Below are 69,613 nucleotides of genomic sequence, written 5' to 3' on the forward strand. Positions count from 1 at the left end.
GAATATCTTAGTTCTCTCTCCTCTTCCTTTCTTTTGCAGAACTCCCACAGCTACAGCCCAGCCCAGCAGACCAAGAGCCATTTCACACGTTGCACAGCAACAAAACTGAGGTTTGCCACCAAGCATACAAGCAAAGGAGGGCTACAGCCAAGCCTCCACCCATCTTTAGCCGGCTGTGTGTTAATGCTGTAGCAGTTTTAATGTTTTTGCCAGAAGGGGGCATCAGCCGTCCATACAGTGGGTCCCAAGACATGGCTCCCTCTAGCAGCAAGTCTTCAGACTGTGCAGCCCCTTTAATGGTGTGTTGTTTTTAAACAGAAGGCCAAACATCCTTCTCCTCCCTCCCCACCAGTGCCTGGCACAGGCTGCTTGAAGCACAGAAGGTGCTTTCAGAGAGCCTTTGGCAGACAGGCCAGACAGGCCACTAGCCTCGGTAAGGACAAGGATACACATCCTTTTCCCAGCACAGAGAAAGGCATCTAGAAACAGGAGAGGTCCAACACCTGCCAGGATATTTCTTAGCGGTCTTACTTGATTGTGAAGGCACTGTGTGTGAAGGCGTTGTGTGCATCATACACAAAAAGGGAATTTTATCCATTTCTAGCAAGGCTATAATAACAGCAACAAAACACCTTGGTTAAAGAAACGTAGGGCAGTGTAGAAATATAGTGAATGAAATGGGAGTTCCTCCCAATGGAGTAATGTTTGTTATCCTTTATCATGTCAGTAAAAAAAAAAGGGGGGGGGGAATATATTTTGCAACCACCACAGCTAGAATGCAATTGATTTGCTAAACAGAACAAGTATAGAGAATGGAATGGTTAGAGAAGCTAAGGGAACATGCAAACATGTCCTGTAGAAGGATTTTAGAAGACAAGTGGACAAACATGTATTTCAAGTTATGGACTTAAAACATTCTTGTCACTGCAAGTAAATGGTGAAGTCTGTTGCAATAGCATTTTAAGTGGTATATTATAAAACTGAATAGTGTTTTCTTATTAACTGTGTTATGATATTTTTATATGGTTATTTGGTGCATGCAGTGGCAGGCTCCCACAGCTGGCTGGGGGATCCTGGGAAATGGAGTCCAATACCTCTGGAGGGCACCAAGTTGGGGAAGGCTGTGCACTGGGATTGTAGTTCAGAAAAAAGGCCAGAGACCCAGGAAAACCAATTATTTATTTGAGGCAAACAACCAGGGACTCATCTGGCCCAGACTACAAACAAAATTGCTTTGTACTGTTACACTGCTAGTGTCAGGATGCACCCATCCCACATGACATCTCAAGACCGCATGGAGTTAGTTTTCCATCTTCCTTCAACCTGTGCAGTCAGCAATTGGACATTAACTATGTGCAAAATCCCAGGGGTGTGTGTGTGTGTGTCAGTGGGGGAGGCAGGCAAAGAAGAGGTGGGCCCAGTGAGTACAGCAGGTCAAGGAAATTCAGCGGAGGGGATCACCCACCTCTCTTCAGCCAACTGTCACAAAGCAGGCAACCCTGATAGTTAAGGCCAGCATCAGTGATACTAACATTAGAGCAAACAGAAAGGCACAGTGTTAGAGGCGCTTAGGGAACACAGCACCCGAGGCAGATCTAGGGAGACAGTGCAGTTTGAAGACATCTTATGGCACAGAGGGGCAGGAAGCAACCTCTGGCTGGAGGCCTCCCCCTAGTACAGCGTTCTCATCGACTGGCTGCAGCTTGCAGGTGCCAAGTCTTTCCTGTTATGCAAAAAAGGAACGGGAGTTCGGCGGCCACAGAGGACGTTGAACAGCCACATCAGAATTGCCTGGAAATCCTGCACTGGATACTGGCCGACTCATCTCTGAAAGGAGACGTGGGGGCAGGGGGCAAAGAAGAGAGAAGACAGACAATATAAAGTATCACTGCTTGTCCTACAGCTCCTGTGCTGGCCCGAGTGTGGATTCACTTGCTCCGCTATTTAGCATTTATACAACACTTTGTTTAAAGTGAACCATACACATTGGCAACAGGGAGGGAAAACACTGGCCAATGCAGAGGGGAGCCGAGGCTTGCTTAAGACTGTCTAGTGAGTTCACAGACATGGCACGTCCACACCCCAGTCTTCACCACATTAGTTTCAGTCATGTCACTGTATGGAAGGCCGCAGGCCTCTATTGGCCCTAAACGAGAATCTTTTTAGCTTGTTGAGTTCCAGAGCCTCTCACCCTGTAACTGCATCCAAAGCTTGGCTCCCTTAGACGTCATGGATTCCAATTTCTCCAGAAACAAACGATAATCGGAAAAGTGACACAGTGGTTGCAACTGGGCAAATACTTGGTTATGCATCAGCAGTGGCACTGACAGGGTTGAGGAGGCCTAAGCAAGATGCCTTCCAGGCAATTACCACCCCCTGACACACTCCTGGGCACCCCACTTGTTTCCCCTGCTCCAGCACTGTCTGCTCTTCCATTCATCTGGCGCACGCTCTCTTTGTTCCTCCACAGGGCTCCCGCCCCCCACCACTAGACAGCAGCATCTTCCCTTTCAGAAGAGTGTGGGTGTGCTGCAGAGTGAAGCTGCCATTGTGCCTGGCATCTTGATTCCCCCCCCACCCCAGTGGCCTCTGGAGAAATGAAGACCCCAGGCATGACAGCAGTTTCACTTTGCAGCATGCCCAAACTCATCTGAAAAGTTTTTTTGTTTTTAAAAGGGCATAGCAACCGCATTTGTGGGCTCTCCAAGGTGCAGGGTCTCAGACCTTCATCAAGTGGTTTAGTCCTAGCAGCGCCACCATGCAGGGTACACTGATGGTTACAGCTATTGGACTGCCCGAGTTTTATGTAAAATTTAGACAATGTCTTCTTTCTAGAAGGCAGCATATTTTTAGCCTTTAGAGAGATTCATGGAAACACGTGTACAGTGTTTAGGAAATGCCTCAGTATTTAGGCAATGGAGTTGTGCCTTGCCTAGTTATTTGTTCCTCCTTTAGCGTCTCCAGTCATGCTTTGTGACTGCTCCTCCATGACTCATGACTTGTCTCTACTCACTTACATATTTAAGGGCAGAATGGAAAGTTTGGGTATAGGCATTCTCGCCATTAGGAGTAAGTTTGCAAAATGTGGTTTGGCATTAACATTGGTGCAGGCTTAAACATAAATGCTAAAATTGGCCATAGTTAGCTCCAAAGCCAAAAGGAGGAGGGTGAAATGTCCATAGGAGTGGTTACTACTTTGGTTTTTACTCTTTTTAAAACTTATGGTTTTACATTATGTTTTATGATCGTATTGTATTTTACGGTTTTAGGTTTTGTCTTGTGAACTGCCCAGAGAGCTTCGGTTAATGGGTGGTATAAAAATGCAATAAATAAATGAAAACTGAGACAAGTGGACAATTTTAGATCTGCACCAGGCCTACAATTCTGGTGGCTCTTTCTTCACTTCCCTCCCACACCAGGATGCCGTAACATCCCTGCTATGCTCACCGCACTGCCCTTAGCTGGTCTGAGCACCCTCCTCCTGCCCCGGGAGCTCTCCACCGGGCTCTCAAGGGACTCCAGCCGCTGCGTGAGTGCCAGCTTCTGCTGGATAGCCATGCGCAACAGGGAGCTCAGAGTCTTCTTCTCATCCTCAGCAGCTGCCAGCTGCCGCTGCATCTCATCCAGCTGGCTCACATACTGATCACACCTAGAGACAGAGATGGAGGCGGTGGGTGCAAGGAATGTGACCAAAAGGGGATGATCCCACAGGTCTCTTGGCAAGTCTCGTACACTACATTCTCATACACTACAGCTCCCTTCAAGCGCCACACAAAAATAAAACAGGAAGTCCTACTGGGCAATGTCTGGTGAAATCCCAGAAGCTAGACGGAAGATTTACCAGAAAATGGCTTTAGTATTAGGAAGAGTTTGGCCAAGCCTCATAACACGTTACCTCTTCATGGATCACTGCCTTGTTGTGGCAAAGGGGCTTGCGTAACTCAGTGAGGCCATAAGCTATGCCGTGCAGGGCCACAAGCTATGCCGTGCAGGGCCACCCAAGACGGACAGGTCATGGCGGAGAGTTCTGACAAAGTGTGGTCCACACTTTGGACCACTTTGGTCCACTTTGGAAGGAAATGGCAACCCACTCCAGTATTCTGGCCAAGAAAACCCCATGGAACGTATCACAAGGCTAAAAGAGATGACGCCGGAAGATGAGCCCCTCAGGTCGGAAGGTGTCCAATATACTACTGGGGAAGAGCAGAGGGCATTTCCAAGTAGCGCCAGAAAGAGTGAAGCGGCTGGGCCAAAGCCGAAAGGACACTCAGCTGTGGATGTGTCTGGTGATGAAAAGAAAGTCCGATGCTGTAAGAACAATATTGTTTAGGAACCTGGAATGTAAGATCAATGACTCAAGGTAAGCTGAAGGTGGTCAAACATGAGATGGCAAGATTGAACATCGACATCTTGGGAATCAGCGAACTAAAATGGACAAGCACAGGCGAATTTAATTCAGGTGACCATTATATCTACTACTGTGGGCAAGAATCCCTTAGAAGAAATGGAGTAGCACTCATTGTCAACAAAAGGGTGGGGAAAGCAGTACTGGGGTACAATCTCAAAAACGATAGAATGATCTCAGTACGAATCCAAGGCAAACCATTCAACATCACAGTAATTCAAGTCTATGCCTCAACCACTGAGGCCAAAGAAGCTGAGGTTGATGGGTTCTATGAAGACCTACAACACCTTCTAGAACTAACACCAAAAAAAGACGTCCTCTTCATCATAGGGGATTGGAATGCTAAAGTAGGAAGTCAAGAAATCACCGGGATAACAGGCAAGCATGGCCTTGGTGTACAAAATGAAGCAGGACAAAGGCTAATAGAGTTTTGCCAAGAGAACATGCTGAACATAGCAAACACTCTTTTCCAACAGCACAAGAGGCGACTCTACACATGGACATCACCAGATGGTCAATATTGAAATCAGATTGACTATGTACTTTGCAGCCAAAGATGGAGAAGCTCTATACAGTCAGCAAAAACAAGACTTGGAGCTGACTGTGGCTCAGAACATGAGCTGTTTCTTGCAAAATTTTGGCTTCAATTGAAGAATGTAGGGAAAACCACTAAACCATTCAGGTATGACCGAAATCATATCCCTTATGAATATACAGTGGAGGTGAGAAATAGATTTAAGGGATTAGACCTGATAGACAGAGTGCCTGAGGAAGTATGGACGGAGGTCCGTAACATTGTTTAGGAGGCAGCAACTAAATCCATCCCAAAGAAAAAGAAATGCAAGAAAGCAAAGTGGCTGTCTGATGAGGCTTTACAAGTAGCTGAGGAAAGAAGGGAAACGAAAAGCAAGGGAGAAAGGGGAAGATATATCCAACTGAATGCAGAGTTCCAAAGAATAGCAAGGAGAGACAAGAAGGCCTTCTTAAATGAACAATGCAAAGAAATCAAAGAAAAGAACAGAATGGGAAAGACTAGAGATCTCTTCAAGAAAATCGGAGATCTCAAGGGAACGTTTTGTGCAAAGATGGCTGTGATAAAGGACAAAGAAGGCAAGGACCTAACAGAAGCAGATGAGATTAAGAAGAGGTGGAAAGAATACACAGAAGAACTGTACAGGAAAGATCTGAATGTCCCTGATAGCCATGATAGTGAGGTCACTGAACTTGAGCCGGACATCCTAGAGAATGAAGTCAAGTGGGCCTTAGGAAGCATTACTAACAACAAAGCTAGCGGAGATGACAGTATTCTAGCTGAGCTATTTAAAATCCTAAAAGATGATGCTGTTAAAGTGCTGCAGTCAATATGCCAACAAATCTGGAACACTCAACAGTGGCCACAAGACTGGAAAAGGTCAGTTTACATTCCAACTCCAAAGAAGGGCAATGCCAAAGAGTGTTCAAACTACCGTACAATTGCGCTCATTTCACATGCCAGCAAGGTTATGCTCAAAATCCTACAAGCTAGGCTTCAGCAGTATGTGAACCGAGAACTACCGGAAGTACAAGCTGGGTTTCGAAGAGGCAGAGGAACTAGAGATCAAATCGCCAACATTCGCTGGATCATGGAGAAAGCAAGAGAATTCCAGAAAAACGTTTATTTCTGCTTCACTGACTACGCTAAAGCCTTTGATTGTGTGGATCACAACAAACTGTGGCAAATTCTTAAAGAGATGGGAGTACCAGACCACCTTACCCGTCTCCTGAGAAACCTGTACGAGGGTCAAGAAGCAACAGTAAGAACCGGACATGGAACAACCGATTGGTTCAAAATTGGGAAAGGAGTACGACAAGGCTGCATATTGTCACCCTGCTTATTTAACTTATATGCAGAGTACATCATGAGAAATGCCGGGTTGGATGAATCAGAGGTCGGAATTAAGATTGCCTGGAGAATTATCAAAAACCTCAGATACGCAGACGATACCACCCTAATGGCAGAAAGCGAAGAGGATCTAAAGAGCCTCTTGTTGAGGGTGAAAGTGGAGAGTGCAAAAGCTGGTTTGAAACTCAACATTAAAAAAACTAAGATCATGGCACCTGGCCCCATCACTTCCTGGCATATAGAAGGGGAAGAAATGGAAGCAGTGACAGATTTTATTTTCTTGGGCTCCAAGATCACCGCAGACGGTGACTGTAGCCATGAAATTAAAAGACGCTTGCTCCTTGGGAGGAAAGCTATGGCCAACCTAGACAGCATAGTGAGAAGCAGAGACATCACCTTGCCGACAAAGGTCCGTATAATCAAAGCTATGGTTTTCCCAGTAGTAACGTATGGCTGTGAGAGCTGGACTATAAGGAAGGCTGAGCGCCAAAGAATTGATGCTTTTGAACTGTGGTGCTGGAGAAGACTCTTACGAGTCCCCTGGACTGCAAGGAGGTCAAATCAGTCCATCCTAAAGGAAATCAACCCTGACTGCTCATTGTAAGGACAGATACTGAAGCTGAAGCTCAAATATTTTGGCCACCTAATGTGAAGAGAAAACTCTCTGGAAAAGACCCTGATGCTGGGAAAGATTGAAGGCAAAAGGAGAAGGGGATGGCAGAGGATGAGATGGCTAGATAGCATCACCGATGCAATGAATATGAACCTGAGCACACTCTGGGAGAGAGCGGAAGACAGGAAGGCCTGGTGTGCTATGGTCCATGGGGTCACGAAGAGTCGGACACGACTGAATGACTGAACAATGTAACACGTTATGCAGAGTAAGCACCCTGAGCCAGTTTGTTTAGCTTGCATAATATACAGGCAGTAAATTTTAGCTTTTGATGTCTTGGGATATGACTTATTTATTTTTATTTGAAATATTTATATGCCACTCCACATCAAAAGATCTTGGAGCAGTGAACAGCAAGATAAAAGAATAAGACACCAGGTTAGAACAGTTAAAACATTTTAAAACGACAAAATCCAATGACTTGCCCTGTGTACAAGTCTGACAGCACTAAACCAACATCTAACAAGAGCAACGGTAGACCTGGCTCCAGGTCAATTCCCCACCTCCCCCCAACTTCACTCCTTGCCTTCTGAGGCAGCTTCCCTCCTGCTTCCATCCCCACACCATCTTCTCGACTGCAAACACAGGTCCCAGGGAGCCAAGTAGGCCCTGCTCCTAACCTGCTGGCAAACATGGCACGCAGGGAACAGAAGGTAGCAGCATCCTCCTTCAAGGCTTTGAGCTCGTGACGCAGCTTGGCCATTGTCTCCGACACCAGCACCTTCTCCCCTTCATACTGGCCTTTGAGGTTTGAGAGGGCCGCCTCTGCCGTCTGCAAGGGAAGGTTGCTGAGGTTCAGGTGATGCATAGATATGCTCTCCCCCTCCACCATTTGTACAGAGTATAGTAAAAAGAGCACTCACAAGCGTTCACGCGCGTACACACACACACACACACACACACACCCCTTCCCCAGACACTCCAGGCCACTCCGGATACAATATTCAAAAGGCAGCTGAAAATACCCCTCTCAGAACTATCTTGGAAGCGGCCTTGCACATGGGATTCCAGCCTGCTAACAACGGGATACCCTAAAAAGGCAATGTCACTTCTAGCTCACCAAGGAGGGCCAGAGCAACATGGAAGCTTCCTTCATTCCAAGATCAGAGGAGTCTGTGCACCTCTAGACTTGCACTCAGGGAAGCCCCCAGTCTTGCTTCAGCTATCGGCCTTATGGTTAGGCAGGAGGAGATGGTCCAGCAACCAGGCGCCAGAATGCAGCCTATGGCATTTTACGGAAAGGACTGCATCCTAAAATCTGGGCACTGAGTAGTTTCCAGCTTTACTCTACACAAGGCTAGGATGGAGAAAGCCCAGAACATGGCTCTGTTGGGATCGAGTTCTTTCTGCCTTCCACCCTAAGGCTGGAAGGAAGGCGAGAGCCCTGCGTAAAGCCCAACACTGGACCTGTGCCATGGAGGCCGTGGGGAAGCTAAATAGTAACTGGTAGTAGCGCAGTACTGTGAGAAGCACAGAGCTAGTGGAAGTATGGACAGAGGTGGCCCAAGGGAAGGAGGGGCACAGCAACGTGGGTATGGGAAACTAGCAGTGCCACTGGACTGCAGCAGAGGGTGGGGGCACAATTACCTCCTCAAACTTTATTGGCAGGACTGCCAGAAGCCAATGCGCAAGGGCATTTCCATAGGCTCTGTGGATGGACTGACAGGACCCAGAGCAGACCACTGTGGGGTCGGTGTTTGTAGGGCAGGGCCTACCACCTGTGTAACTAACGGAGGCAGCCCTGCTCTGCATCTCCCACCATCTGAGATGTGGTTGTGGGAGAGGGGGCTTTCTCGGTTGCTGCACCCTGTCCAGAACTTGCTCCCCAGGGAGGCCTCCTTAACCCCTTTCTTTTCCGTTTTCCAGAGATTAGCCAGGATCAAGTTACTTAAGTGGGCCTTCAATTTGGAATGATCTGGACTTCCCCAGTCAGCTAGGATGATCTGGATGTTTTGGTGGCTTGTTTTGCCCGGCTGTGGTGGTTCTTTGGTTTTTAAAAAATTGTTTCACAGTATGCCATTTGGGGGGCTGAATCAAAAAGCAGTTAATAAATCATAAGAATAAAAGGTTGATAAGGACCTGTGTTCTCCCATGTCACATCATGTCCAGGGCTATGTGAACACACCACTATTCTCTGGAAACAGAGACTATGGCAGCCATCGCCAACCTAGTGCCCTCCAGATGTTTTGGACTACAACTCCCAGAATTCCTGGCCACTGGTCATGCTGGCTAGGGCTGATGGGAGTTGAAGTCCAAAATATCTGCAGGGTACCAGGATGGGGAAAGCTAGACTATCATAAGGGGTATACAACAAGAAGAGGGCAACAAAGATGATCAGGGGACTGGAAACAAAGCCCTATGAAGAGAGACTGCAAGAACTGGGCATGATTATCCTTGAGAAGAGAAGACTGAGGGGAGATATGATAGCATCCTCCAAGTACTTGAAAGGTTGTCACAGAGAGGAAGGCCAGCATCTCTTCTTGACCATCCCAGAATGCAGGACACGGAATCATGGGCTCAAGTTACATGAAGCAAGATTCTGGCTGAACATCAGGAAAAACTTCCTGTTACAGCAATACGGCAATGGAATCAATTACCTAGGGAGGTGGTGGGCTCTCCCACACTGGAAGCATTCAGGACGAGGCTGGACAGGCACCTGTCAGGGATGCTCTGACTTGGATTCCTGCATTGAGTAGGGGGTTGGACTCAATGGTCTTATAGGCCCCTTCCAACCCTACTACTCTATGATTCTATGAACTCAGTTTCCCAAGACGTTCAGCTTTACAGCAGGTGTCTAGCCCTTATTGTTGCAAGCTGCCCTGAGAGTATTGATATTGGAAGGCAGCACAGAAGCTAACTAAGTAAACATACTTTAAAGCGCGAGGGCAATGTCCCCTGAAACCTCAGAAGTGGGTGGTGAAGAATGAAACCTCTAGTGTTTAGGGGCAGGGCTTCAGTGCCCTGAGTAACTCCTTGCCTGTCTCCATGATAGGCAGAAGAAACTTAAAAAATAAAGATTGTAGAATTGTATAGTTCACACAGGTTACAGAATTCTGCTTCACTTGGTGCAGAATTTCCATCACCTAGGCCCAGATTATTATTGTTTTTGAAAGCGCCAAGTATGTGTACCTGTTTTTGTAACTTTTCCCCACCCATTCATTTAGCACTAAACTGAAACCAAACCAGAAGTACAAGATCTTCCATAATGACAACATCTCACTTAATGCAGATGTGGGAATCAGGGCTCTAGCAGAATTTCATTCTGCCTCCTCCATCCACATTGTCTGGGGGCGGCGGTGAAGAAGCACCAAGAGGAGGAGAGTATGTATTACTGGCAGCGCACACAACAGCCAAGCAGTATTCACTGCACCAGCAGAGGGCGCTCCCAAAGATGGCTGCGGGTTCATCCCCTTTCTTCCAAAAGCAGTGCTGCAAAGCCTCAGGCCCAGGAACCAAATCCAGATGGCCCCCCCGCCCCCCAACCAACAATTGTTTGCTGGCTTCCCATTTTTGTGCAGTTCTTCCCCCATTCTCAAAAGTTGAAATGTCTCCCCTGAGACGTGTTTACTGGCAGTAAGAGCTTTAAGCTACAATATGGTGGCATTCTGGCCCCAGTCCCTTTTGTCTTTGGCTCCGGCCACCACTGGGATACCTCCCCCCAACCTCCCCAGACCTTCTCTGAAACAGAATTCGGCTGAAAGAGGTTCCGCACCCCCGGCCTGAAAGAAGCCCAGTGCTCAGCTTCCCATCCCGCTAGCAGTCCAGCACTGGTCTGCATGGCAGCCAGGCCTTCCCACACCCACCTGCTTGTTGGCCTTGAGCACCGTGCGGAGCGTGGCAATCTGCTCACGCTTGGTGCTCAGCAGGGACTTCAGCTTCAGCACCTCCTCCACCAGGACTTCCTTGTCGCGTTCCAGTTCGGCTCCATGCCCCATGGGGCTCTGCCGATGCGCCACGGAGAGCGCCACCTGCAGGTGCCCCAGCTGTTCGCGCAAGACAGCTGTCAGGTTGCCCACATTGAGGGGCTCCAAGCCACAGGGGGAGCCGGGGCTGCTGGCTGGTGATTGGTCCCCACTGCTGCTCGTCTCCATTTCCGTAAGCAGAAGCTTTCTGGAGGACCGCCTCCTACACATACTCCGGGCTCCGCGACCCTCCCGGTAATAGTCCAGCACCACCCGCTGAGGGGTGACGTTGTGGCAGGCACAAACGTGATGGTACAGAGCCGCCATTTCCTCAGAAAAGCCCAGAAGCTCCTCCTGAGCCTGCGCCAGCCGTGACTGACACTCTCGGGTCATCCTTCTGGCCACCCGCAACTCTGTTTCTAGTTGGGCAGCTGCCTCCCTCTCCTGCCGGACTGCCAGCTGCGCCTTTTCCAGCTCCGCACGGCAGCGCTCCCCATCATCGCGTGACAGAACACTGCGGCTGGCTTCCAGGGCCTGAAGCTGATCAACCTGGTGGCTGTTGCACAGCTGCTGCTGGGTCAGAGTCTCCCTGGTGCTGGTCAGCTGCTTCTTGAGGTCCTGCAGGTCTGAGGCTAGCGAGGCCTTCTCATTTTCCGCCTGGGAGCACAGACACAAAATCGGAAAGGGGGGACTTCAGTGCTCACTTTTCTACATCAAGAAAGCAAGCCACCCCCACAATCCCGGATTTCAGGAGGCCAGCAGGACAGGTGTCCCCATATGCTCAAAGACACTTTTGTCTATAATATCACGATGTACATTCCAGAGCAAAGGTCTGGCACTGAAAGTAGGAAGTGGGACTAAGGGCTGGAGTGGCTTGCAATGACCATCTTAAGAGGCAAGAGCTCTGAGCTGGCAATTATCCCCCTCGCTTTGTAGGCCCCACCACAGAGATCATGACTGCTTGGTTCTATTCTTAAGCTCTGCCCCCTTTGGAGAGGACAAGATGGGAAGGACAGGCTCACCAGGCTTCTTTGCAGTGCCTGCCACCACCAGGTCCCAAGTTTCCACCTGGGCTTTAAAGAGCCGACTGTAAACACATATAAAAAAGAGCCGAGCTCCAGGGCTTTGATTTCCCGCCAAGGATTTGCTTTGGCCAGACTGTGGCTAGCCGGAGGTGACCTAAAAACAGCTATTATAGCATGCGCCTTGGCAGCGCTACAGCAAGCCCATATACCATTAAACTGGAAAAAGTGCTGCTGCTGCTGGTGGGCTGGGGAGTGGGGCGGAGTAAAGAGAAGAGAGAAACACATTCTGCAGGGATGAGGCTTGGTATGTTTCCTCCAGCAGCTCGCAAGGGCAGCACAGCCCCCGAACCAGCTCCTCCAAGAGAACCGGCTCAGCAGAAGGCAAAGCTAATCTACCCTACAGACAAGCAGCCTGGTGGGGGTGGGGCGAGTGCAGCAGGGTCAGGCCAAAGGGTGACGCCAGCTGAGCAGGATGTGTGGCTGCTCGGAATAACTTTAGCGGCTTCCTGCCGTTAGGCCTGAAGCCGGCTGAGACACATGACAGTGATAGCCCACGCCACAGGCCAGAGCACTGCCAGAGAGAGAGAGAGAGAGAGAGAGAGAGGAAGGAGAAAGACCTCTGGCATCCCAGCAACTCGCAGCCTGAATAGGTCCTCGGGTTCAGTGTGTGGACCAACACTACCAAGCCATAACTCCCCTTTTTAAATCTCTGTTTAGAAGATTCCTCCCCACCTAGCCTTTTCTTGGCTCTCCCCACCTCCAGTCCCACCCCCACAAAAGAGTACCATGACTCTTTAAGCTTTTATAAGCTAGTACTCACTTTTAGACATCACAGGACTTGCTACTCGACTCCCATTCCAAAGGTATCTTATTTACATGTTAATATTGGCACCCTCCACCTCTGAGGTAGAAACGCATGGTCAGCGGTTCTAGGGGACGTTATCGGATGCTGGACTGAACCTTCAGGACTACAGACAGTGAGATCAAGAGTCCACAAACCTGGGCGGTGGTAGCAATTGTCCCTGACAGATAGTCAGCACAAAGATTTCTCACCCCACATCCCCAAAGAACGAGGAGGGGATTGTTCTGCGGGGCACAAGAGATCTACTCACCCTCTCCAAGTCCTCTCACAGGATATATGTGTGCATATATTTTTATAGACTTTGGGTTGGATCCAGGATCTGCCTTCCACAAGAGGAAGGGACCTTCCATGGGCTCCACTCATGGAAGGCCCCACTGCCTGATTTTGGGAGATCTCCCATTCACAACACAGCTCTTCCCATTCAGCAGGGTCCCCTAACTCCCTGGTGTAGCATTTTCAGGGGGTGGGGCGGGAGCACAGGAAGGAGGGGGTAGGGAAGTCCACTTCCACCAGCACAGTGACTCACACTTAAATCTGGATTCAACCCCTAGTGAATATGAGGTATTTCATGCCAGGTGCTGGGGCGGCAGGGGAGAGAAATGAAGGAATTGGCCCCCTGCCCAAGTTACCTGTGTACAGCCCTGGGAGGAAGAGCAGGGGTCTTGCCTCACTGCATTGGGCTTGGCAGAAGGAGCACCACTTCTGCCTCAAGCCTAGCCTAAAAGGGAGAGACCAACTGCACCACGCCCTTAAATTCTCCATGTGTACCAGAGAAATCTGTATTGAGGAGCCGTGGCACTGGCAATGAAAACACAGCAGCTGGCTATTAAGCTAGCGCAAGGCGCGTGCACTCAGTCTGGTCTGAATGCTTCCTTGTGTAAAAAGAAAAGTCCCTGCATGTTCAAACCAAGCATATCAGACAGAAACCTTAGCTACAGCCTTCTCCCTAGTATGCTAGTTTTGGTCCTCTACAATGGAGCATTCAAAGATTCAGTTCCCTCACCTGAAGCAGTCAAGGCAGGTAATGAATACATCACAGGAGGCTGCTGGTCTTAAAATGATCTGAGCCCCTCTGGGGCAGGGACCCTTTTAGAAGCTGTATGTGCAGTACCTGGCCAGGGACTAGCTCTCTAACTGCTAAGTGCAAAACTTGGCCTAGCCAATGAGAAAAAGAGCCCATCACTTGGCATTAGCCTAAAACATAGCACAGTTTTCTCCGATATCTAACAAGAATGCAGCTAGCGTTGCTAGTCACATTGCTTTGAAACTCAACCTCTCCCCGCTTGATTGGGACTCTCCACCCATACACAAGGCCCAGCCTCCTCACCTGTAGCAGCTGCTGCTGCAGTTTGTGAATCTCCGCCAAGCTAAGCTCACTGAAGAGGTCCGCAACAAGACCAGGCGCAGGCCGGACGCTGTGGGGCGTGGACACCATGCCACCCACGCTGCTGCCGTTGGCAAAGCCACTGTCTTGCTCCTCGCACTCGGCATGGCTGTGGTTAAGTCCCTCCAGGTTGGCCTGCAAGTTGCTGAGCGATTCATGGCGCCCTCCGGCATAGACAGCCAGCTCCCGCCGCAGCTCCTGCTTCTGCTCGCGCTCTGCCTGCACAGCCTCCAGCGCTTCCTGGAGCTGGTGCTCTGCCAGGTCCCGGAGACGGCCCAGTTCCAGCAGCTGGGTCCCAGCCAGCTCCAGCTCTTCCTCATGGCAGCTCAGGGCACGCTTGACACTCTCGAACTCCACCTTGGGATGAGACAGGGGCTCATTGCAGGCAGGTATCAGCCTCCCCGCAGTTCATCTATAGCTGGAAGCCCAGCATCTCTCGCAGCTTCAAACATGTCTTGAGCCACTTCCTGTTCACTGTCTTTGAACATGGTACCAGCCCCCCGCCTCTGCTTTCCCTCTGTGCCAATAACAGAGGGTATAGTAGCGGCGTAGCAGTTAGTGCTGGACTGCAACTTGGGAGATCCGGGTTCTAGTCCCCACTCGGCCATGAAGCTCACTGGGTGACTTTGGGCCAGTCACGGGCTGTCAGCCTATCCTACCTCACAGAATTGTTGTGAGGATAAAATGAAGAGGAGGAGGATTATGTAAGCCGACTTGGGGCAAGAAGGCAGTATATAAATTAAAGAAAGAAAGAAAGAAAGAAAGAAAGAAAGAAAGAAAGAAAGAATCCCTGCCATTCTTGAAGATCTACTATCAAGGCCTTGTGCCATGTCCCCTGATTTAAAAGATGTCCGACAGACATCTGTGGTAGCATCACCTATGTGGAACTTCGCTCCCTCAGGAGAGCTGCTGCCAGACCCACTCTTAGCAACAAGATAAGATATTTTAGTTCAGTGGTCTTTTAATAGTCAAGGCCTTATTTGGATTTGGGGGTGTGGGGGAAGTGCAGCTGCACTTAAGGCCTAGTAAAACTTAAATAGGATAGCTGTTTTATTTGGGCTTGTTAGCTTTGCCTGGCACAGAGTTCTTCTACAACATGTTCAGGCGAAGCCATAAACATATCCTATTTTGTAATAGCAGATGTGGCAGTCTTGTGCTTAGCAGTGAAATGGGACCATTGGCAGAGGAGGGAGGGATTTCTGAGTACTTGGAGAGCTCCCCAGGTATGCAGAAAGATCAGTTTAAATTATCAAAGGAACAAACACAAGGTCAGCAGAGGTTGACAAGAACAGAGGATGCTTATTGTTCTCCAGGAGTCACAGAATACAAGGGCACTTAAGCATTAGCTGAAGGGAAGGGAGAAAAGAGAAACAGAGGTAACAGGGCAGAGAGAATTGGTCTGCTCAAGCCCCCCAGTTCTTATGCTGATTGCATCTGGGGAGGGGATTAGGATTGTGGAATACACGCTACGAGGACCCTATATCCACGCACAGCCAGTCCAAGATTGCTATGAACTTTCAAGGGCTCTGATCCCTTTGAAGCTAAGAAGAGTCCGGGAGGAGATTTGTTAAGATCTGAGGAAAAGCACTTCCCACAGGCCACATGTGGTCCCCACTGCCCCCGAAGTCAGGGTGAGGGATTTTTGTGTGGGAAAAAAAAAAAAGATGGTGTCCATCTGCTATGTCCTGCCCTCCATAGATGCTACAGACATCACTTTCGTTTTTAAAATTGGGAGCCTGTGGGGGGAGGGGGTGAAAATGGCCCTCAGACCTCCCACAGTTGCTCACGCCCACTCTAGCAGCTTAAAGTACCCTCACATGGAGGGTGGAAATACAAGTGAGGTGGGGTTTGTGCTGTGAGGCATGCATCACACCTTCTCTTTCCCCACCCCCTGCATAATTATACTATGTAGCACAGGAAAGAGGGAGTAAAGGTCCCCCTTCTCTCCCTGCCCAGTGCCACTCAGGTATGGGGCCAGGTCAGCAGGTTCCGGCTCACCTAGCCCCAGACCTCAGCAGTCAGTGCTGCGAGAGCTATTGTACCAGCCTGCTGAGGGTCAGGCCTGGGCGAGCAGGAAGTGGTTAATTTAAGGGCCCAGAGCTCAGCAGTCTCATGCCACTGCACAAGGAGGAAGTTCCCCCAATTGTCTAGCTCCACTTGTCCCGCCACATTCACAGCAGTGATTCCTTGCAGGCCACCAACTCACATGAAAATAGCAGAACAGTTCCTGTACACAGACATTTCTGTTGGAGTATTTCCTCTCCAAACCCACAGAGACAAGGCCACAGATGAAATTAAGGCACACAAATGCAGACCCTGGCAAATAGCCTTCCCCAACCTGGTGCCCTCCAGATGTGTTGGACTTCAACTCCCATCAGCCCCAGACAGCATGGTCAATGGTAAGGAATGGAGCAGAGGACCCCAGGTTGGGGAAGACTGATGTAGACAATTTGAAGCGGCATGACTCCTTGCATTCTGGGGATACAGCAACAAGTTTCACATCAGGACCAGAGTGACACCAAACTTTCAAATGGGTGTACGGAAGACGCATACACACACACAAGGGGTCAGTGCGAGATGAGCCACAGTATACCGAGTCCGATACCTGGCTGCTCCTGAGCACGGAGACCTGCTTCTGCAGGGAGATGTTCTCCTCCTCAAGCTCGGCACAGTCCTGCAACTGGCGCAGCTCTCGCATCCTGGCCTGTTTCATCTCCTCACGCAGCCGGGCCTTCTCAGAGTCCAGGGTCTGGCATTCCTGGAAAAGAAATGGGATCCACAGGCCACCAGTCACATGGTATTACCGCAAGGATGGGTTGGACAAGGAAGCACTTGCCATACGTTTCCAGCACAGTGACAGATTCAGCCCCCATTATCTTGCCCATAGCGTTTTAACTAAGAGTAATCCAAGTGTGGTGAAAAGCCTGTGCTTTGTTACAGCTTTGGGACTGAGGATGCAGTGCCTCAACCTGTTCCTGAACATGCATGCTCCACAGCTGTGAAGCTCTTCTGAAGATAGTGACAACTTTATTATGAAGCCTGGTTACTCATGAAGGGGCCCCCCTATGCAGGCAGCGCGCACGCGCACACACACACACGTCTGGATCCTGTGTCACCATCAGAAGACTAGATTGGACTTTGAAAATGCAAGGCAGCCATCCCTGCTCTGGAAAAGAGGCACAGAGTAGGCACTGGAAGGAAGGACTAAGATGCAGAGAGCAATATCCCAAATCCTCACTTACACCTAAATCTTTAAGGGACAGACCTCTCCCACCTCCCACTCACACACTCCCCAGTTCCAAGCTTAAGAGGGGGGCCAGGGTTCATCACACTTGCTAGAAGGGGTGGGACACTGCACTAATGTATTTGTAAACCCTTGGCCCACAAAGATGGAGTTCAGTATCTGGTGTATCTGGCCTTCATTAAACTTTGAGAATAAAAAGCTGAGTGTTCAGCCTTGATGGCTGCAGAAATAAGCTTGAATACACACAGGCAGTAGCTGGTGAAATTTCAAGGCAAAAGGGGACTGAGCAGGGCTTTCAGTAACCAGATCCTGGGGCTTCAGTACTCTACATCACATGACCCCACCCCCCATCCACCTCTTCCTGGCTAGCAGAATCAGAATCATACCAAATATAGCTGTCTGCTTCATATGAAGAATACCTGCAGTTACCACAGGTTGGCAAAGGATTTCATACACTTTAGCACAGGTTATAGACTTCTGTGCTAGATCAATCTGAACGGGCAGCCCTATGAAACAGCTCAAACTCCCAAGCTTTGTAACTGGGCCACATTACCTTCCTCAAGTCCCGCAGAGCCACGCCCAGGCGCTCATTCTCCACCCCTGTGTTGTCCAGCTGGGATCTCAGGTGCTTCATATCACCCTGGAGCTCCTCTATGGTTTGAGTCAGGCAGGCCTCTTTGGAAGCCGTTTCTCTGAGCAGGCACTCCTCTCGGCTCTCCCCATCAGCTGCTGCCCGTTTGTGACTGCTGTGAGACTCCGCCAAAGCCTGGGCATGATATAAGACACAAGGGATTATGGCTAACGGCACAGTCAATGCCCAAGATGGGCATGTCTTGAGGGAATCTTTGTCCAAGGCAGGGAAGGGGAATCCCTCACTCACCTCCTTCATGTGGACCAGTTCCACGCGCAGCACCTCTAGCTGGCCTTCCAGTTCTCCACAGCGCTGCTTGAGCTCACCATTCTCCTCCAGGACAGCCAGCCCATACTGCGCTGCCTGGACCTTCTCTCGCGTTGCCTCCTGCAGCTCAGCTACCAGCCGCTCTACCTCCGCTTGCAGCTTCATTGGATCCTGGGCCATACGGGCTGCTGGCATACCGCCCCTGGTCAACGACAGATAAAGATCCAACAGACTGGGCAATATGGGTGACAGCAAGGAAGAAAGCCCTCTGACACAAGGAGAGATCTCGCCAATGGCCAGAGCTGCCAGGTACGCCTCTTAAATCCCACGAGCGGGATCCCTACACAGCCTGATTTATCCTCCCCGACTCACTCCAAACCCACATATTCTACTGGCACTTCAGACCCTTGGGGCATCCTCAAACCACCACTCGAGATGGAGGAGCAACCATGCTCACCAAGCTGTCTGGGGAGGCAACGGTTTGTTTGTGGGCTCATATCAGGGGAAGGCAATCCACTGACCTCCAGATGTTTTGGACTACAACTCCTAACAGCCCCAGCCAGCATGGCAACTGGGATTTATAGTACAAAACATCTAGTGGGCACCACGTTGTCTACCCTGGCTTAGACAATAAAATGTGCAAGGCCTGCCTTGAGATGACCAACTAGAGAGAAAGTGTGTGTGTATGTGTGTGTACATGTCAGGCCAACGAAATGGCAGGAGACATGAGCCAAGGAACACAAACAGCTCTAGAACAGGAGTGGGGAAAGTGTATTATTTTATTTATTTATTTCATTTCTATACCGCCCAATAGCCGAAGCTCTCTGGGCGGTTCACAAAAATTAAAACCAAACAACACACAATAAAACAATTTAAAATATATAGAACATTAAAACCACAATATAACAATACAAGCACAATAAAACCTAGCAGCAGTGCAGGAGTTTAAAATACAGATTTAAAACAGCAAAGATAAAAATTTAGAAAGCTAAAATGCTAAAATGCCTGGGAAAATAAAAAGGTCTTCACCTGGTGCCGAAAGGAGTACAATGTAGGCGCCAGGCGAACCTCACTAGGGAGCTCATTCCAGAGCCGGGGTGCCACAACAGAAAAAGCCCTCCTCCTAGTAGCCACCCGCCTCACTTCCTTTGGCAGGGGCTCACGGAGAAGGGCCGCTGAGGATGATCTTAAGGTCCGGGCAGGCACATATGGGAGGAGGCGATCCTTCAGGTAACCTGGTCCCAAGCCGTTAAAGGCTTTGAATGTTAACACCAGCACTTTGAATCGGGCCCGGAAATGGACTGGCAGCCAGTGCAGCTGGAAAAGTACTGGCGTAATATGAGCTCGCAGGCCAGTCCCTGTTAACAATCTTGCTGCCCTATTTTGGACCAGCTGAAGTTTCCGGACCGTTTTCGAAGGCAGCCCCACGTATAACGCATTGCAGTAATCCAGACGAGAAGTTATCAGAGCATGGATAACTGTAGCTAGGCTATCTCTGTCCAGATAAGGGCGTAGTTGGTATACCAGCCGAAGCTGATAAAAAGTGCTCCGTGCCACTGAGTTCACCTGTGCCTCAAGTGACAGTTCTGGATCCAAGAGCACCCCCAAACTACGAACCTGATCCTTTAGGGGGAGTGCAACCCCCTCCAGAACAGGTTGAATATCACCTAGCCGGGCAGACGAACCACCCACTAACAGTACCTCTGTCTTGTCTGGATTGAGTTTCAGTTTATTGGCCCTCATCCAGTCCATTACCGTGCCCAGGCACTGGTTCAGAACAGCCACTGCCTCACCTGGTTTTGATGAGAAAGAGAGGTAGAGCTGGGTGTCATCCGCATATTGATGGCACCTCAGCCCACACCTCCGGATAACCTCCCCCAGCGGTTTCATGTAGATGTTAAACAGCATGGGGGATAAAATAGAGCCCTGTGGAACCCCATGGCACAATTGCCATGGCACAGAGCAATAATCCCCCAGCACCACCTTCTGGAATCGGCCATCCAAGTAGGAGCGGAACCACTGTAGTGCAGTGCCTCCAACTCCCAACCCAGACAACCTATCCAGAAGGATACCATGGTCGATGGTATCGAAAGCCGCTGAGAGGTCCAGGAGAATCAACAGGGTCGCACTCCCCCTGTCCCTCTCCCGGCAGAGGTCATCCCACAGGGCGACCAAGGCAGTTTCCGTTCCAAAACCAGGCCTGAAGCCTGATTGAAATGGATCTAGATAATCCGTTTCATTCAAGAGTGCCTGGAGCTGTCCTACAACCACCCGCTCAAGCACCTTGCCCAGGAAGGGGATGTTGGCCACTGGCCTATAATTGTTAACATCCTCTGTAGCTCTCCAGATGTTAACCACCAACTCCCATCAGCCCCCAGCTAGCATGGCCAGTGGTCAGGGACAATGGGAGTTGTAGTCCAACATCATATGGCAGATCACTGGTTGCCCACCCCTGCTCTAGAAGATGCAAGTGACAAAACAGAGTGCTTGTCCCCACCGCTCTGATCAACACCATCCGGACATACGTTGAACCTTTTTGTAGCTAGAGATTCAGAGTGGGACAAACAGTTATTGCTCTGTGGGGCTTCTAGGAAAACAGTAGTGGCCTCTGAGAACAAGGCATGAAATATTTATTTACTGAGAGTTTTAATCCACAATCTCAACAGGAAACACCACTTAGTCCAATAATTTTATAATGCAATGGTAGGAGCTAGGCTGTATTATGCCAAAGATGGGTGTACATTTGGACACAAAGACATCATAGTCTTTAATTTATCTAGCATACTTGTCGCCTGCCCTTTCTCCCAGGACTATGGTGTGGCATAACTGAAGGCTAAGAACAAGTCAGATGAAAGGATAATTGTGTCACTAAGGGAGGCGACTTCAGACTGCTCTTAAATTATATTCAATAAGAGCTCCCCTGCTCACCCAGGCCACAAAACATGTGACTAAATTCAAGTGTCTTCCAGTACTTCTGGAAGAGACTCTGGCCTTGATGGACCTCAAAGCTGTGGAGCAGTCACTAAGAACACATCCATGCACACCCCTGCCTTTGGTACATAGTAGAAGCTGCTACATTGTTTTGACGGCAACAGGACACATGGAAGTAGGTGATGAAGGGGCCCCAAGTTCTTTTTGGGATTTATGGATTAGTTAAAACTAGTACCTTCTCTTAGACCAATAGTTTATTAGCTTCAGCAAGAACCAATTTGCTGGAATTTGCAGAGGAGCAGTGATATTAGTCTGTTGCAGCAAAAATAAGGAGTCTTGTAGCACCTTGCAGACTAACACATTTATTATGACGTAAACTTTTGTGGACACTGTTCACTTTCAGATGCATGAAGGGTTAACCTCAAGCTGGCAGATTTACACACACATCTTTTTGGGCAGCAGGACTGTTTACAGTGAGGTCAGAGGGAACTGAAATGAAAAGTGACATTACCAGCAATTGTCATAACAAAAAGTGACAATTGCTGTTCACAAAATGCAACGCCAACTCTGCCCTCGTATATGCTTTGGCAACTTTATTACAGCACAACATCAGGGGTCCATACACTTGCTCACCTTCCAATGTGATGATATATGCCATCATTTGCCAGCAATGCCCTATGGCAATAGGACAAACAGGGTAGTCTCTATACAAAAGAAATGATGTAAATAAATCTGAAAGCAGAAATGGCACAGTAATATTAAAAAAGCAGTTGGGTGAACTTTCAACCTCCGAGGGAACTCTTTCAATGACCTTAAGATGACCATTCTTGAATAAAGACATATATCAAGAAATTAAGTACAATCAAGAGATTCACCTCTATTTCCTGTGGTTTTAAGAACAAAGTTTTAAAAAAATAGCACTCCATGTGTTAATCTCATCACCCTCTGTTTTGTGAATTGCAGCTGTTAAGGTAATGATCACTTTCTGTATGTTTGGCATGGTTTACAATCTCCGCTATAGACAAGCATGTGTACATGAATCAACCAACTTGAGGTTAACACCTCATGCATCTGATGAAGTGAACAGTGTCTATGAAAGCTTATGCCAGAACACATTTGTTAGTCTTTCAGGTGCCACAAAACTCTTCACTGACTTGCTGGAGCAGACACAGCCAGGGAGATGCCTTGGAGAAGTCCAGAAGCAACAGTGAGCTTTCTGTCGTTATTTTAGGTTGTTATGGTAGTCAACCAACAGACAAAATATTGTCAGTTGGCTATGATTAATTCCAAGATTGCCACTGTAGACAGATTACCTTTTCCTAATTTCATTATTTATTAATTAAATCAATTGATTTACAGACCACTTGATTATATCTAAAGGGAGAGACATTTCGAAGTGGTTTGCAGCATAAAAATTTAAAATACAAAACATCAACAGTTAAAACATTTAAAAAGAGAATATAAAACATCTCAGTTTAAAACATTTTTTTTAGAAGATACATATCCTGAATTCATTTAAAATCAGGGAACTCGCTATCAACAAACTGAGCAGCACAATCTGTCAGGTAAGGCCTTGGTGAAAAGCTAGGTCTTTAACAGGCACCTAAAATATGATACAGTTGGCACCTCCTGTATTACCAAGAGGAAGGGCATTTGACAAAGTAGGTGCTAGTACAGAAAAGGCCTGTTTCCAGGTTGCCATCAGATAGCAATCTGCAAGTTTCAGTAAACTAGCAAAGCCGCCTCCAATGAACTTAACGCTTGAAAGGGTCTATATCAGGGAAGGTGATCCACCAGGTCCCAACTTGTTCAGAGCTTTATCCCAGCAACAAAACCCTGAACATGGCTCGGCACCTAATTATGGTGTCGTTTGTTAGCCAAGGACATAAAAAGTCAGCTTTTTCTCTAACAGTTGCAGCAGTCGGGGGTAAACCTAGCAGCACAGTAGAGCTTCTCCACTGGCAGCCTGCTAGAACCGCAGACATCTTCAAAGAGGAATACAGACAGCCATTGGGGTGAAGGTCACTGCCTGGTGCATAGAGTGTCAGACTAGGAGCAGGGAGACCCAGGTTCAAATCCTCACACAGCCATGAAGCCGCTGTAAAGTTGGGTCAGTCACACATGCTCAGTCAAACCTCCCTCATAGGGCTGTTGCAGGGATAAGACAGGGAAGCTATGTATACTGTGCTGTGACCCTGAGTTCCTTGGAGGGGGGGAAGAGCAGAATTGAAATAAATTCATTTTTTTTTTTTAAGTGTAATTTCATTCATTCCATTTCTATACTGCCCAATAGCCAAAATTCTCTGGAGGTTCACAAAAATTAAAACCCTTAACATACAAAAATTTAAAACCATTTGAAAGCACTAAGAACAACTTAGCTTCGGCTATTGGGCGGTATAGAAATGAAATAAAATAAATAAATAAACAACTAATACAGGACCTTGTGAAACAGCTAATAGCTAAATGTCATTAATGTCATTTTACAAGAACTCTCCAATTTGCTTTTCGTAATTTGCATAAGTACCTTTACTGTTCTCATAACATCAATGCTTATATTTAACAAGTCAATTGATTACATCTCCTTGATCAGTCAAATGCCCAACCGTAAGGCTATCTGTTCTACAATGGAAGCTTTGCCTCAAAATTCCATGCTCTGCCATTTTTTAGACCCCTGCAATCCACTCCTTAACAGAGTCCCAACGGAACTTATAAAATAACTTCATCAAATGATTCAGTACAGGCTTGTAAACAGCCACTCGCCTAGAAAGTAGGAATTGCTTCCTGGCATTTGCCAGCTTGAAGAGTTGGTTCTTTTTTCACACTGCCAGTTAACCACAAATGTCTAATACATGTAGACTACAGACAGGCCAGTCTCATTGTAGACTTTATTTACAAGCTTAGCTCAACAGTACTTCAAACCGCAGGTCTCTTCTGGACATTTTACAACTGAGGCTTATTTATACATGATACAGGCTACAGACAAAAGCCCATACCCGTGTACACATCTCATCCCCCCCACACACACACTTAAAAACATTTCTCATGCTCAGGACCTTCCACGTATATCCTTGATAATAAAGCAGGAGCACACACCCCAGACCAGTCATTGGTATGCTAAAGTTACACGCAAGCAGTCCAGCATGCACCAGTAAGTGCACTTCAGTGTGATGAGGCACACATGGAATATTTCCAAGGGTAAGCAATTAACTGAACCCTTTGAGAAAGTGAAGTGCAGCACTGCCACCACAAAAGGTGGAGAGCTGATCTAGTTCTCTGTTCACCATCCAGGAAGAATCTTCAGACTGCAATCCTATGCATGTTTAGACAGGAAAATGTTCCATAATTTATGCTGGCTGAGGAATGCTGGGAGTTGTAGGCCTTTTTCCTGTCTCAGCATGCATAGGATGGCAGCCTCACTGGCTTAACCCTTTCTGCCCAGCCAGGCTACTCCAAAAGTAATCAGCTTCAGCTCAGGATCAAGCCACTAAAACCTGGACAAGCAACACCGGGCAGAGGTATATATTGATCTTCAACTGGGTTGGGGAAGCAAGTAGATGGGGAAGGATTCTCCCCAGAAACCAGAACTTTTAGATCCCAGCCCAGCTCCAGGAGTACCCAAGGAACCAAATGCCATTGTTCTATTACAGGAAATGAAGCAGACAAGAAGGGAGATGCAAGACCACCAAGTCCAAAGAATACAAATATGAACTTCTGGAGTAGATACCATCTCCATCTGATACAACAAATAAAGAGTCTTATGGTATCTTAAAAACTAATAGGCTTACCATCCGGTTCAGGAGGTACCAGTGGCAGGGAAAGAGGCTTTTGCTCACTTCAGAAAGGGTAGAGAAGACATCTGCTTTCATAGCAAGAGGGCCAACACATAGACAGACCAGCACCAGTTGACTTCACTTCCCACCACTCCACTGGAGGAAGAGTAAACAGGAAGATGTGCCACCTCTATGGGCTTGTCAAGGACTAAGTGCAAAGAAGCATGAAGCAGACAGAGGCCTAGTTCTCACCAAGATGGTAAACTTGTGTCTGGGCTGTACCAATTCAGATTGATGGTGAAGGTCCCCCATGACATGATATGGAAGAATGCTTCTCCATACATAGAATTCCCTCTCCATAGAAAACTAGCACATATGGGAGAGGAGTTTCAGCCTAGCCTTTGCATCAACAGTGGCGTTTTCTATGAGGAGGGAACACTTTGGATGGGGGGGCCATTTTGCCATGAGAAAGCCCCCACCCACAGTCTGAATTGGTACAGCCCTGACACACAATTACCAAGCCAAAGCTGAACATACTCATGTATGACAAAGTAGAGGAGAAGTGACACAGAAGTAGTGGAAGAGCTAAAATCCAAAGTTAACAAGTACAAGGCAACAACTTACAGGGCATAAGACTATGGCAAATGAGATACTGCAGATATCAAGAAATGCTCCCATAGCCAGCAAGAATGGCCAAAGGAGATTTCAGAATATCCTACCCTGGAGACACCTGAGTACATACTCCTAATTATTATTCTGGAGTACACAACCACCTCCTACTGGCATACTTCAGTCACTAATCCCTACTTCCCATCGGCTGGGGCAGTGGTTAAAGTGACTAAGGGCGCAATCTTATGCATGTTTAGACAGAGAAGGCTTACAACTCCCAGCATTCCTCAGCCTGCCATGTTGTAGGCCTTTTCTCTGTCTAAACATGCATAGGATTTCACCCTAAATCCAGATTAAGCGATCTTGAACATATACCTCGGATCCATATCGACTACATAACACAGCAGGCTGCATCCTCATACTCCGTATTAAGTCACCAAGAGTAGAGCCCACATTTAGTTCTGTTCCCACAGTCACCAAAGCAGATCAGATTCTGCACTTCAGCCAATAAACACGAATCTTAAAGCAGGGGAAAAGTCATCCTTTTCGTCTCATTGACTGCAAGAGAGAAGGGTGGTTAAAGTGACGCTTTAGAATAGGAAATCCAAGTAAAGAATGCAAGCGCCTGCGCTGGCCCATTAGGAAGAGCCCCAAACAACAGCATAAATTTTATTCACAAAATTTGATATTTTATTCACAAACTATGATCAATTTTATTCACAAAAAACATTGTTACTGTCACTTCTGAAAGCGTGCAAGGGATTTTTTGCTCTTGCAAGCGGAGCTCAGACTAGACAGCCCCAATGGGCCCCACTCTATAATCTTCTCCACACCCGCCCGCCGGCCCCAAAGCCTCAGCCTCACCTCGCCTTTCAGGAAAGGGGCGTGGTCAGCCTACTCCAATAGTCGCAGCCCATAGAGCGGGAAAGAACTTCTCGGAAATTTAGCTGGGGTCAATTCTTAGGTTTTCCACCAGAAGCGAGGCAGTACTCCACTCGGGCGGGGTCCAGGTCGCACTTCTTTTCACCCGTAAAGTTCACATGGGCAGACCTCTCTTCGCGCCGCTGGCATCAAGCACTAAGCTCCAGGGACCGACCGCGCCAGGAACCACCGCCAACGTATGATTCATCCTCCTCATTCCTCCCCCCTCCCCTTTATAAGCACCGCTCCTTCCCCCTCCCCGGACGTTTGAAATTCCTCGCGCGCCTAAACGAGATACGGCCCTGTCCATTATGGCTGATAAAGCGAGGGGCGAATATGTGATTGGCCTCTTCAGGTACCCGATTTCACGCACTACAATTCTAATTGGCCAGCTTTTTCACAGAAAGCTCGTCTTCTTATCTGATAGGCTGGAGAGTTCACGGAACACGCCGTCGCCTCCTCAAACCGCGCCCCTCCTGTCTTCTGTTTGGAAGGATTATCTGATGGCCACGCCCAGTGTACTGCAACTAAGCCACGCCTCCCAACTAACGGAATGCTCTTGCCCCGCCCTTCTTTTTACGGCCGACCTTCTTTACCGGCTTCCTCTTCTAACGGTTGACCGAGTGGGCTGGGATATAGATTGACTGACATGCATCTCGACCAATGAATATGCAGAGTTAACTTAACTTCTGCAATCGCCCTACTGCTCCCCCCTCCAAAATATATACGAGGTGAGGGGGAGGGGTCGAGGAAATTTGAGTGTGTGTGTGTGTGGGTGTGTATATATATATATATATATATATATATTTATTCTCCCCAGAGAAAGAGAGTGTCCCATTAATGTGAATTGGTGGGAGAGGAAGGAGCTCTCTTGACATTCTCCACACATCCTGTAGTGGCTGATGGCAAGAACAAAGGAGAAACGAGAAGGAATAAGTAGGCAAAATGTCTGCTCCATAAGACAAATTATACACACCCAGAATGACACACGCTCTAGCCCTGTGCCTGAAGGAGCCTGGAGGGAGTTACTTTAAAGAAGCTTGTGGTGGCTAACAGTAACGTTATTAATATTGTTAATTTATATAAGACCCTCAATGTGCCTTTTCTAGGGGGTTAATCTGTTGCAGGCAACACAGCAAAGAGTCTAGCAAATATATTGCAGCATAAAGTTCTGGGGGCTGGAGCCCAACTTCATTGGTTACATGAAGCAGTTACCTGAGGGGGTCTAAGTACTCGGGAAATCATGCATGTGATGAAATAGGCCCACGAATGCCGATGCCACAGTAAATTTGTTCATCTTTGAGATGCTACTAGACTTAAATCGGCCTGCACGATGCTTTACAAAGTAAAAAACTCAAGTTCCTTCCCAGCAGAACTTGCAATCTAAATGTTGGCAGGGGAGAGGTAGGTAACCAAGGGGGCAAAGTAAGATGGTTCAGTCGAATCTATGTTCAATTAAGTTCCATGTACTTAAGCTTAGTTTCCAGACAGGTTGAGACCGAGGATAAGCCAAAGGCTGGTTGCTTATTGAAAGACTTAAGGCCATGACAAATAGCCCCTACCCCACCCAGATCACAGGCATGCAAACTCTACATTTAGAGCAGTCTTGCAGCTTGCTACAAAGTAATTAACCCATTATAAAAATAGATTGTTCACATCTAGATTTTCATTTTTCTCAGGAGTGGATTCGCGAGGGCTATCCTGCCTTGTGGTTTTTTTTTTAACTCTTATCACGTTATAGTTCGTTTTTGTTTGGATCAGTTTCCTGTCAAATGCTACTAGGTTTTTTTTTCTTTCTCAGTTTCTTAAACAATATCATTGGCAATTAAGATAAGCTTTACCAGAGATGGCATGCTACAGCAAATCAGTGCTTCTTGCAAAAGAAAGATACAAAAGATTAATTTGCAAAATTACAAACAAAACTAATGCTCCAATCTAGATAAAGCTGGTCACGCTTAAGTCACATATCAAAAGCAATGGGCCAAGTCATACATGACTAATTTCCATCCCATTGACTTTAGTGAGATTTGTGACAGTAGTTTTTTTGGAAAATCCTTTGCATCATTATTTGGGAGTAAACTCCATTAAACTCAGTAGATTTACTTCTGTGTAAATATGCAGAGTCAGGCAGAGAGAGACCAATTTTGGGCACAAGTGAGGGATTTCTTCTGAATCCAAATATCAGTTGGATAGGACAACAGTCTGTTGCCCCGTAACGTTTACCAAATTTATTCTAGCGTAAACGTTTGTGGATACTGTGCCAAGAGTGGTCTCTCTCAGCCCGATTCCATGCATATTTACTCAGAAGTAAAACCCACTGAGTTTAATGAGATTTACTCATTAAAGGATTTGTTCATTTGTTGTTTTTGCTGCAACAGGCCAACATGGCTACCCCTCTGGGAACAGCTTGAAAAGAGCATTTTTTGTCAGGACTGCAGCAGTGGAGTGAAGGATTGCTTTATTCCGTACCTGCTGTGTAATCTTGATAATCAGCCTGACTGCTATTTTGCATAGACGCACTTAACCCTAATATTTAGTCTTAATATATGGCGAGACCCCTTTTAAAAACATTTAAGTTCCAGCAGGGCATAGGTCTTGATGAGGAGAGGAAAACCCATTTGTTTTGTTCAGTTTTCACATGCAAATTAATTCAATATCTCAGGTTCTAAACTGTTGTGCTGAGCCTCCTCAAGTGCAACTTTGATAAAAGACAGGGAGCTAACAGGACAGGTGCCCCTGAACAGAGAAAGCATTGATCAAGGGACCTATCACAGATCTTGCAAAGGTGCCTGAGAGACCCAAGGAAGCTTGCCCTGCTGATAATGAAGAGGTGAAGCCATGGCTGCTTGTATTGCACTCATATGGAAGTAGTAATTTCCAGAGAAATAGCAGGTTGCTATTAATTCCATGGAGCTTATGTTAGTAGGCAAACTTAGGGCCAAAAGAGCCATGATGCAAATCTAATTAGATCTCCTGACCTCCCCGCCAACCCCCTTTACAGAAACCACAGGGGGATGTAAACAGTGGCAGTAGGGGTTTAACCCTTCCCTCCTCCCCTTTGCTATTTTCTGCATCTAATCCTTCCCTCTGCCCACCAAAAACTTTTAGCCTAGTGGTAGAAAATTACTGCTACCTGTATCACATTTGTATTTTTTCCTCAGCAGGGTTAATGGCAACTTGGCTGGATGCAAGGGGCGGGGGGTTGAGAAGGGAGACTTTAGATCAAGGAAATGATGAGGATCAAAGGTTAAACATGATCTCCCACTGCTTCGGTCAACATTGAAGTCCTCCCATATCAGGTTTAAAGTGGGAGGAAAATGGTGATCTAGTTATGGATCTCCTATGTCACTTCTGTTTTGGCCCAAGTCATAGTGATACTTACTGTTAAGTAAGCATGCATAGGATCAGGCCATAAAATTATGAGTTTTCATTTGTTTGAAATTTAAGCCTCCAATCTTGTGCTTCTTTCCATTGTGTAAATGGTCAGTGTTCTTTTTAATCCAAAACCTATTTTTGAGTAGAGAACTCAAAGATATTGACCACAAAAACAAAACACTCAAAGGATTAAGCAACTATTAGAGCCTACAAATTTTCTGAAGGGCTGCTTCCTACGCTATAATCTGGAGGCTACAATGGTTAGTTAATCCTTTGTTTTGTTTTTCTGGTCAAACACTTTTGCTAGTTGCCCAGGCCAAAGCTGTCTCTGCCCAAGTATTTTTCACACATTTTACAGTCTTAACCTCCCACCTCAGCCCAATATAACAGAATTTACAAAAAGCAAAGGTAGCGATCCTCACCCAAGGAACAAGTCAATAAGAAAATTTCCATATTCCATATCACTGGGACATTTTATTAGGCTAACTCAAAGGTCACAAAATACTGTAAAACAATAGTTGATCCCCCACTTTTGAAAATATAAAAACTGTACCTTTGTTTTTTATCTGATATAGAAAATACAAAATTTAGCCATTTAACAGCAGAATCTTACACAAAAAAGTGATTTTACACAGGGGTGTGCAGCCTGCAGCCCCGAAGGCCTTAACGGCAGCCTGCAAGGGTGCTGTGTCACCCCTGCTGCCACCAAATTTCCTCCTCTAGTGATCCTGGCACAGATTGCTCCTTCTCACTGGAAACAGCATTTTGTGTCAGGATCACTGGGGGAGGGGGTTGAGAGAAGCAGGCTTCATACAGATTGCTCTTTCCCTGCTGCTGCTAGCAGAGATGGAGTGATCTGTATCAGGATTGCTGGTGTGTGTGTAGCCCCTGACCTCCAACCAGCCTGTCATGCTTCCCATGGAGCCTTAAAACTTTGTGCACCCATCTTATGGCATCTGGCTCTGAGACGTTATTCTCTGAGGTTATATCTTCTCCAACTACTACGTAAAGCTACCCAATTTGGTTTCCATTGACTTTTTTTTTGAAAAAGTAACATACTATCTAAAATTATCTCCAGCTTTATTAATATAAAAGTTTATAAACACATCAAGTTTATGTGTTTTGCCTAAGGACAGTTCTAAGTAGCAGCTGGACTTTTTCAAAATAGGGGACCAACTATTGTTTGTTTCTTCTTCCCAGCAACTCTTGGGCGGGTCCTAGATGCAACCTGAAACAATATCAATACCTGGTACAGACTAATTTGAATGTCTACAGCCTCCTCCTCCTTTCCATCTTAAAGCTGTTACCAAATACAGATTCCATAGCTTGAGGATCAGCTAATTTTTTCCCCCCTGCCTCCATTCCTTTTTTGTTTTTACAATTTTGCCTGATGAAGAGTCCTGGGAAACTCAAAAGCTTGCACGGTATTGTGACCTTTGACTTGGCCTAATAAAGGTATAACGGTGATAAGAATTTACAAAAATGTGTTTTGGTCATACAAAAGCAATGCTTTACAGAAATGGCATTGTAGGATTGTATGTCAAGAAATATACAGATATTAATGGGGATTATCACCTTGGCTTGATGACTTTGCCTCTATGCATGTATATCGCAATCATTGTTCAAAAATGCAGGGCTGTGGATTGCCTTTATTGACAATGAGTTTCCAACCAGCCAATCTCCAGTATCTTAGGCGCACTTCACAGTAGTCAATCATGCCCTTTCTGTAATGTTTGAGGTCAAGATGCACATGCAAAAATGTGAGAAAGAACAAGTCCAACAGACCTTATCAGGTCTCTATATATTTTACAGAAGATATAGCAGCCATAGAGTGATCTGTCCCCACCCACATTGCTTTAAATTTTAATTTGTATAATTTTGTATTTAAAGGAAGATTTGTAAGGGCTTTTAATGGAGTTATGAATAGGGACCTGGCTATGTGTGTTCGCTCTGGCCAGGTTCAGACAATCAGCATTCACATTGGCTTCTTTTCCCCATCCCATGTGTGCTGCTTGCATGCCTGCCATTTCTCTAATTACCTGTGCCGTAGTGCGGTTTGCCATGTCATATGAACCTGGCAAGGATGACTTCCAAACTAAACTGTAACCCCCTCCAACAAGCCATGGTTAGACAGGGCAACCCCAAGAGATGGTAATCATCCTCTCATTAAAACGTAGCTTTGTCCTGGCATTACCATGCTTGCGTTTCCCTGCCAACAGCAGTCAATAATGGGAAGGACAGGGTGGCATGATGCTGTCTGGACATGGCTGATTTGTTTTACTACACCTTACAGAGGGGAAGGGAGACACTGAAAATGGCACTTAGTTTTCTATGTAACATATTGTTTTGCTTATTATACACATGTGTGGTCACATGCGTACATGCAATACATTACACTAGTTTCCCTTCTGCCCATTTCACTGCCTCTTAGTAGACTCTAGTAACTAGAGAGAGAGAGATATCATCTCCAAAGCTAACAGCTGAGAACTTGTTTATTGATTTGCTGGATGAACGCTGTTTTGTTAGCCGCCATTACAGTACACATAATTCCGGAAGAGTTATCTTGGTCACATTTAAGTTTGACTAAGACAACAGCAATAATATGACAAGAACATTAGGTAACAGCATTTCTGTGAGAGCCAGTTGCATTTCTGCAAGCAAAGACTAATTATATGTCAATACCTTCTGGTAGGAAACAGCCCAGGGAAGGTCTACCCAACATGGCCTTGGAATGTCAGGCCTGAGAGAGGAAAGCCAAGTAGGGTAGGAGCCAGGCACAGGAGTAGGTGCCAACAGGTTCAGGTAAGAAAAGCACTATTTGGTCCACATACAGTTGGTTTTCAGGTCACTTAATATGCAAGTATTTTAAGAATGAGCAGAAAGGCTTACGGCTGGAGAAGGGGAAACAAAAAATTGTTACTTGGACAGTTTTTAAAGCTTCATTTGCACTCAGAATGCAAATGAGGGAATGTTAGCAGCATTTGTCAGAACTGAAAACAGTGTTTGGGAATCACAAAGGGTACTTTACAAGTTCTGCTACCAGAAAACCAAGCATTTTCCACCTCTGCTCTTCAGAAATCCATTTTTCATAGCTCAGTGTTCCCTCCCATCAACGAGAGAACAGCATCAATTGGCAAAGGTGCTCTTCACAGCCGCTATGATGCTCTTTGCACTGATCCCAAACATATCTAAGAGCCCAGCTGGTTTTCCACTCCGGGGCACGTCTGACACAGCCAGGCTCTGGACTAAGATACCAGGTTCTCCTGAGACCGCTGCTGCCACAGCTTCACCAATACCTCCTAGAGAGAGGAGAGACAGAGAGCAGTTAATGGCAACTGGAATGCCCTTTCCACAGCACACTTGATTCAATTCGGTTAATTTAACATTTTCATACAACAGCGCTGAGTTGCAAAGACAAAATATGTATACACACACACTCATCTTCTGTCAAGTAATATGTTCATGCCTTCCAGAACATTTGTACTTCGAATTTCCTTTCTTATGCTTTTACATGACTTGCACGTTTGTCCTTTTGCTTAGCTCCCAGAGGAGTTCACAGAGCTTGCCTCTTAACTTCTGACTGTACAATAAAAGCTCCTTGGCCACATATTACCTCACAGCTAACTACATGTAAGCACACAACTAGTTTCCTCAGCAGGCCAGTCTTAGGCACATCACTGCCACCTTTCTTGGGAGAAGGAGGCTTCAGCCATAGACAACATGGCCATTGATTCTTAGTCCCAAAATAAACCCCTACTTGATTTAAGAAAGGGGGATAAATGAAAGCATGAGTTATGAAACGCATTTAGTGGCACATATGACTGGCAAACCAACTGGCAGCCATTCATGGGCAAGATTTAACCTGCAGCTCATTAGCTGTGTGTTCCCAATGTATACTTTTTCCCTCTACGCAGAAAACAGTGGCCTTTTCTATTACAGTTTGGGCACTTGGCAGAGTCTGGCAATATTCCAAAGTTCACATATAGCCACATATGCACAACTGGCAATTGGGAAGCAAAAGCTCTGGTCAAAAATCCAAGATGGGTCAGGATTTACTAGGATAGGTTGCCTTCAAAAGCATCTTGTTACAGAACCACAGCCAGTTTCCCCCAGTCATGGCTGAAACAACCGTATTGAGATAGCCAATTACCCTCTTTGTAGTGATCCTCAACAGTGATGATACGGCCCCCAGTGGCTCTGGCACTTGAGATTATAGTGTCAGCATCCAACGGCTTGATTGTAAAGGGGTCAATTACCCGGATATGGATGCCTAAAAGAAAGCAAAATGTCCATAGGAAGGATGGAGCACAGAATTGCAGAAAAAAGGAGGCTGACGAGGATCATGTCAATATCCTGACCTCCACGGCCTGCAGAATTTCAGTATTCCATTACCTTGTTTGGCCAGCTCATCAGCAGCTGCAAGGGCCTCATGGAGCGTGACACCTGCTCCAATAACTGTAACCTTGTCATCATCACTCTTATGCACAATCTATAAAAGATGGACAAGAGACACTGCATTTGCACAAGATGTAACACGCCAGAAGAACAACCTATAGAGATACAAACAGCCCCTTCAGGCTACACCTGTTCCCTAATGCAAATGATGCCTTGGTTCCTATTTGATTCAAGAAGGGGGATTCCTATTTAAGATCGGACTTAGAAGGTGGGCTGTTAAGTAAAGAACAGTTTGCACTGTATTCTTATTCTACTGTTGCTGCTCACGATATGTTCAGCCGAAGGTCTTCATATACAATGCACAAATTGTATTACACACATACACAAACAAAAGCTAGGTCACCAAGATGATTACATCAAGACCCCTTCCAGTTTTACTTGCTCCAATAGCAAAATTCCACCAGAGCCCCATATTTGTGTTTCCTAGGAGAATTTTGAGCTGAAGGCCAGGACAGCTTTTGAAAAATGCAAGAGATTTACTTGGATTTCATGGGCTCGAGTAAGATACTCTTTGTTCCATCCCAAGTCACCTAAAGAGTCCCCATTTAGACCACAGCCTACTTTAATGTCTGCCTGAACACAACCTCTTTAACATTCTTCTGTGGGAGATTGACACTAGACTAGGTCCTGTGGCTGTGCAATCCTTCTGGCCTGTCTTAGTAACTCCATATTTATATGGCCAAATCATGTTAGTCCTCTGCCATCTGGTGTTAGACACATATATGACTCAATGGCGCATATAGTCTTGCATACTCTTTTCGACCAGACAAGACCAAATTTGGGGGCTTTGGCTAACAAGACTGATTTATGATACAGGCTTGGCTTAAAATATAGGATTATTACTGGCTCTGAAAGCCTACTAGTCTGGCTTAGCATGCCCCCAAGATGTCAGCCACTTCAAAGCATCTGCTAAAGAAGGCCAAGATCTTCTAATCTTCAAAGTCATTTAGGGTGCATCCCATGGGGATAGTCGGCCGCCTCCAAACACAGAGGCAGCCAACTATCCAATGCAGGGCAGACAGAGCACGGAAGGGATCCTCTCCTCTGCACTCTGGCCACCCTGCATTTGCAGCTGGACAGCCAATTCTGGCTGTCTAGCCAGGGTGTGTCAGAGTGGGGGTAGATGGCGCATCAGAAGCGTAACGGTGCTCCTGCAGTCTCCTCCCCACCCCCAGGAACACCCCCTTTTCACCCGCCCCATGCTGCTCTTATAAGCACAGAGCCAGGGATAAGCCCTTGCTCCGAGCTCAGTTCCCACAAACCAAAAAAATCCTATGGCTGTCTAGAGGCCATAGGATTGTGCCTGTAACGACATGTTCAGAATTATGTACATCAATTCGCTTGGAAGAAAAAGTTCCACTGATGCCACACTTCTTTCCAAATGCGTTTAGGATCATGTAGACTGTTATTCAAAAATAAGACAAAGCTTCTCCCACCACCACTCCAGATCAGAACATCTGACATCAGGCTTCTGTTCTTTGCAGTATATGTTATATAATGGTGCCTATAATTCCAAGGCCAAAGCATAAACAGAGATCATATCGCTCCAATGCTCAAGTTCTTCTGCAGAAGAGATTATAGCCCTTTACCTTGGCATGGCCAATCCCAAACTTTTCTTCCTGAGAATACAGGATGGGAGTCTCTGGACGGCTGGTTCGAATGAAGCATATGCCCTGAAGACCAATGAGCAAAAACAGCAGAGCTCTTATCAAGACCCCTTAGCAACACGCATTCTGGTGCACAAAGTGATATCACATTAGGGTTCAAAGGGTTGCGTAAAAACCAGAATTATACCGACAAGTTGGAGGTCATTTAGAAGGCACAGAAATGCTGAACAATGTGCTTCAAGCAGTATCTTAAATCTTTTTAGGGCTATGCCCTCACAAAGCAACATACAATCAAGAGGAAAGACAAGAAACAAAGATATAAATGGCCACATTAGCAATCATACAAGATACACTGAGAGGCTGCTCTCAGAGTTACAATTGCAGATTAAAGTCAGCATTGAATAAGGTCTTCTAGCCTCACGTGAATGCATGAACAGAAGGGGCAAAGTCCAAGTCAACAGGGAGTTTCAGAGTTTTGGGGCCACCACCAAGAAGGTCCTCTCTCTTTTGCATGCCAACCTGACCAATCTTAACAGCTGGCACTCAAGAAGGACACCTGAGGCAGGTCTTAACATATGGGGCAGGATTGTATGTATGAAGGCAGTTCTTCAAATATTGGTCCCAAGCTAATTAGGGCTTGCCAGTGCAGCTGGCTCAGAATCAGAATTGTTTTTTGCCTTCCTGGCCCCCACTTGCATCCAGACAACCTCATTTTGTATCAGCTGCAGCTTCTGGACCATCATGAAACGCAGACTCATGTAAAGTGTACTGCAGTAGTCTAGTTTGAAGGTAACTAGTGCATGGGAAATTGAGTCCAGCTCCATCCAGTCCAGATAGGACTGCAACTGGCATACAAGCCAGAGCTTGTAAAAGGAACTCCTGGCCACAGCCACTACCCGTGACTCACCAGACAACAACAAATCAAGAAGCACCCCCAAGCTTCACAACTGGCCCTTTAACTGGCAACCTCATCCAGGGCCAGTTTCACACCATTATACAGACCTGCCAACTTCCTAACCCATAGTCTTTCCCGAATTAAGTTTCAGTTTGTTCTCCTTCATCCATCCCTGTGCCACATCCAGGCAATTGTTCAAGAGTTTCACTGCCTCCCTTGGATCCTTACGCGGAAAAGAGAGGTACAGCCATGTGTCGTCTGCATACTAGTGACACTGAAGCCTAGACTCTGGATGAGACATGTAGATCTGACTTCCATATCACACAGCCTCCACCCAAGCAGCTGTTATAACTTTAGTCAGCTTGATATAATGTGCCCTTAACAGGCTTTGTGACAGCCAAAATAAAAGTGCTTACAAGAAGAATGCCAGCAGCAAGAATTATGATCCTAGAGTTTCAGCTTCCAGTTCCAGGGGCAACAGACCCAGCTCACCTCCCTGAGTTGGTGATAATGTCTTAATCTAACCAAGCAGAGATGCAGCCAGGGTCCAAATCTGAAGCATCCTTGTATCTACATACCTTGGCGTTTGCTGCCAGACAGACAGCATGTTCAGTGGCGACTGCATCACTTGGATAGAACACAGTGCAGCCCGGAATGGTTCTGAACATAGCAATGTCTTCCAAGGCCATCTGAGAGGGGCCATCCTCACCTGGGGAGGAAGAGCAACAAGGAAGAGGGAATAGCATAACCCATCTGCCATGTAAGAGAAACATAAGCATTCAATATCTATGCCGTGCATCCAGGAATAAGAATAGCACAATTATACCTCCTAATATTAGGAAGGCAATCATATTGTTTAAGTTGTACAATACAGGATTAATTTCACAAGTCCTATAAGGCATAGCACCAAATCCAAGCTTCCAGCTCTGTGCCTGAACTCCACCTAGATTTACCACATGGTTACTCAACTAGGTAGTTCAGAAAATTCCAGAAAAAGAATTAGGTCATTTATATCATGAACCTTCTCTCAGAGCTGGTTTAGTACATCTAAGAGATGCAGAAGATGGCCATTTGGTATTCTGAAGAGATGAAAGAGAACAGGAAGGGGAACAAAGCAGAAACCCCAGCACACATACAGGGCCTGTTTGCATGTGACAGTGGCAAATTTGCTGCCACTTCATGCGAACCGGGTCATAGAATATTACAGTTGTAGATTCAGGTCATCCTGGCAGGGATAAAGCTAGAAAAAAGAACTATTATAAGGAATTCTCAAGGCAAATGCACAGCCTTCAGTCACTTAACTTGATTCCATAATTATCTTTACACCTAGAGAGGCTGGAAACTGGGGTGGGGTGTTAAATGAAAGCTAGGATTCTCTGAAAGCTGAACTCTGCACCCACTAAGGATTTTTTTCCTCCTGTAGAACTGTAGCACACATACTCACCCATACCTCAACCCAGAATGCTCATTTATGTATCTTTTCATATGTTTTCCAACCCCCTTCACTCCCTGCTTTGCCTTGAAGTTTGTGTAACTTTACCGATACCTATTGCTGCTCTGTAACTCACATGTGTATGTCACAGCTAACAATGGAGACCAGTGGAGGGGAAGCGGCAAGCATGAAGTGGGAAGGAGCTGAAAGCAGCTGGCAGCTGCAAGAGAAGCAGCTTTCTGGGAGTGTGAAATTATTTTGGTAGTATGTGAAGCAGCCTTTAAAAAAAAAAGTGTTGGCTAGCAAGGCAAGACTGGAAGTGAAGGATGAAATTGGCAAGGACATTGACAAGAGGGGGATATCAGTATGCTGGGCCAACTAATGGTCAGGCAGTCTTGTGCTCCTGTGTACTTTCCCAAGACCCCAAATAACAAAATAAAATGTAAAAGTTTATGAAAGCATTACTGTGTTCATAAGAGCTCAGCAAATTATATGTATTTGGCAATCTGATGCAGCTGGCGGGGGGGGAGGTCCTTGTGAGCTGGCAACCCAGTGGACCAATTGCAGAAAGGGTGCTGACACAGGGAAGGAGGAAACAAGGATTTCTACCCCAAAGATGGCTGGGATATGTGCCAGGAGCAGGCAGGAGGACAGAAGGCAAGCTGCAGAGCGCCCAATCTTCTGTCAAGAGTAACAAGCAACCGACCAAGATTTATTTTCAAGGGGGCTTAGCATGATGTGCAAACTTGCCCTCTCTCTCTTTTTTTTTTTAAGGCACATAGCTGTCCCCCAAACGTGCTTCCTCAAAGTCACAAAGCAGGCCAGAAGTAGATACTGGAGAACAGTCAGCATACTTAGGGCAATTGTGTTCTTGCTCCACTTCAAAAACCCACATATTGCAGCTCCTCAGCCATACTACTGCTGGCTAAGAGGAATGCATGGTTCTCAAGAACTCACAACAACTTGTAAACTACATAGCTGAGTAGAGAAGAGCCAGTATGGTAAGAGTGTCAGACTAGGACTGGGGAGATCACTCAGCTATGAAGCTCACTGAGTGCCCTTGGGCTAATCAATTCTCTCTAGCCCTTACCTCAAACAGTTATTGCGAGGATAAAATTGGGGAGGCGAGGGAAGAACTATGTATGCCACCTTGAACTCTTTGGAGAAACTGCAGGCTATAAATGTAATAAATAATAAAAGGGCTTCACACATCAGGCAGTACATACCAATAGAAACCCCACAGTGGGAGCCACAAAGGTTGATGTTTGCCTGCGAGATGGCACCCATCCGGATATGGTCAAACGCCCGGGTGAAGAAGGCTGCAAAGGTGCTGGCAAATGCGATGGTGCGGTCCCTAGCAGCACAGCCCAGAGCCACACTGACCTGCAGAACAAGACAAGGTGTCATTGCAAGTCTTAGTCCACTAGAGACAGCACTCCCTTTCACATTTTGATACTCACCATGTTCTGCTCAGCAATGTAACACTCTATAAAGCGTTTGGGATGGGCTTGCTTGAAGATCTCAGCAAAAGTAGAGTTCTTAGTGTCGCCATCCAAGACTACCACCTGGGTGTTAGTATTTCCCAGTTTTGCCAGGGCTAAACCATAGGCTTTGCGGGTGGCCATCTGAAAAAGCCGAATGTCATGTTATAGTCCACTACAAGACACCTATAATTTGCCACTAAGGCAAAGGGACACACCTACTCCACCAGGAACAACTTCACTTTTCTTGGACATCTTCACATTTCTTTCTCTCTCCTTCCTCAACACCCCCTGGCCCCAATCACAAGCCCGAAATTATCAAATTTTCTTCCCTAGAAAATGCTTGCAAACCCCCACCACGCTCACATAATTCCTATATTCTGGCATGGATGTTTTAGCTAAATTGCTATGGTGGTGGGTGGTGGGGAGAGAAGGAGAGGAAGAAAGGTTTTATTTACTCCCAAATTCAATATACTGATGTCTTTTTGGTAGTTATGCACAATTTTTCTTGACTTATGTAAGATTTACTTCACATACTATCCTGGGTTGTGCATAGGATTTGAACTCTTGGGTCTTGTCATCAGACTAGAAACATGGAAGTAAAAGGGGGGGGAATGCGTGACCTCATGGGACATGGATGTACAACAAGGGCCGACAACTTGCACTCCAACAGCATCTAGAGGGCCACAACTCTCATCAGCCCTACCCAGCATAGTCACTGGTGAGGGATGTAGGAGTTGCAGACCAACATCTGGAGGGCCACAAGTTGTCCACCACTGGTGTAGGGTTAGGAGGATGGATTGGGATCTGCAAGGAAAAATAGGGCGGTGTCTAAAATATATGAAATCCCTTTCCGAGCAACATGAAACCCTAGACCCCATCAGGATGTCAAATATCAATACCTTCTTATGACTACAGGGAGAAACTGAAAGCATGAGCTGGTAACTTTATAAAAGAGTAAATAAATATGAAACCTGAGATTTTGAGGATTCTGAGTTACGTTCAAGCAGTCGTGAAGAACCTCAGACAAAGTTGCAAGTGATAACGACACCTCTATATATTTAGGGCAGAAGCATAGAAGTTGAACTAACTGCCAATGATGAAAAAAAAAGTTTTACCAGGCTGCCTGATTTATGCAGTACCTTTTCTCCAATTTTGTAGGCAGGCGGGGAAGGCATCTTGATATCCACAGTACTGATCTGTGGCACATCCTGAGCAGGTGGTTGGATAGACAAGACTTTATTAGTCTGGATTTGGCTCTGAATAGTGCTGATGATAGACTCCACTTTGTCCTTTGGCATGGGTTTTCCATGCCAATTGTCAGCATTCTCCACATCTGAGACAAGGAACAATTACTTAGGTACCATCCAGTGACTGGAATGAGTGCTGCAAGCCATCCCCTGTCATCACCCCTTATTACCCCCCAAGACAAAGGTACAGTGTTCACCTGGGATTCCTCGCCCTTTGAAAGTCTTGGCCACAATAGCTGTGGGCTTCCCCTTCAGCTGACTTGCTTGCCACAAGGCCTGACACAGTTCCTCCACGTCATGTCCATCCACAACGAAGGCGTTCCACCTAGCAAAATGGGAGAAGGTTGGTGCAAGTAGCAGACTCCTTGCCAGGACAAGAGCAAATGCAGCCAGTAGTGCTTACCCAAAGGCTTCACAACGTTTACGGTAGATATCAGTGTCGTGGCACAGTGGTGCTGCTTCACTTTGACCCAGCCTGTTGACGTCAAAGATGGCTACCAGGTTGTCCAATTGGTAGTGGGATCCAAATTGTAGCGCTTCCCACACGGACCCCTCCGAGGATTCTCCATCACCCAGTAGACAGTACACTCGGTAACTGGGAGAGAGTGAGGCACATCAGGGTCCAATAAGAAAAGGGGAGGGGAAAAGATTGATCTCCCCCACAAATCACCATTTGTCTTTCCCCACCACTGCTGAATTTCCCATTAGGCCCGAGACAAGAAGTATCAAGAAACTTCCTATGCAAGAAGCAACAGGCTTCACTGTGTAAATATTTCCATATTCACCCATAGTTTCTCACCTGGCCTTATCAAAGTATTTGCCTGTGTAGGCCATTCCGCAGGCAGCTCCCAGGCCCTGTCCCAGTGAACCAGTGGCCACATCCACAAAAGGCAGCCTCTGTTAAGCCAAGAGAAGGGGGAGGGGGGAAGAGTACTAGGAACACAGAATGAATACCATAATATGCTAGCTATCCATTACAGCGTTCCGTGCACTTCGGTGTTCAGTCATGCTGGCCACATGACCACGGAAGCGTCTTCAGACAGTGCTGGCTCTTCGGCTTAGAAACAGGGATGAGCACCGCACCCTAGAGTCGGACACGACTGGTTGGGGACACCTTTACCTTTTTTATCCATTACAAATTACTCCCACGGTATCTGTCGTTGTCCTGTATCCTCTCTGAATTTGGTCACAACACACACACACACACACACACACAGCACTTAACTGCCCCTCCCCACCAGCAGTAAACATGCTTTCCTAAGCAACTAGTCCTTTAATTGAAGCCCACTTTTGAAATATGCAGTACTACACGTACTCTGCAGAATAGAACAAGGTCCATTTCAGAGGCTGACTATGTTCCTGTATCACTGACCCACAGCAACACAGAAGAGAAACACAAAAGTTCTGCCACAGTTTGCGTCTTCTACAGTTTTTTGAGCTTCAGTTCAGCCCATCATGAGCAAGCAGCAGTAGTGTTATGGCTTTTATACACTTTCTTACCACTCCATGACCATCAAACAACTTACGGTCAATAATATACAAACTCAATCTTATAAAAATACAAAAGTCAATCAATAAAAGTTACTCTACACCCATCACAAAATTGCAACCAAAAATTATAAAAGCGAACAGGGCATCATTAAACACTGCATCTAAGAAGTCACTTTACACAAATTTCATCCAACAACATTCCAAGTCAGTAGTGAAACATAACTAAGCCTTGTAGATGGAGAGCGGAGATGGTTATACGGTAAGAGCACAAAGAGCCAGCATTGCTCTAAGAAAAGCACTTACTGGGGTTGGGTGGCCTTCCAGGTCAGAGTCTATTCTCCTCAATTTCAGCAGCTCTGGCTCCTTGATGTAGCCAGCCTCAGCCCATGCAGCATAGAGCACAGGGGCAGCATGGCCCTGTCAGGGGGAAACAAATCATATCAGCACTGAAATGCAGGAGAATCTAATTGGTTTCAAATTTGAGGCTGAGGGTGTTCTATGCAAAACAATATGAAGAACTGAGCCCAACTCTCAACTGCAATATTGAAATAGGATCTTAAAAGAGACTTAAACGCTCAAGACGGACCTCGGCCTAGCTCCATCCTTCACACAGAGAAGGCTTACACCACCCACCCCTCACCTTGGAGAGCACAAAGCGGTCACTGCTGGGGTGGCCCGGCTCAGCTGGCTTGTAGCGCATGGTATGAAAGAACAGCACAGACATGATCTCCGCAGCACTGCAGCATGATGTGGGGTGGCTGTAGGGACAGAAGAAATGGTGACACAAGGCTAACAGCAGAGACCCAAAAGGGAGAGGCAAAAGAGTAAAGGCTAGTGACCCCAATTAGGGCAAATCACTTCAGTCCACAGCATGAGGCTAACAGGGACTTCTCTGAATCCTGAGTTAAATGGAGGGGAAGCACTGAGGCCCCTACAGAACTCATCACCAAGAGACCGACGCTTAGAATGGCCAATCTGGGGAGCTCACATACTTTCTTCCCAGGGATCAGATGAGGGTCAGCACGCAATTCAAATGAATGAGTTCGTGCAAAGCAGCTACAGAAGCAGAGAGTTCCTGCTATCCTCATCCCATTGGTGACCAAAACCTCTGGGTGCCAGTGACCATTCCTCTCCCCCTTAAAAAGCTGCCCCTGAGGCAGAATCGGGCTACAAAAATCGCTGTGGACGGCAGCCCCTCAAAACTAAATAGGGGAGATCCAAAAATAGCGAGGGGTGTGGTGGGTTTACCTCACGCAAGTTTCTCATTCTCACGTTTATTTTTTTTAAGAACAAAAGTATTTGCATGAAAGGATGCAGCCGCTGCTGTCCCACCCACCAACCATACTAGAAAAACCATGGTGATCCCTGTAGACTCCTTCTTAACAGAGGAGGAGAAAGTAACGCAGTCGGTTACCCGGAGTTTGAGGCGCAGGTAGCACGAATAGAGTGAATCCGGAGGCGATTGGCGACATCTTGTAGGGCCTGGAGACTCTTCTCCTCCGGTTTAGGGTAGCTGCTGGCCATGATGAAGCTCCAAACGTCCAGATGTTACAGAGCTTCTGCCGCCAAGCCCGCCGCCCTCTTCTATCCGGGCTCTCGACGCCCCGCCCGCAGGAGGAAGTGAGATCAGAGGGGGGAGTTGGCAAAAAGTGGGGTGTGCACGCATGAGATCAGATCAACACCCCATTAAAGGCAGTGAATGGCCACAGCAAGATGCAAGCGGTTTGCGCAAGGCCTACGCCATTTCCAGGCGCGCTAGTTTATTGGCTACGGCTGTACAGTTTCTCTTCACATGATATTTGCCTCCCTCTGCCCTTTGCTTTCAGTAGCCACCACGTGCTCGCTAACCAGCCACCCCCATTCCTGGGATCCAGCGCTTGGGAAAGCCGCGTCGTGGGTGACTGGATCTCCCTCTGAGGGGAGGGGAAACTGGAATCCGGCGTTACAGTCACGGCAAATCAGGCCTCTTTCTCCTAGTGTAACGGCGGATCAGAATCTGCTCCTGAGCTCATTCCAGCATTAGAATATGATCTAGAAGACACCTGTAAACTATTGAAGGAGCCTTAGTGGACCTCTGGAATCTTTTTCAATTGCCTGATGTTATCCAAGATTCTAATTCTAGGGCCCTTTTATTCAAGCAAAGCTTCCCCCCCCCAAGAAAGTACCACCGTGCTGCAAGTATTTTTTAATGCTTGTGCACAAAACCCCCAAATGCCTCTTTTGCATGTAGAAAACTATGTCAGAGAGGTTCTGCTTACCCTTGTCTTTGATATACTAAGGTGTTTTGTGTGTGTAGAATTCGTACATGTGATATCCCTCAGCCACAACCTCAGGTAGTACAGTCCAGGGAAGCCCCGCCCACACAATTCTGCCGAAGTGGCCTCTCTGCCCAATTTCTGGGGAGTAAATCCCATTGAACATAACAGCTGAATATGCATAGGACTGGACTGCAAGAGCAGCAACATCCATCTTGGGAGCCAGATTGTAGGAAGGGGCAGGCAGCCTGGCCCAGAAACATCAGGCAGTTTGGAATGTGGTGAATTCCCTTTCCAGGGGCAGCTAACATGCTTGGCTGTGCAGGCTTGGCACTGCATGAAGGGAATGGGGCTGCTGGCAGCCAGCCCAGAGTATCCCTTTGCCAAGGGACTCATAATAGACAACTGCAAGGGGTGACAGACAGTATGGCTAACATGCCTGTCCACAAGTTTATTTGTACTTTGCAGCAGGACTCGGATATAAGATGAGAGGGGCATATCACATAATTTATTCAGTCTGTCCTAGGGGCATATCACATAATTTATTCAGTCTGTCCTATTTCCCCTTTCTCTCTTTTGTGACTGTAAAGCCCACTTAAACTGGAATATAGGATAAATATTTCTCCTTACTTAAGTGCACCAGAGCTATTCATTCCCCCACCCCTCCTTGTGCACAAAGGTTGACCCTACCTTTGGGAGGGGCTGTAGCTCAGTCTGATAGAGCACATGCTTTGCATGCAGAAGGTCCCAGGTTCGATCTCCAGCTTCACCAGGTAGGACGAGGAAAGAATCCTGCCAGGAACCCTGGAGAGCTGCTGCCAGTCAGCATCGACAATACAGGGCTAGATAGGCCAATGGTCTGACTCAGTATAAGGCAGCTTCTTATGTTCCTATGTACTAGGAGGCAAAGTGAGGTAGCCACCTCAGGTGATGAATGACCAGGAGCTATAAAGGGTGACTGTAGATCTGATCCACCAGAAACTTCTCCTGTGCAGAGAGACAGCTGTGCAGGAGGGGGGATGGCTGAGTTTTGTTTGTAAAGGGAACGAGTTAGTAACCGCTCAGGCCTGCTGTGTTCTCCCTGCAATTGCTCACTATTTTATTAGGAATAGGAAGCAAACATGAAATTGGGAGCCCTATTTACCTAAAAATGCCTAGTTCTACCCCAAGTAAAGCACTAAAAAATGTGCTATCTAAGGAATAAGCATTATTCAGCTGCCATGTTTGAATTAATTAATTAACTAGTCAACAACGTCATCCGATCTCTTGCTTTAATTATAAATCTAGCAATACATTCCCATTTACCTCTTTGACTTCCAAGAACTAATAGCTGCAGCTCACAATCCTGTTTTCCACACCTGCAGTGGCTGAGGATGCTTCTAGAGTAGGCTTTTATAGCACCTTCACCTTGCTTCATTCATAGAATTTTACAGGGGATCCAGACAATATCAACTTCCACTTGTAACCCTCCCATGTTTTCCTACTGCTTCTGTCTTCTTACTGCAAGAATGCATTAAGAAAAAAAGATGGAATTGCTGTACAATGCCTTTGATCGTTAGTGCCATCTGGAAGCACCCTGAATGAAAAATCCATGGCCACAGAACTTGACCGGCCACTTTGGTTAGTGGGGGTTGAGATGCTAGCCTACCATCCCTCATTCTTTCCCTCAAGTAGTCCTGCAGGAAAGCAAGTTGCTGCAAAGTGAATATAAGTCTCACTCACTCACTCACTCACTCAGAGGAGGACCTATCATGAGAAAAGCGAGGTCGCTTCAGGTGGAAGATCTTGGACACTATTAACGGTAACAAAGTGGAGACATACAGTTCTAATCTATGAAGTCCAATCCACCGAGTTCTTTTCTGGAAAAGACCCATTGACAGCGTTCTTGCTTCATTTAAATAGGGCTTGCATGGGGAAAACTGCCTGGTGATTGGGCCCCATACTAATTAGTGGGTGGGGAAAGCTGCATTAAATTATATTAAGAAGTTGAGTTTACACACATGTCAAAGGTTGTCAGCTGCACTTTTTATAAAAGTCCAGAACACGTTTGTGATTTAATTCTGGTTTTACGATGAAAAGTGGTGTGTGTTTTAAATAAACTTTTACATTGTAGTATTTTAAAATTGTTTTTAAGCTACCTTGATTCTTTAGAAATAAGTGGGATAAAAAGCCTGTAATGTCGATCTTTTCATAAATAAGACTTAGACTAAGGGGGAGGAAGGCGAAGCTGTTGGGGGTACCTGCTTAATGGCACATGGTGCTTTAGGCCAGAGGCAGCTGCACCTCAGCCTGGGTAAGGGATGTGATTCATGGCTCTTTGACCCGCATGTCTGTTTCTGTACAGTGCCCATGGTGGACCTCTATAACGCATCCAAAGGAGAATCCACACAGCAGGCAGAAGGCTCCACAAATCAGCCGCTCAGCTCAGTGAGTGACCAAAAGACCCAGTCCCTGATTTTCTCCTGGGCATGTAGCTCTCTTGAGGAGACTCTAAATGCCCCTGCCCAGGTTCTGGATGGTAACTGCCAGTTGTTTGTGGCCATTCATACAAGGAGCAGCTGCTGCCATGGCTTTAGGAGATAAAGCTTTGTGATGTCACTGTTGTGATGCCCTGATGACTGTGAACTCCCTCTGCAAGGGAACTTTCCCCAGAGACCCCAGGACAGGAGGAGACAGGAAGCATTGGTAGCTCATGCCTTACCAGTCACAGCCAGATGGGACCAAAGAAGGATTCTGTCCCTCGAGGACTGCCCCCAGAGCCCCTCACTAAATCTGGATCCCTCTCCAAATCTGGGCCCCTTCAAGGGATTTTTGCTCATGTCCTTGTCCCACAGGGCCAGCAACGCATACACAGCCGCACTCTCCATGCCTTTCTCTCACTTTTCAAGGAACCCTTTGTGAGGCAGCACTGGGTGAGACAGGTGGAGGGTCCTCTAGAAGACAGCAAAGGCAGCCAGACAACAGGGAAGCAGCCGAAGGGCCATCTGCCACCCACTGCTGCTCCCAATAAAGAAGTGAGAGGCTTTGGCCTGAACTTTGCAGCTTCTCATGCATACGTAGCTAATGTTGAGATAGGAGGAAGGAATCCGAATCAGTGCCTAATCCTCTGGTGGGGAAAAGGAGGTGGTGCGGGTGGAAGATGATGAGCAGAGCTTAAAGCGATAATGCCATTAGGAGCTGTGATAGTAGCTCTGCTTAGCTTGGATCAAGGAGTCAGCAAGCGTTGGAGTGACAGGGCTATCATGGGTTAGGCTGGAAGGAATGTTCACCAGGGCAACTGTCTCTTCTTACTCAGCACCCCAATCCTCTCCATCCCCAAGTGACTGCAGTTCTATGATTTACCCTCATATATTTATTATCCAATTTATTTTGAATCACATTGTTACATTTCTGTTTAGGGAAGGAGAAGCACTAGCAGTCCTAGGAGGAAGTACAGGAGAGTGCATTGTGAGATAGTTAAAAAACTGCAGAGTGCATGGCAGAGTGCATGGCAGAGTGCATTCTGGGATAGCTCAAGAAAAGTATAGTCCAGTACATTGTGAGTTAGCTAATGGGGACCCAGCATGAATCATGGCATTCTGGGATAGCTGAAATCACTGTCTCTTTCTCTGATCCTGTTGTCTCCCCACTTGATCCCTGTGATAGGTGGTGCCCAGTCGTGGCCACAGCACCTCTCTTGCTTCTGCCACTTCCCAGTCGAGCAGCCGCAGCCAGAAGGATGCCCTGCGCCACCGCATATTCCATTTGTCTGAGCTGCTGCGGGTGGAGAAGGCCAATCGAGATGACAATACCTCATGCTATGTGGAGCTGGTGAGCAAGGCTGACCGGGAGAAGGCTCCCTCCATCCGTCAGACCTTTGAACGTATCAACCAGCGTTCCTCGGCTAATATTGCCCATCTGGAACAGCGTCTGCAGGATTGCTGGGCCCAGCTGAAGAAGTTAGAGCAAAGAGTTTTGACAGAGCAGGACAGCAGTTCTGCTGGAGCCGGTTCCACCTCTGGAGAGCAGCAGTTATTCAGCACCAGGAACAGCTTCTCCCTGCAGGCATCCTTTAATATACCTAGGATCCGCACTGCAGAAACTGTTGCTGTGGAGGAACTCCACCTCCCTCCCCTGCCAGAGAACAAGGAGAATTGCCCAGTCCTGGAGGCCGTCCCACAGCAATTCCTCGAGGAGGAGAGCAAGCAGAGGCTTCAGAAGTTGAGTGGCCAGCTGTTAGAGCTAAGAGAAGATCACAAGGCCCTGGAGGATGAGTGGCACAAGCTGGATGAGGCGTGGAAGGCTGACAAACAACAGATGATGGAATTCCTGCAGGAAGAGAAGAAAAGGTGGGCACCTTCATTCTTGAGTGCACTGGGCCCTGACACCCCATCCTCAGTTTTGGTGCTTTCTGGTATCATATCTTCTTCCCCTGCCCAGTCTTCCAGTTTCAGATACTGTAGTCCTAGATCGAATCTTCAATTCTTTGCCCCCAGTGCTAGAATCCAGTATTCCTATTACTGGACATGAGGGCTCTTTGTTGTAGTATATACCACACTCCCTTCTCTGTGTGCATTCATACAGAAAGGCAGTGTCACAGACACAAGTCCCTTTTCCTTAGTGCTACTAACCTGATACCATGGTACAGGCTATACCTTGCCTGTTCCTTCTGATCTCCTCCATGTTTATCCTGTTACAGCTGCATTGTATGAGAATCTAGGTACTACTTTTCTTGTAATGAGAATAGGGAACACCGTGTCCTAAGCCATGGGGGAATTCTGAAGATTTGAGCACAGAGAAGGGAGAGACCCTTCCTTTACAGATAGGGGTAGGCAACTTGTGGCTTTCCAAATATTTTGGCCTACAATTTCCCTCACCATTGGCTATGGTGGCTAGAACTGATGGGAGCTGTAGGCCAAAATGTTTGGAGGTCCACAAGTTGTCCACCCCTGCTCTACACAGAAGTGAAGACAAATGGAGCCACTGAAAGCACCTTCATTGTAGAATTCCAGTATACCTATTTTCCTCCAGGATTGAGCTCTTTAAAAAAATCCCTGCAAGTTTGAAGCAGAAGCACAACACTGATTGGTTGGTACCTGTGATATCAATTGGATTTTTTCTCTCACCAGTCCTCAGAGCAGATTTGTACTTTAAAAAAAAACATTTCCTTTCTAGAAGGTGATAAATGAAGAGATAACTGTTCATGCAGTACTTTTAAAAACAAAAGCAGATAGCCTAACTAAAGCATTGGGATGGTGGGTAAGACTGATAGCGCAACTAGCATTTGATTTGCCACTAGGCCCATCTGTCATTTCATTTATGCAGCCAGAAGGAAGCCAGGTTTGCACTGCCACTGAAGAATTTGCTTTGAGCTCTTTTTCCATATTGCATCCATTTATTCCATTTATACCTGCAGGTAATTCCAACAGAGGAGTGAGCAAAACCTGGCTGGGAACTACTCTAAAGCATATTTAGCATAACAGTTAATTCAACATAGTTAATTCAACATGAACATATCTACACCAGTGTCACAACCTTGGGGCCAATTTAACTGGTAACATGCCCTTCCAGTGCCTGATCCTCATGGGCGCAAGTATTACTTCTTGCTCTCCTTAGGTTCAGTGCCCTAATATTTCCCCCATGGTACCCTTGCTGTTCACAATCCCCCCACTCCAATGTAATGCCAAACCAAGATGCTGTTGGGTATCCATGGCCCTCTCTTTTCCCCTTCCCCAGGATAAGCCTATTCATCCAGTTCTTGCTACTGCAAGTGTCAAATAAGGAAGCAGAGCCAGCTCAGTCATAATCCCTTTACCAGCAGTGCCTCAAGCTCAAACTGTAACAAGATCAGCCATCTGGCTTCGGTGGCAGGGGTGAGAAAGGGCTGGACAACCAGACTGTGGAACAGGGTACAAAACCCTTTTGGCCCTGAGGGCCACATGTGATGCTGGCTTGGGTGTCGGGGGCTGCATGTGCAGACACACATATACTACTGTATGTACGTGTACGCACATGAACACATCCTAGCGATCCTGATACAGATTTCTCTTTCATTGCTGCTAGCAGTGGGGGAAGAGTGTTCTGTCTGAGGATCTCTGGGGGAGGGAATAGATAATCTAGGCAATAGCAGCGGGGGGCAAGATTCAGTGGCAGTGGTAGGGGCAGGGTACTCTTGGCGGCTGCAGGTTGTGCACCCTCGCTGTAGAATGTCACTTGACTCTGCCACTCTTTTTCAGGTACTATAATCTGGAGGTACAAGTGAATGATGTGATACAGATAAATCTCAGTGAGATCACCAACCTCAAGCATGACCTGGCCTGTACTGAGGAGAAGATGGTCTACCAGTCTTATGAGAGGTCCCGTGACATTTGGGTAAGGGACCCCCTGTCTGGATGCTGCGGATGTGTGCATGGTGCAATTCTGAGGAGCAGGGAATAGGGTGGTGGAGTGGGTTCTATGTTGCTGGCCATGTCAGCATATAGAGATGGAGCCAAGGAGGAATATGGCAAACCACATTACAGGATAGGCCACAGCAGCCAGCCTTAGTGCATTTCTGTGATAAGGTGAGGAAGGTTGTACTGACTGTCAAGGTAGGGTGCCAGAAAGCTCAGAAGGTGCAGGTTAATATAAATACTGTGCTTTAGAATGGTGTGTGAAGTAGGGAGCCGGGTGGGAGTGGGGATTGGCATTAAGCTTTTTGCAGTGTGCTAGCCAGGGAGAGTGAATGAATTCAAGGTATAGTAACTGGCCAGTGGATGTTTTTATGATTCATATGCTGGTAAATTCATCATGGACATTTATTTTTTCATGCATGTGTTGAAATGCCATTAACCAATGCTACATGGGATCTGCAACAAAAGGTTGCAATGTGGAGAGCTCCTGTGCAGAATTCTCCATTCCATTCCCTTCCCTTCCCACCAGTTATCCCACCCTCATCATGTGGTCAGCAGTCCATGGCCACTGAGGACACTGCCTAAATTGGGCTGTTTCCTTTCCTGACCCTGCCAGCATTTAGGGCTTGTTTCTAAAGGTATTTTTTGTACTTTTGAAATCCTGGGGGTTACTCTGAACCTGTTGATAGGCCAATACCTCCCTCTTGTGCACAGATATTACCATCTTGGCTACATAAAGACTGGCACTCTGAAAATTGAGATGGCTGTTAGTATATAATATGGTGATAGAAACATTCTGTGAGATGCAGTAGCACTGGAGTAAATCCCCTGTGTAGATGGGGCCCAAATAATTCAGCTATAATGTTATACTTGCAAATGCCAGGTGAAAAACAAGGGTGTGGATAACCACCCAGGCTTTGTTGAGACAGAGTCCAACTGTTGTGGGGACTGGTGGTCTGGAAATGGGGCTGGTCCTGACCTGCCTTCTCCTTGTCTCTTTGGCAGGAGGTGCTGGACTCCTACCAGACTCGACTGACCAAACTGGAAACACAGCAGCAGGCCCAGCAACAGGAGGCAATGGAGCTGCCCCAAGCCAGGGTGTATAAACTTTATGGGCAGCTCATGAATCTCCTGCTAACCATCGCTGCCATCCTCTTGGTGTGTGTCTCTGCTGTTTCAGCCTGTGCACTTCCTCTTCTGCGTACACGCTGGCGTGCCATTGCCACTCTCTTTGTGATTGTCATTGCAACTGCTGTCTGGAACTACTTCCCTGAAATTACTCAGCTAGAACGGACGACATGGCTTCCTTTACTTTGGTAGCCAGAGGACAAAATAGCACACATCTTTTCCTATCCAACCTGATGCTCTCCAACATTACACATTATTAATGCTTATTTATTTCGTACCTATTTATTTGTTTATTTATTTCAAAAATGAAGAGCTGTCCCTCTGTGCTTTGCCATGTGCCTGATTCTTCCTATGGCTAGGCCAAGCTACATGTGATAAGTCACTCCATGTGACAAATCCAACTCTGGATTGCATGGATGCTTCCAGAAGAGGCTTCTGTTGTACCATTACCCTGCCTCATTCGTGGGATTTTACCGGGGGTCTAGATATCTTCTTCCAATTGTAATCCCTCTGTCTTTTCCCCCTGCTGCTTCTGACTTTTCTCTTACCATGGAAAAGCCATTAAAAGAAAAAAAAACAGAATAGCAGCAGACACTTTTTGATTGGTAACTTTAGGAGTCATCTGTTTGGAAGCACCCTAGCACCCAGGATGGATCTAAAAAGACTGCAAGGAGGTTGAGGGTTGGTGTGCATGCTTAGTAAGAGAATGCGCATACAGACATTTTGAATTGGTTCTGCATGAAATAAAAGAAATGGATCTTGACAGGCTTAAATCCTAGTTCTTCAGCTTAAGCATGAGTGCTTCCAGTCAAGACATTTATGTATATGTACTAATAAAAATTTATCATTCCCTTGCTTTGCTTCATTCACAGAATTCCACAGCAGAGCCAGGCAACATCATCTCCAACTTGTAACCCTCCCACATTTTCCCACTTCTTCGGGGGTTTTTCTTTCCACAAAAAAATCTGCTAAGGAGGGAAAGATGGCATAGTACACAGTGCCTTTTGATTGGTAATGCTAGACAGACACCCTTTGTTTAAAGTACCCCACATTGTGGCCCTGGCAGTCTATGCAGCTTTGCAATCATATAAAGGGCCAGCCCAAGACTTTTTGGGATCCAAGGTACAAAATCCAAATAGTCATGAAGAGTCGGACACAACTTAACGACTGAACAACAAAAACAACATCAGGGGTATGCAACCTTTTGGGGCTCATAGACACATTCAGCAATTTGAGAAACTGTCTTGAGCATCACCAGAAAGGCAGAGATTTAGTGTGTTGGGGCTCAGACTCCACGGCTCCTTTGAACCCACAGTTTTCAGTGCCAACAGAAATCTATTTTATTTAAGACAAACTCTTTCTCTCTCTCCCCACCCCTCTGCCAGCCAACTCATTCCTCCCTATCTCTGTCACTCTGGTTGTTGTTGTTCAGTCGTGTCCGACTCTTCGTGACCCCATGGACCATAGCACGCCAGGCCTTCCTGTCCTGCACTCTCTCCCGGAGTGTGCTCAAGTTCATATTCTTTGCATCGGTGATATTCATTCTCTCTCTCTCTCTCCCCCCCCCTCACCCCCCCCACACCCACCACATGTCCCCATCCATGTATCCTCCATCCATACATCCCATGTATCCATCATGCATACACACACGTCCCTCTCTTCACAGCACTGCAAGCACGTGAAAAACCTTTTCTGAATCCCTCCAGAATCCCCCTAAGCCCTCTCTCTCTCTCTCTCTCTCTCTCTCTCTCTCTCTCACACACACACACACACACACACACACACACACAGGCAGCTGTCCATTCAGACATACAAACACACAACCTTCCCCAGTCCCCCTCCAGGTTGTTCCCCGCTGGCTTCCTGCTGCCATCCCTCTCTCTCCCCACTGGCTTCCCCAACCCATGCCCCCAGTTGGTTTACCACTTCCCTTAGTCCTTCTACTGCTTGCCCTAGCCCCCTGCAGCTCTCTTTAGCACCCTGCCCCCCACTGACCCAATAGAAACTCCCTTTTTCTTTCCCCCCTTTTTCTCGCTGGCTGGGCATGCTGCAGAGAAAAGCGTCAGCCCGCAGCCATCACCATATTAATTTCCTAAGGGCTTCTTCCCACGGAGCTTTTATCCTGCTACTGAATTTGCTCACTCACTGAAGACTGTGGGTCCTTTTCATGATGTTGTTAACCTCCAGGGCACATCCAGAGGTATTTCCTGGTTATTCCCTCTCAAATAGTTCCAGAAGTAACTAACTATCTTAGATGGGATAGTTCATTGAGTTCTATGGAAACTTGAAAATTAAAAGCTTCCCCTCTCAGCAATCACAGGGTCGCTGTCTGGGAGCCTGCGGTAAATGCGGCAAGGCTCCAGAACGGGAGGACTGCGGGGTTTTCCTTAGTGTAACGGCAGCCTAAGAATGCCTCTGAGCCACACGTGTGACCCAGAGGCGTTCATGGGCAATGAAGATGGCAGTGGCTGGAGGCCCTCACTGCTTTGAAGTGTTCCCAGCTCTGGGCAAGAAAATTTGTTGTTGTTTTTAAGTGGGAGGGGTAGGGCACCTTGGTAGATGCCAAGAAAGGTGTTCAGAGGTGCACTGGTGCCCATGGGTACCATGTTGCCTACCCCCACTACACCCTAGTTAACAAGGGGCACTATCCACTACAGTGGTCTTGTTGTATAGCTCCTGTTCGCTTACACAGTAGGGCTTACACAGGAGAACGTACCAGTGGATTGTGCCCCATAGGTGAGATCTGTTTCTCTCCCACTCTTCTGTTCTTAATGGTGCCCCAACCTGCCCATTGAAGGCAGCCACTTCACCTTGCCTCATAGCTGTAGGTCTGCATTTGCAAGTCATGAAAATTACACCGCCTGGGCACTCTCCTCTCTCCACCCAGTTCACAGTTATTGCTCTGACGTCTAATGCCCCCCTTCATGCATGGATACACAGCAAACACTGCTGGGCAAGGGGCACTGGTTTGCTGCATAGTTTGTAATAGAAGAACTGAGCTTTTATACAGAAGTTTAAAAGCTTTATTCTCTAGCTCACTCTAACTACTCCAGGGTTGGGGGGGGCGGGGTGTCATTTTTCCCCATTGCATTTCTAGCTGATGTCCCAGGGACACAATAGGCTTTTGTATCAAACACTATGTACAGAATGGTTCTGGTTGAGCCATGCTGGAGAGAAGCACAAAAACCCTCGGATGTCCAATGTAGCTTGTGCTGATTCTTGGTGGTTCTACCCCATTTCAGAATCATGTCCGCTCCTAGACAGAGCTAGAACTCAATACATCCAACCTTGCTGAGGCACAGACACCTCAGGGGACAAACTTTATTCATCCAGCCCCCTTTCAGTGCATTCCCTGGCACCAGTGAAAACTTCATAGGAGGGGCAGAGCAAAAGGGAATCAGAATGCAGCCCTACATGGCCAAACTGTGGGTTACGTCCCTCTAAGGACCCATCCATCAGTCCATCCCTCCACAGGATGGAGTGTATTGGGGAGAATGTGGACTCCAGGGTTGTTTCAGTGCTGGGAGAGCCTTGGATAGACTTGCTTTACAAAAGCAATATGCTTTCCACAAGGAGCCCCTGTTGTTCTGCCCCCTCCTGGGAGACAGAGGGCCAAGTCGGAGACTACTTAAGGATCGCACCTCAGGGGAAGGAGTGTCCAAGCAACACCTGATGGCCCAGGAAAGTTGAAGGAAGATGGGATATCTTAGCATGGAATTCAGCATCCTTCACCCCCATCCAAAAACAGTTCTGAGAGGAAAATGCAAACATTTCCCTCCCCCAACCACAGGAGAAATAGCAGCATCCCAGGCTGGGGTACAGTCTAAGTCCAAAGGAGAGGGTTGGAGGAGATAGCAGGCCAGTATTTCATATGCTCAAAGGAAATCCATACAGCACAGGATGAAGGGGAAGTTCTCACTGGGGCTCTCCTGGAAGGCAGAGTCCTGTCTTGGTGTCCCTCCAGGAAGGGGGCTCTTATGCTGGCGATACAGAGGAGTTAGAGACAGAGGAGATCTCAGTGCGGGAAGTAGAGGAGACTTCAGAGCCATCATCCACCTTCTTGCCAAAGAGCTGCAATATGCAATTACGGAACTGCCGGGAGAGAGCGACAGAGAGACAGAGAGAGACAGAGAAGGCTAATCAGAATGGATTATGAGTTCTGTACTCCTCCATCATGTAATCTTGTCCAACATGATCCATAATGCCATCCATCCTCCATATGGTCTTCTGTCCATAAGTCTTAATCCTTACCGCTTTCTTGTTTCTATACTTTCAACATTTTCTAGCTAGCCTGCAACTCTTCATTTTGGAATAGAGCATATTACCTGTCTGTTCATGAAGACATAGATAATGGGGTTGTAGATGGTGGCACTCTTTGCAAAGAAGGCAGGCAGAGCAGCTGCAAGGGGGTGGAAGGCATAGCCTGGGTTGGCGGCAGCAAAACAGGCAAAGGTCGTGTATGGTCCCCAGCAGAAGCAATAGGCAATGATCATGACCACCACCATCCTTGACACTTCCCTCTCCGCCTTCTGTGTAGATTCTGACTCTTTCTGCTGGGCAGCAACCTGTACAAGAGAAAGGGAAGAAGTGAGGTTACTGTGAGTTGCAATACCAGTGATAGAATGAGGGCTTGACAAAATTAAACAGTTCCTAGCGCAGTCCCAGTGAGGGACTCCAGAGATGTGGCAGCTTGAATTTGGGAGATTCAAAATAAATTTGAAGAAGAAGAGAGAAATTTGGGAGATTTCAGAAGAAAGAGGAGATTCAGCAACATGGACAGGATTAAGGGCGAAGGTTCCTCCGTGAAGGTGTGTGCTGGGGGAGAGAGAGGACATGTGGACTCCAGCTGGGAGGTGGAGCTGTAGTGTACCGGGAGTGCTCACCGCACGGATGGCCTGCCACACTTGCAGGTAGCAGAGGATGATGACAGACAGCGGGATGAAGCAACAGGTGATCATGAGGACAATCATGTAAGACTGAACACTGGGATCTTCGCTGCCACTGAATACATCTGGACCACATGATGTCTTCAGACCATGAGGCCAATACCTGGAGGAAGGGTTGGGGAGAGAGGAAGGTATTTTTTCACACATGAGATTTAAATAACCTTAAGTGTCTCTCCTAGCGCTACTGATGTTAGCAACTGATCTTTGTTCAAGCAAAAAAAGAAAAAGGGAGCTCAGGTATTTGTGATGCGAAGGAATATTCTGGCCAATGTAGGTTCGACATTCACATGACAAAGCAATTGACACCAGAACTGCTTTAAGCCTCATGCTTAATTGCCCAGCATCTGACACACAGCTTGAACTGAACACCCTTGTGTTGGTTTCCAGCTCAGCTTCCATAGCCTCATGAAATATAATCCCCTCCCCCAGATGCTAAAAGCTACATCCCATGGACTGAAAGAGATAGATGCCTCATACATCCCACTTCTTACTGCAAGGAGCTCTATGACGCAATAACAGTGACCCATTCTTCCTCTGTAATCATTCTCAGTGGACGGACGCTGCCCATGCTGAACAAGAATTTTGTGTTCATTTGGCAAAGCTTGTGTAGCTTATCCTGCTAATACAGAACACTTGAACAGAGCAACCTTCCCTGGTGTGGCACCCTCCCAATGTTTTAGGTCACAACTCCCATCATTCTCAACTATTGGAACTGATGGGAGTTTTAGTCCAAAACCTATGGAGAGCACCAGGTTGGGGAAGGCTGAAGTAGGGTCTAGCTTTCTCTTAAAACGTACCCCCACCATCAGGCCTTCCTTCCATGCCATGTGTCTACATTACCCCTCCGTTCCCTGCATTGATGCTGCCTGCCCTAGTTCCCCCTCACACTCACCTACTCCAGCCAAAGATGGGTGGTGCTGTCCAGGTACAAGCCCACACCCAGGAGAAGACAATGCCAGCCATTGCCAGTTTGGCATCAAACTTGACATTTCCAAAGGGCTTGCAGACAACGAACCAGCGCTCCCAGGAGATAATGGCCAAAGACCAGAGCGCTGTGATGCCTGTGGGGGGAGAAGCAGAAGGGATACTTGTCGCATGGACCTAAAGGAGATATCCACATAGGGGCTTTTGGAGGAGGGGGTCCATCTTTTTCCCAACTAATCTCACATCGCCTTGTGTGGTCTGGCTTTCCCAGCTGCTAAAACAAGAGTGCAAAACAGCACTCGAGGCTGCTGTAGACCACATGGTTGTACCGAAGCCCTCGCTAAATACTCTGGCAAGCAAGTCCTGGAATGCTTGGCATTTGTATAAGGAAGGCAGGCAGGGAGAAAGAGAGGGATGATGTTCTCTCTTCTCCAGAAATTCCTGACAAGGGAAAAGCATGATGGAAGGAGTGTGATGGATGATCTCAGAGGACAACAGGACTGTGGGATGTGATTTCATGGAGGTAAATGTATGAGCCAGAAGTGATGACATAGGGAAGGGATTGGAGGAAAGAGGGGTGAAGCAAGAAACATGACAAATAAGCAAACCATTAGCCTCTTACCACAAACAGACACGGTGTATCCCTCCACCACACACATCGGATGGCCAAGGACGAAATAGCCAAAGCACTGGTTGATGACACTGATAGTGCTGGCAATAACTGTCTCACCCAGATCAGCTATTGCCAAGTTCACCAGAATCCAGTTGAGTGGATGCCGTAGCTTCTTGAATTTGGCAGTGGCCACCAATACCAAACCATTGGTGAAGACTGAGGCAATGACCACAAAGATCATCCAGAGAGTAATGAGATTGTAGACCCATCGTGGTGCAATGTGAAAGTTCGGACCTTCAAAAGGACCTGCCAGAGAAGGGAAAAAGGAGTTAGAAGGATCCCAGCCAGCATAGCAGTCATTACAGGTGAATCTATCAGGAGCCTACCCTGCCAAGATAAAACAAGGCATCTTCTTATCCATTCGTAATGTCCCTGCCCTGGCAGACCATTTGGGATCCTTCCACAGTTCATCCATCAGAAAATGGATGAGTTTACGCCTCTCTCTAGCTTGAACACTAAGACCTGCCCCCTCGGCCTGGGCCAGCTGAACACCTTCCCCTGCCTGTTCCCAAAGAACCTTCCAGAACATTTTCCAGAAACCTCCAGCAAATCCCATTTCTGGAACACCCACCCCCATGGCCATTGTGGTGGGGCCTGTAACCAGCTGGAGGAGCTCACTCTCTTGCTGCTTCCCCTGTTCTTTCAAGGCTCATCTTGTCCCCAGTGGTGTCCCACCCCGACCTCAGGCTGTCCCCCTCCCTGAATTCTGATGCCCCTGCTGGGCTCACCCTGGGTATTGTTGCTGTTGGTGTAAATGAACATGCTATCTCTCGTGGTGTCTTCATTGTCATTGCGCCGGCGGGCAGCAAATACAGCCCCATCCCAAGCTTCCGTCATGGCCCTTGCTGCCTGCTCTCCCACCTTCCACCTGCACTTGCTGTTTGCTTCCCTCTCCCACCCCCTCACTTTCTCTTTCTTCTGAGATTCTCTCTTTCTCTCCCTCTTTTTTCCTTTTTCCCTCTCTACCACTCGGTCTCTCCCATCTGACAGTCTGTGCCAGGGTCCAGGGCATTACCCATTTATATACCAGCCCCCCCCGGCAGATTAAACCCCCAGCTTGGAGAACAAGATCCCCAAAGCCCTTAAACATTTTATCCCTTAATTGGGCTGTGATTTGACCCCCTCCCTGTCTCCTTTTCCTGCCCCCACAGCCCCAGTTTGCTGCAGCTAGAACAGCTCACACGTATCTTGCGTCACCGTGGGTATATTTGCGGGACACTTCAGGTGAGGGATGAGCATGGAGGGATGATTAAAGAGTCAAAAGAGCTCAGCTAATCCCTCTCAGAATGCCCCTTCCTTGCAATTTCCTAATGGCCCATTTTTCTAACTAGGCCAAAGCAATTTTGCTACAGCCAGAGATGGCTGCTTGTCACTGAAGCCAGAGCTCTGGCCCACCACAGACTGCAGCTCACAGTGCCACAAATCGATACAAAATGGTTGCCAAGGCCAAAAAATAGCCTCTCCCCCCACCTGCAAGTTTTCGCACACAGAATAACAAGCATACTTGTTAGATGGACATAACTTGCTGAATTCACTGGCACTGCCCACCCCACATGATACCCAAACAGTCATCATGGGTTCTACCTTTAAAGGCGGCCTCAAAATAATTTTAAATAAATAAAACCTAAAAAAAAAATCATGCAAAGCAACCAAATAAGCATACCCCAAGGGACCCCTGTGCACAGATCAGAAGGCACACCGTGGGCCAATGACTGTTGTGTAGTTCCAGGGCCAGCTTCAGGATTCCTGGGCCTCGTGCCAAGAAGGGGTAGCGGAGGTAGGGCCCACAAACGAAGCACAAATTCAAGAGTCCTCTGCCAGATGATTAATGCAAGCAAGCCAAGCTACGTGATTTTTTTTAAAGGCCACCTTCCAACTTATGGTGTAATTGAAGGGCAGCTTTATCATTCTTTCTACCAGTACTTTCCTTTGTAATTGAAGAGCAGTACTGGTATAGAGAATGGTTATGCCAAGGTGAAAAGGTGTGTTTGTCCGTTCCTTGTTAGATAAAATGTGGGTGGTCTGCTCCGTCGTTCCATTATAGTGCCAGCTATTCGGCAGTTCTCCAGCTCGAGACTCTCGCAATGGTTTGCACATGCCAAGGGGTGTGCCCAGCAGAGGTATGTGCCTACCCATCATTCCAAAATGGTGGCTGGAGTGAAGTTGATCCTGGGCCTTCTGTGCCCCCGAGACTCCCCGGCCCATGGCCACTGACTCCAAAGCAGCCATTGCGAAGGTGCCAAGCTGTGACGGTGTGTGAAAGTATGGTTGAAGAAATGAGCATGCTTCCCTGTGCCTCTGTAACTGTGCAGCCGCGAAGGAACGGGAGGAGCGAAGGGGCGTCATGGAGTGACACAAGCACTAGGCATGCCTACCACACGCCCACCACAAAATGCGAAGTCGGTTCGGGGAAGGGACTGACAGCTCACAACCATGGCAAACCCGCAGCAAACCAAAAACATTGCAGCAAAACATGTCTTTGGAAATCCGCATTTTCCAAGTGAAAACTACGGTTAGGCTGTGAAGTGGCGACAGCATCATATGTCCCGAAGGACTTCGAATCGCAGTGGCCCTGGAGTAAATGGCTCATATAGATGGGGCCGACATGTGGTCAACACCCCTCTATCTACTCAGTGACACTATCACATATATGGTGCTATACAGGGCCTACATCCTGACTATTGGGTCTGGCATGTCAAATAGGCCTGGTGCCCAATTTCAGTGATACAATCCTAACGATTAATCAGATTAGCGAACACAACGCCAACACCCACCATGCCCAGTAACAGGTAACCTGCTTCATTTATTATTTTGTTGATTCGAATTATATGCCACCCTATGCCAGCTGTCAAGTTCTCACAGTGGATTAGCAAACTCCAATAAAAATACAGTCAGAAAAGCCAATTATATAAAATGTCAGAAAAGCCAATTATATAAAATGATACAGCAAAGCAGTAAACTGGCAGAAAGGAATAAAATATTAAATCAGATTAAAACCATGGTTGATGAAGTGCCGGAAAGCTTGGGCAAATAAAAAAGTATTGTGTGGCACCAGAGAGACATTAGTTTTGGCATCAGATGGGCCTCCCTAGGAAGAGTGTTCCACATTTGGAGCACCACAACTGAGGTCTTTCCTGTCTCTTAATTTCCGAAAGGGTGGCCTGAAGGACTCAAATAAGGGCCTCAGATGACAAATGTGACAGTTGGGCAGGCTCACGTGAGATGCGGTGGTTCTTCAGATACCTGATGTCAAGGTGTGTTGTGTCCAAGCCCAGTCAAGGTATATTGGCATCTGAGGCAGAAAATTCCACAAATGCCTCTCCCACTCCCCAGCAGTAAAAATACAATAAGAGGAGGGAGCAATCCTAAGCGGAAAGTCGTCCGCCTCCAAACTCAGAGGCAACCATCTATCCAATGCAGGAAGGGTGGAGCACGGAGCAGGTCTTCTCCACACTCTGGCCGCACTGCATTACTGGCTAGACGGCCGATTTCAGCTGTCTAGGCAGAGTGGTTCGGGGTGGGCCAGGGGGAGGCTGGACAGTGCATAAGAAGCATTGTAATGACACTTCCACTGTCCCCTCCCCTCCCTGCCCCCAGAATGCCCCCTTTCCCCCTACTCTGCACTGCTCTTGCAAGCACGGAGCCAGGGACGATCCGTGCTGTCCACGAGGCGGCGGGGGTGAGGGTGGGGAGGCAGTTCTCTGGGAACTGACCTTGGAGCGCTGGCTGTGAGGTCAGTTCCCAGAAACCGAACAATCCTATGGCTGTCTAGCTGCTGTCTAGCAGCCATAGGATTGCACCCTAAATTAACTAACAATTTGCCCTTCCATGACACCCTAAATCATCTGTTGAAGGAAGCCGCCTAACTCTGCCTAATGGCAGGGCCGGCTGTGTCACTTTATCATAAATCCACCAACGTTCCCTATTATATATCTCAATACTCAAGTATAGTGTTGTTAGTTCATTATATTCCAATTTTATCATGTTTAGGGCTGCTCACAAAAACTAAATTAAAAAACCCACAGTGAAATACATTAAAACTGCCTATTAAAATTAAATTGTAAAACAATATACAGTAAAAGCAGCCACAGAACATCACGGGGAGTGGGGAAGGAGGAAGACCCACATGACCAAACCCAAAGAAGTGGTTGTGATACAGATACCACACTCGTGTGGCATTGCACCACAGGGAAGAGGCTTCCATGCAGCAGTGGGTGGTAGGAGCCGGGCTGGACAGGACCTGACACATTTTCTAAAAAACAAGAGGGCTTGGGCCTACTGAAGCTCTTCAGGCAGGGCACCCCACTATTGTGTTGCCATGACAGACAAGGGCCTTGTCTGTATAGCCTTCATTTTAGCCTTTGAAACTGAAGGTAAGTAGAGTAAGGCTTTTCCAGAAGACCTTGAAGTGTGCAGGGGAGGGGTGCTCAGGTTAAGCACTTGCAATACCATCAAGCTCAGCCGAATGAGAGATGGACAGATCTAGCCTGTGGCGTGCAATGCACCAAAACGGTCTAGTGCGTAATCCCTGCTGAAATGAGCAGTGGTGCTCTTGTGCAGGATCACTTCCCCGTGGGTTGTGTCACATCTGAATTTGCTACTTCTTCATTGGACATATATATGCACTACTTTATCGCATCAGTGGGCAACACAGGTTGAACAGCAAGGGGCTTTTGTGGGCCACAGTATAATCACAGGTCAGTCTTCTCAATTATGTTAAATATCAAACGTAAAGTTTTAAAATAGGTCACTAATGCAGAATAGTTATTATAGGTCCTTATTAGCCTACCTGACAGAATATCTCTGTGCATTTGATTTCTGCAAAACGTGATAACTCTTATAAGTTCTTTCTTTTCAAGCCTGGCTTGCTTTTGATTGTAGCTGCCTTCTGAAGCCCATCTTCCTCAAACACCTATTTTTGTAACTGGAAGTGCCTGATGTCAGTAAATGCACAGGTTTTTATTTTTGCACAATTATGGGACAAATTTGGTTTATTATTATGTACAGAGCCTAATTACATCCTTCCTTGGATATATTGTATATTGCATTGTTTCTCAAGGGGTGGGGCAGGACCCACCAGTGGGTCTCAGCCAAACTTCAGGTGGATCTCAGTGTTACAGGCTGCCCAGTGCCTCTTTGCTTGACCACCCTCTGCCACGGCCACATCATGCACACTGCATTGGCAGGTGTGGCAGCAGGAATAGCAAGGCTAATATTTTTAATAATAATAATTTTTAAAAATCAAGCAAGGGGTGAAAGAAGGAGGCTGTTATAGGAGGAAGTGAATGTAAAAGCAGCAAGAGGGAGGGTTGAAAGAACCTGTCAGTTGGGGATAAGGTACTAGTTAAGTGTGAAAGAAGAAAGGGAGAAGAAATCACAGAAGATGGGTGAGAAAACTTTGAGAGGCATGTATGGAAGGAGAAAAGCAATATAAAAGTTTTCTCTACTTAGAGCAGGAGTCCCTAAACTTTTGGGGTCAGTGGGCACAATGGAATTCTCTCACAAAATGGCTGCCATGGCAGGGCTTGCTCATTCATAAATGGCTGCCATGGCGGGCATAGCCTGTCACAAAACACTAATGTCCCAGAAGGCAAACTGGTGACAGAAAAGTAACTAGCTCAAGAACCTAAATACAAGACAGAAATGGGGGTCTGAGCTCCAAAATACAAAACCACTTTTGAACCCAAATAAAAGATTTTGAATGCAAAGAAAGGGCAGCACTTTGTACGAAACATGGCATTCTCCCAGTTAAAAAAATAACTTAAAATATTCTTAAGAAATAAAATTAAAATCAGGAGAGGTGCCACACGACGTTTCCATGCCTGCAGACACCACGTTGGAAAGCCAGACTTAGAGCCTCTAGATCAGCAAATTCTGCCTGAAATGGGGAGGCTGAGTAATGATACTTCCAGCAAATGTCTGTATTTCACTTGAGGAAAACTGAACTACGGAACTCCCCTGCTACAAGGAAGTAACTGAGGCAAAGAACTTAGCAATTTCCAAAAAGGGATTATATATCAATTTAAAATGGTATCAGCAATTGCCAGCTGATTCTGCTAAGCTCCGCCTCCATCTGCCACCATTTTGTGACTGGTGGGCCTTCATCATTTTCCACTCTCTCAAGTGGGGCCTGCGGGTAGAAAATGTGAGAACCTCTGGAATATCCTACATGTGGGGTGGAGAACCTCCAGCCCAGGGGCCAAATCCAGCCCTCCTGGTGTTCCAATCTGGCCCTCCAGGGTTCCATGTATGCCCCCCCCCTTTCCCCTAGCCTGACCCCTTTCCCCTGAGCATCAATTGTTTGGTGGTTTCCTGCCTTTTGAGCAGCCCGCCCGCCGCCCCCCCCCCCCGTTCTAACAGGTTGAAATGCCTCGCCTGAGGCTGCGTTACTGGCAGGAAGAGCTTTAAGCTAAAATGTGCTGGCATTTTTTAAATTTTGGCCCTGCCCGTTTTGCCTTTGGTCCCAACCTGTTTGCTTTCCGCCTCACCCACCACTGAAATGCAAACCCCCCACCCTCATCCCAAGCTTCTTTGAAATGGAATTTGGCCCTTGGGCTGGAAGAGGATCAACACTCCTGCTATATACTAGTCACAAAGCCACAAATGGCATGATCCACACACAAGAAGGAGGTATCAGGAGGCTTGGAAGAACCCAATGGTTTGCAGAATTTCAAAAACTATTTTTCAGGGGCAGGAACAAAGTGGGGAAACACAGAAAGAGCTTGGGAGAACTGAGCATGCTCACAGTAGGCATGCTGGCTGATCATGGAGGGACAAAAGGAAAACCAAGGGAGGGAGGGGGAATAAAATGGAGTATTTTGGAAATACCAGATACCTGAGCTGATGTTTTCAGGAAGGGAGCCTGAGGAACTGAGGCAAACAGTGATGACAAGAAATGAAGTTCTGGACCTTACTGACAAAGTGAAAGCTAATAAATCACCGGGCCCAAAAGGTATCCATCCTAGAGTTTAAAGAACTCAAATGTGAAAATGCTGATCTTTTAACCAAAATATGTAACATGTCCCTAAGACAGGCCTCTGCACCAGAGGACTGGAGAATAACCAATGTAACGCCAATTTTTATAAAAGGATCCAGGGGAGATCGGAGAAATTACAAGCTTGTTAGTTCAATGCCTGCTCTGGGTAAAATGGTGGAAAGCGTTATTAAAGATAAAATTAGTAAGCATATAGAATGGCTAATCTTGCGGAAAAAGACTCAACATGACCTGCAAAAGTAAGTGCCAATAAACATGTGGACAGGGGTGATCTGATAGACACTGTTTACTTGGACTTCCAAAAGGCTTTTGACAAAGCCCCTCACCAAAGACTCCTGAGCAAATGTAGCAGCAGTCATGGAATAAGAGGGCAGGTCCATGAACGGACTGTATAAAATCTGTTCCTTCTGTGTTTTGTGGATTGTCAGGCACCTTTAGTTCAGTCGTCCGCCCATCGCTGGAACTGGATTTTTTTTGTTCCTAAATTTGCGCAAATGTGCATTTGTGCAATTTCAGATGTGTGAAAATGCACAAATCCCCCCATGTGCAATTGTATGCTTTAGCCTTTGGGGAAATGCACATTTTGGGCCAGTTTTTTTTTATTTTGCATATTTTTCTATGACAAAATTTGTGCAAAATTCAGGAAAGTTTGAAAAACTGGTCTGCAAGTCCACGGAATCCACCTGACAGGGGAAAAGCTGGTCCACTGCAGAATCCACGGATCAGATTCATGAAAATCCGAAGTCATTTGGTTCTGTTGCGGATTTCTCCGACATCCCTATCTGTAAGTCGCTAAAGAACAAAAAGGAGAGACTAAGAATACGTCGTAAGGAGTACGACAAGGCTGCATATTGTCACCCTGCTTATTTAACTTATATGCAGAGTACATCATGAGAAATGCCGGGTTGGATGAATCACAGGTCGGAATTAAGATTGCCAGGAGAATTATCAACAACCTCCGATATGCAGACGATACCACCCTAATGGCAGAAAGTGAAGAGGATCTAAAGAGCCTCTTGTTGAGGGTGAAAGAGGAGAGTGCAAAAGCTGGTTTGAAACTCAACATTCAAAAAACTAAGATCATGGCATCTGGCCCTATCACTTCCTGGCATATAGAAGGGGAAGAAATGGAAGCAGTGACAGATTTTACTTTCTTGGGCTCCAAGATCACCACAGACGGTGACTGTAGCCATGAAATTAAAAGACGCTTGCTCCTTGGGAGGAAAGCTATGGCAAACCTAGACAGCATAGTAAGAAGCAGAGACATCACCTTGCCAACAAAGGTCCGTCTAATCAAAGCTATGGTTTTCCCAGTAGTAATGTATGGCTGTGAGAGCTGGACTATAAGGAAGGCTGAGCGCCGAAGAATTGATGCTTTCGAACTGTGGTGCTGGAGAAGACTCTTACGAGTCCCCTGGACTGCAAGGAGGTCAAATCAGTCAATCCTAAAGGAAATCAACCCTGAGTGCTCATTGGAAGGACAGATACTGAAGCTGAAGCTCAAATATTTTGGCCACCTAATGCGAAGAGAAAACTCTCTGGAAAAGACCCTGATGCTGGGAAAGACTGAAGGCAAAAGGAGAAGGGGACGGCAGAGGATGAGATGGCTAGATAGCATCACCGATGCAATGAATATGAACCTGAGCACACTCCGGGAGAGTGCTCAGGACAGGAAGGCCTGGCGTGCTATGGTCCATGGGGTCACAAAGAGTCGGACACGACTGAACAACTGAACAACAACAAAGAATAAATTGTTAATTCTCACAATGGAGGGATGCCACAAGGATCTGTATCGGGACCAGTGTTTTTCAACTTGTTTATAAATGATCTGGAAACAGGAGTGAGCTATGAGGTGGCCAAGTCTGCTGATGACACCACATTGTTTAGGGTAGTTAAAACAAAACCAGAGTCCTTATTGACTTATTGATTAATGTGGATCAGAGTCCTTATTGACTTTCACATTAATGAATTAGAAGTTCTGGTGTCTGTGAAGGTGCCAAAATGAAGTGGAAGTTTTTAATAGAATCTGCTTCCCTATCTAAGGCAAGCCAAGCCCTAATCTCTTTCTCTGTCTCTGCACGTGTGTGCAGGAGAAACGTGACAGGAGACCATTTTCCATCTAAAATGCCTCAACTGTTACTTGGTATGGGGGGAATTGATGAGGAATAAATAGATGGAGTTATCCACTGCTGAGATGGAGGAAACCACCTGTCCTCATTGGATTGGGTAGATATTAATCTGAACTGCGTCAATTCCTTTCCTGCTCCAGCTGGTCCAAGTGGAGCACCCAGCAGGGGGACAGAAAGAGGAAACGCTCTGCTGAGAGCAGGGATGAGTTGGACATTAAAAAGTTGATGGGCCAAAGGATGAGAAATATCCAGGAAATTGCCTTTCCACAAGAGTGTGTGCATGTGTTTATGGCTTTCCTTTCCCTGTATTGCTGCTGACAGGTGTGCACATATGGATGACCCTGCTTGGATGTGATGGTTCCCCACTAGAAGCGGGGCGGGAGGTGAGCCCCTTCTCCAGGGAGAATCAAGGTGGGACCATGGGGTCAAAGACCCTGTCTCTTCTCCCTACCTGTATAAATAGAAAGCAGGGCAAAATATTAATGGAACCTTAATTGTTAATTAGGGCTAAACAGGAGATCAGAGGAGATTAAAGGCCTGGCAACATAGCATACAGGTGAGCACAGGGAACAAGGAGGTGGGAGTCAAGAGCTACAGGGAGAAGAAGGCAGGAGAGAGAGAGAGAGAGAGAGTGTGCATGCGTGCGTGCATGCATGCATCTGTCTGTCTATCTAGAAGTCCTGTGCAAGTCCCCACATCTAATGAACAGAAGCTGTACAGGAACATAGTAGTGCTCTTGCACAGCACCCATTAATTTCAATACCACTGGTCCAAGTGACCACCTGGGTTTGAGCATTTGGTGCTGTTCTTGTTGAGGTTGGCTTTAGAGAAATCTCAAGGGGGGATAACAATCCTTATAAAATCAAGTCCCAGATAGGCCTTGCTGGTCTCTGAGGTATTCCTGCTGCTTCCCTCAGCAATTCTCCAAGGGTTCACAAGAAAGGCAGTGTAGGATATTCAAGGTAACAGCCATTTCAGAATCATATGGGTAGATGTATTCATACAGCATTATAATAGACAACTCTAAATAAGTATCTGTGCTGCCAATGTAATAATTATGAGATAATGTGCTTCTCAACTGTTTAATATAGACCTGTTTTTATTGTGATTAATTTTCCCTTCCCCAATGTACTTGACTCTGATTTAGGTCTTCTAGTTGTGAGGGGGCAGTTGTGTTTCCTCTCATCTCATTCAACATTCCACACTTGCTTTCCCGAAAACCAAGGCTTCGGCAGCCTTGGGCAAAAGGAGGGATGTTAGAAACCATCCACGCTACAGATCTCTGTCTTGGTGTTTGTTAACACAGAGACAGGTCCAAAGGGCTACTTCTTTGGTTAAAGGAGACTACAACCCCTTACTTTTTTATTTATTGACAGTGCAGTCCTATACTTACCTGTTCAAAAGTAATTCCCATGGAGTGCAGTAGAACTAGTTCCCAGGTAAGTGGGGACAAGATCGTTCCTTAAAGTATTTTTAACCTGCCCTTCATCCTAAGGTACCAGGGCAGTAATAAAAAAACTTAAGAACCAAAACATGGCACAAATATAATGCAATAAAGACACAAAACAACATTACAAGAAAAACAGATCAGAGGGAGCCTAAGCTCAAGCCAACATCACACTTTAAAATACCTGGGCAAAGCAATCCAGTGCATGTTTAAGCAAACAAAGTTCTACAACTCTCAGCGTGCCCTAGCCAGTC

At 46.8% G+C, this 69,613-nt stretch overlaps 4 protein-coding genes across 16 annotated transcripts; 1 reads left to right on the plus strand and 3 right to left on the minus strand.

The window, feature by feature from the left end:
- Positions 1–219: 219 nt before the first annotated feature.
- LOC146353217 (protein bicaudal D homolog 2-like) lies at positions 220–26,880 on the minus strand. Of its 9 annotated transcripts, none has more exons than XM_084835965.1 (10): positions 26,450–26,712; positions 21,840–21,910; positions 18,258–18,477; positions 17,931–18,143; positions 16,739–16,891; positions 14,077–14,490; positions 10,764–11,519; positions 7,581–7,732; positions 3,448–3,649; positions 220–1,827 (listed from the first exon to the last, which is right to left on the minus strand). In XM_084835965.1, the coding sequence occupies exons 3-10, from the start codon at positions 18,468–18,470 to the stop codon at positions 1,822–1,824; spliced, it is 2,109 nt and encodes a 702-aa protein (XP_084692091.1). In that variant the 5' UTR covers positions 18,471–18,477; positions 21,840–21,910; positions 26,450–26,712; the 3' UTR covers positions 220–1,821. The 9 variants fall into 9 exon arrangements, with proteins under 9 accessions (XP_084692091.1, XP_084692084.1, XP_084692090.1 ...); XM_084835958.1 differs by lacking the exon at positions 26,450–26,712 and adding an exon at positions 25,961–26,092; XM_084835964.1 differs by lacking the exon at positions 21,840–21,910 and having other exon boundaries at positions 26,450–26,880.
- Positions 26,881–28,199: 1,319 nt separating this feature from the next.
- On the minus strand, positions 28,200–44,104 carry TKTL1 (transketolase like 1). Of its 2 annotated transcripts, none has more exons than XM_084836021.1 (14): positions 43,907–44,104; positions 43,133–43,250; positions 42,796–42,909; positions 41,801–41,898; positions 41,405–41,596; positions 41,199–41,326; positions 40,894–41,087; positions 39,731–39,895; positions 39,497–39,653; positions 37,417–37,547; positions 35,926–36,009; positions 34,274–34,370; positions 34,032–34,151; positions 28,200–33,180 (listed from the first exon to the last, which is right to left on the minus strand). In XM_084836021.1, the coding sequence occupies exons 1-14, from the start codon at positions 44,014–44,016 to the stop codon at positions 33,008–33,010; spliced, it is 1,881 nt and encodes a 626-aa protein (XP_084692147.1). In that variant the 5' UTR covers positions 44,017–44,104; the 3' UTR covers positions 28,200–33,007. The 2 variants fall into 2 exon arrangements, with proteins under 2 accessions (XP_084692147.1, XP_084692146.1); XM_084836020.1 differs by having other exon boundaries at positions 40,870–41,087.
- Positions 44,105–47,096: 2,992 nt separating this feature from the next.
- Positions 47,097–52,438, plus strand: TEX28 (testis expressed 28). The gene is made up of 4 exons (XM_084829704.1): positions 47,097–47,174; positions 48,393–49,075; positions 50,963–51,098; positions 52,124–52,438. Exons 1-4 carry the CDS (start codon positions 47,097–47,099, stop codon positions 52,436–52,438), a joined length of 1,212 nt encoding a protein of 403 aa, XP_084685830.1.
- A 2,773-nt stretch (positions 52,439–55,211) lies between these two features.
- Positions 55,212–64,314, minus strand: LOC146353220 (red-sensitive opsin). 4 transcript variants are annotated; one of them, XM_084835979.1, is made up of 6 exons: positions 59,971–60,187; positions 58,739–59,035; positions 58,085–58,253; positions 57,130–57,295; positions 56,572–56,811; positions 55,212–56,338 (listed from the first exon to the last, which is right to left on the minus strand). In XM_084835979.1, exons 1-6 carry the CDS (start codon positions 60,026–60,028, stop codon positions 56,222–56,224), a joined length of 1,047 nt encoding a protein of 348 aa, XP_084692105.1. In that variant the 5' UTR covers positions 60,029–60,187; the 3' UTR covers positions 55,212–56,221. The 4 variants fall into 4 exon arrangements, with proteins under 4 accessions (XP_084692105.1, XP_084692106.1, XP_084692107.1 ...); XM_084835980.1 differs by lacking the exon at positions 59,971–60,187 and adding an exon at positions 63,579–64,314 and having other exon boundaries at positions 55,251–56,338; XM_084835981.1 differs by lacking the exon at positions 59,971–60,187 and adding an exon at positions 59,518–59,678 and having other exon boundaries at positions 55,253–56,338.
- Between the last annotated feature and the right edge of the window lie 5,299 nt (positions 64,315–69,613).

The sequence above is a fragment of the Heloderma suspectum genome, chromosome 2 (genome assembly GCF_057233095.1).
Source record: "Heloderma suspectum isolate Gila_16-S chromosome 2, 16-S_ref, whole genome shotgun sequence".
Classification (NCBI taxonomy): Eukaryota; Metazoa; Chordata; class Lepidosauria; order Squamata; family Helodermatidae; genus Heloderma; species Heloderma suspectum.

What these genes read in the sequence shown, in the direction of transcription:
- LOC146353217 (XM_084835957.1), bottom strand. Translation starts at nt 26,005, where the DNA reads ATGAGGATGCAGCCTGCTGTGTTATGTAGTCGATATGGATCCGAG. An exon ending in CCGTGCTCAGGAGCAGCCAG is followed by an intron (nt 14,491 to 16,738) that starts GTATCGGACTCG and finishes TCTCATCCCAAG; the next exon opens with GTGGAGTTCGAGAGTGTCAA. An exon ending in TGCAGCAGCAGCTGCTACAG is followed by an intron (nt 11,520 to 14,076) that starts GTGAGGAGGCTG and finishes CTGTGCTCCCAG; the next exon opens with GCGGAAAATGAGAAGGCCTC.
- TKTL1 (XM_084836020.1), bottom strand. Translation starts at nt 44,016, where the DNA reads ATGGCCAGCAGCTACCCTAAACCGGAGGAGAAGAGTCTCCAGGCCCTA. An exon ending in ACCTGCGCCTCAAACTCCGG is followed by an intron (nt 43,251 to 43,906) that starts GTAACCGACTGC and finishes CTGTCCCTACAG; the next exon opens with CCACCCCACATCATGCTGCA. An exon ending in TGATGAGCTGGCCAAACAAG is followed by an intron (nt 34,152 to 34,273) that starts GTAATGGAATAC and finishes GCTTTCTTTTAG; the next exon opens with GCATCCATATCCGGGTAATT.
- TEX28 (XM_084829704.1), top strand. Translation starts at nt 47,097, where the DNA reads ATGGTGGACCTCTATAACGCATCCAAAGGAGAATCCACACAGCAGGCA. An exon ending in CAAATCAGCCGCTCAGCTCA is followed by an intron (nt 47,175 to 48,392) that starts GTGAGTGACCAA and finishes TCCCTGTGATAG; the next exon opens with GTGGTGCCCAGTCGTGGCCA. An exon ending in CTGCAGGAAGAGAAGAAAAG is followed by an intron (nt 49,076 to 50,962) that starts GTGGGCACCTTC and finishes ACTCTTTTTCAG; the next exon opens with GTACTATAATCTGGAGGTAC.
- LOC146353220 (XM_084835981.1), bottom strand. Translation starts at nt 59,626, where the DNA reads ATGACGGAAGCTTGGGATGGGGCTGTATTTGCTGCCCGCCGGCGCAAT. An exon ending in CCCATCTTTGGCTGGAGTAG is followed by an intron (nt 57,296 to 58,084) that starts GTGAGTGTGAGG and finishes CCCTTCCTCCAG; the next exon opens with GTATTGGCCTCATGGTCTGA. An exon ending in ATGTCTTCATGAACAGACAG is followed by an intron (nt 56,339 to 56,571) that starts GTAATATGCTCT and finishes CTCTCCCGGCAG; the next exon opens with TTCCGTAATTGCATATTGCA.